Source organism: Salvelinus namaycush, chromosome 19, assembly GCF_016432855.1.
Source record: "Salvelinus namaycush isolate Seneca chromosome 19, SaNama_1.0, whole genome shotgun sequence".
NCBI lineage: Eukaryota > Metazoa > Chordata > Actinopteri > Salmoniformes > Salmonidae > Salvelinus > Salvelinus namaycush.
Genome location: NC_052325.1, coordinates 45,028,996 through 45,101,084, shown reverse-complemented (window position 1 = coordinate 45,101,084; position 72,089 = coordinate 45,028,996). Strand labels below are relative to the sequence as shown.

Genomic DNA, 72,089 nt, shown 5'->3' with positions numbered 1-72,089 from the left:
GGAATAATGGAGAAGGTAAAGGAGACAAAGGGGGAAAGACCTTTTTCAACATCGTGATGGATATGGCGGTGGCGGCCTTTTGGGGTTGCTACTGCGATGTAACATTGGGAGCCAGGTACGTAAAGGACTCGCTGGGCTTCTGGAATGGCCGCCGCCAGTTCCAGGTGCTCCAAAGGGAAGATCCGGGTGTGTTTGAGGGCTTTTTGCATCCCCCTGCGGTGTTTTCATTAGGGTCGGATAGAGGCATGCTTTTCTATGCACGTCAGCCACCTTTCTGCAGGAAATGCAGGGAGTATGTGCATGGAACTGCCTCATGTGGGCTGGTAAAATGCAGGTTTTGCATGTCAGAGGAACATGAGGTCAAAAATTGTACGGCACCAAAATAATGTCATGGGTGTGGCAGTAAACAGCACCTATTTTGCGAGTGCCCGGTGAGGCAACAAACGTACGCAGCAGCGGCTGCTGGGGGAAGGATGGCCGGAGGAAATGACGTGGAGGAGAAGGGGAGGCCAGGAGAATGGGACCTAGGTCACAGGCCGGGAGAGGCAGCAAGGAGGATGGTGAGTGGGGAACCGGAGAAGCAAGCCCGGTCCATGCCAGCTCCAAACATCGGGGGTAAGGTCGTTTTGGAGGAGAGGGCTTCGGTGAAGTTGGAGGTGGTCCTGCAGACCCAGATGTCAACGGGTACTCAATCCATCAGTAGGCCGCCGGGAAAGGTTGGTGGAGCAACGGGAGAGTTGGGCTCATCCATTGACGAAGTCTACATCGATGAAGAGGTATTCGGGGCCCTCGTGGGGGAGATGAGGGAGATGGTGGGGGAGATGAGGGAGATGGTAGAGGAGCTCCAGGTCTCACAAACGAGGACGGCGGAATGGGGGTCCATCTCGCCCTTGCATGCCACTCCAAGAACGACGAGGGATGCCTCCACAGCCCAGCAGGCCCTGCAGGAGTCAGGGCTGTTTTTGGACTCGGGTGAGGCTCGGAGGAAGAAAAAGAAGAAGAGGCTTACCCTTGAGATGGGAGAAGGCCAGAGTGGGCTGGGGGCATGAGAGCGATTGGGAACAGTGAGAGCCCTTGTCCGTGGATGTACGAGGAGTTGGGGAGATGGTCAGTACTGCTGAGTTGTCTTCCCTGTTCTCGCAGGGTCCATCTCTCTCGCTCTTACAGATGGACAAGAACCTGTCGTCCCCAGGGCTGTTTTTGCCAGATGGGGATGGGTTGTCTCAGGCTAGTTCTGGGACGCCGGGACCCCCCATCCCCTTCCCCGTGTCTTGGGGTTCTCAGGAGGGCGGTGTGGGGGGTGGGAAGGTTGGGGGGGCCTCGGAGGCTGCTGGTCCAGCATCGCAGTTCGATGAGGACCTTTACCCACCGGACGGAGTGAGTACTTGAACCCTGCACCTGCCGGATTTTTCTTGTGAAGTGTGCAAACATTCAAATAATGACTATGAATGTTCGGGGTCTAAGGGACACTGTAAAGAGAACTGCTGTCTTTAGTTGTTTATCAAACATATGTTTTACCTTTTGTTTCTTGCAGGAGGTACATTTAAGGGATGGGGGGGATGTAGAGCAGTTTAAAAAAGAGTGGGTAAAAGGGAAGTCTGTGTGTAGTGTGGGGGTTTATATAAAATAAATATATATTTTTTAACTAAATCATAATTTAAAATAATATAGGCCCTCTGACCAACCGTGACCCTTCTCTGTCATGGAACCTGTAACCCTCAGGTTCCCTCTGACCTTACTCCCTTATATTCCTGTGGCTAAGAACCTGCCGCTTTCAGGCATAGGAACCTGCTCACTCAGGATTCCTTTAACTTCTCCCTTATAACATAACCAATGAGCAACAGCTCTTGACTTTTCGCCCTCCGGCTAATTTTGACCCTTTACCGGCCTATCCACTCTTCGACCGGGGCCCCACAGCAATTCTTAGGGTAAGATGACACTGAGCCCAGTAATCACCTTCTGCAATACCCTCTCACATGTGGGATTAGTTGTACAAGACAACCTAGCCCCTTTCTTGGCCCTTTTCTCCCAACCGAAGTTAGGGGTTCGTTCAATATACCATGACTCGACATTGCTGCCACCTCCCCAGCAAGCTACGGAAGTACTTCAACCGTCATGATGCTCCATAGACCAATGGCCCACTGGATCTCCTAGCCAAAGCCAGGGCAGCGTTTGAACGTGAGGATCTGGGAATCTCCTGATCGGAATCAGGGCAGCGTTTAGGGATACTGAAGGTGCCCCCACTGGCGGTAGGCACCCCTCGCCGATCTTCGCTCTCACCATCCGAGTCCACCACCTCCCCATCTGTTCTGAAGAAGTCCCTGAGGACATCCAAGGAGTACAGAAGAGCCCTTCTGCTGAACAGTTTGGCCAGTTGATTCCTCCTACCACAACTCACCCCCAAAGCATGCAGCAACCGGCTATTGCCGGTTGGCCACTTGGCCACTTGCCTCGAGCTCCCAGTGGAAAGCCAAACATCTTTACTTTCCTCATTTCCAGGGCAGTCATAACGTACGAAGTAATCGGGGTGTACCGAGTGACTTTCTCAGCAGCGGCGACCATGAGTGTATCAAAGGCCATCTTGTACTGCACAGTAACATCCACCACCAAAGTGTTACCATTTTTCACGAACACCAGGTTTGGGCGCCGCAATTTCCCGGCACGGGTCTTGCAGCACATTTCTCTGACGTTCCATCCGGCGCTTTCGGCTTCACTTGCCAACAGGTCACACAGTTTGTGATTTCGCTTGATGCGACTATCCTTTACTGCAGGACACTGTCCGAGAATGTGCGTGCAAGATTCAGTTTCTGATAGACAGTGGCGGCAGACTTTAGGTAAGTCTTTCCTGCCCCTAGACAACGCCTCGCAAGTTGGATATACATTTGCCCTTAGATGGAGACCTGCAATACAGTGGGTTTGTTTGAATCGCACCGCTGCTGAATTTGCCAACCAGTGATTGCTGTTTCTGTCTCTACCAAAGGCCTGTACTCCAATTCCTTGCGATGTCAGGTTCTGCCATCTTAGGAACTACTTGCCTCCAGTCCGGTGTGACTGGGCATTTTGGCCTCACCGGGTTCGCAGGGTCTGTACTCCCGACAGCTCCCTCTACCAGCAGCTCAAGGTGAGGCAAACTTTCCTCATCCCCACCGGCTCTTAGCCACATCCCGAGGTACTCCTTCGTTTCCACTGTCCTGCGGGTTACTAACCGCGTAATGGCATCCTCAGAATGCCACAAACGGTAGACCCTTCTGGCTTGGATAGATTTTCACCGCTTTCCTGATCATCCCATCGAGTATATTCAGGACTTTTGGCCCCAGCCCGCCATGATCCGCCTGATATACCATCCTTGGAATTGCATAGACATTCAACATCCTCACCTTCTGTGAAGGCTTCAGTGGTGACCACCCGATCAATCTAATCCAGTTACGGAGTCGTTCGACAAGTTCTGGCTCCATAATGCCATACCACGGACTCACCCTCAAGCCCAGGTATGCAACCGACTCCTCTGGCCCGACCATGTGTAATTCTTCGTCACCCATTGTCCAGGGCTTACAGAGGTTGATCGAACACGCTCCCCAAACTTGAATGAGAAAACCGTGGCACTTTCTGGTCTGAAATCTCAGCCCAATCAGTTGGCAAAATTCTTCCCGAATCAGGATATTGTGCGCCATGCCCTCCCAAGAACCGCTCACCAAGACTAGATCATCAGCAAAGGCCAAGGTTGCGATCTGACAATAGTCCAGTTTGTACCCCAAGCCGTACCGTTCGAGGGTGTCAATCATTGGGTTCAGGGCCAGATTAAAAACACAGGGACATTGGATCTCCCTGTTTAACGCCTACCCTCATGTCAACAGGAGGGGACAGCTCCCCGTTGATTTATCACGGTCGTTACATCGGTGTACGAGTCACCTACGATTCCAACGATATGTTCATTAAGTCCTCTCTGCCTGAGTACCTCCAAGATGTGCAAATGACTAACCGAGTCAAATGCACACGCAAAATCAAAACACCACGGCCAACATCTTGCCCCTCGTCCTACTCGGCTTGATTAATCCTCCCAAGATCATCCAATTTTCTAAACAGCCAGGTGAGGAAACAAATCCTCTCTGATGTGGGTTGATGGGACACGCCCTCGCCAGCCTGTGTTTCAGAATGCGAGAGTATAGCCTCAACACTACCGACCCGATAGTAAGAGGCTTCCACCCAGACACCTGGGTGAGTAAAATCGCGTCATCTGTCTTGGGTATCAAAGACCTCTTAAAGGGACCAGGCAAGTTACCCGAAGTCAGCCATATGGAAAAGGTATCGGCCAGTTTCGCACCAGAGGGATCCCATTCAAGCAGTGCCATTTTTGTTATCCCATCTGGCCCAGCTGCTGTACCGTTTTTTATTGCCCTAAGGTTCTCACATACTTCGGCCGCTGAGATAAGCGATCGGAACGCACCGCTATCCGCATCCCTTCTTGAGTCGAACTGACCAAGTCCATAATATTTTTCTGTCACCTCCCACCAACTCTTGAATTCCAACGCAACCTCAGGTGGTGGAGAGACTGATGCCATGCTTTTATTGCCATCCAGAATAGATTTCCCAAGCCTGGATTGATGGTTGTGAAACAGCTCCTGTACTCCCGTATTGTTAGCTTTCCAACCTTTTTTCCTTCACTTGGCAATTTGGTCTTGCGTTCCCCCAATCGGTTCTCCGGATCCTTCAATCTCCTTCCCAACAACCGCTGCAGGTCAAGGGCGGACGGAATGAGCAAGGCTGAATCTTGCTCCGCCCCCCTTAGGGACAAGGTGACTTCTCCAATCTGAACACCCCCTTTGGTAGCATCCCCATTTAGTTTTCCGCAGAGAATTCCACGGAGACCAGTTTGGGGTGGTGGTGGTGTTCCCGGCTTGGACAGCACCCTGACAAAATTCTTTCCATCAGTTGCTTCCTTGAATATGTCACTCTATCCTTCCATGTCTGTTTGTCTTATTTGCCTCACCCGTTCTGAAGTTTTACCAGTGTCCAGGTTGTCTGTGACATACCTGTTTTATATGCTTGTCCCCAGCCCGCTTATTTCTCAGGCGAGCCAACTCTCTTTTCTCCACTCCTCTCATCCTCAGACCTTTTCCCCTTTACAGTTGCTGTCCCCTCCCCCTCCTTCTCTTGGCAATAAAGAGCAAAGTGTTTGTCTTTTGTGCTGCATACGTCCCCCAGCCGTTGTAAACCTTTTCAGACAGTGTCCACAAACAATCACTGTCCAATTCCATTTGGGTCTCTACCATTACCTTGCATTTAGGGATATGGCAGGAGATGGAGTGGCTATTTTCGCTTGACTTCCCGCACACTCGACACACAAATACCACTGAGACCGCCGGGTGCACCACCGCATAGTGCTTCACCGCTTCCCCAATGGCCCCAAGTGATATGCCACATCGCCCACAGCTCAAATCACGGACGGGGAGTGATACCAGCAGGGTACTTTGTGAAGCCGTTCCCTTCGAGCAGCTGGCTGGGGTACGCATATTCCTCTCTTCTCTCGCAGCATAAACTGGCTGTGGTGGCAACACAACATCACTACCCCCATCCTGCAATGCTAGGGTAGGTGTCTTTAATTCGCCGACACAATGAGGCGCCATCGAGCCCGCGTCCTCCCTCGCTTCCAGGGCATCGGGAGGATCTGGGTCCGAGGCCTGAGACATATCCTGGAAGGATATATTTTCGCAAGTTACTTTCTTGTGAGGAGAAGAGCCTTTCAGGCATTTCTCCCCCCATGGTCTGGAACTGAGACCTTCTTCTCTTTAAGCAAAGCTTATTTTTCCACAGAAATGTTGCTTTTCGCAACGCGATTCTCTCACTTCGCATATCCAGGCTTTGCTGATCGCACTCATGCCCCTGGCGTAGTATGTGTGGGTCCACGGTTGGTAATCCAGTCTGGACACTCTGGGTGCAGAAACGCATCAAAGACATTTCCCTGGCTAGGATTTGGCAAAGTAGTCACTTGTACCCCGTAAATTCCTTTAATTCTCTCATACCCTTCCCATGGTCACTCATCCGGGTTCCTTAACTTCTTATGGCTGCAGGGGCAGTATTGAGTAGCTTGGATGAAAGGTGCCCAGAGGTACCCAGAGTAAACTGCCTGCTCCTCAGTCCCAGTTGCTAAAATATGCATATTATTATTATTATTGGATAGAAAACACTCTGAAGGTTCTAAAACGGTTTGAATGATGTCTGTGAGTATAACAGAACTCATATGGCAGGCAAAAACCTGAGAAGAAATCCAACCAGGAAGTGGGAAATCTGAGGTTTGTAGGTTTTCAACTCACCACCTATCGAATACACAGTGGGATATGGATCAGTTTGCACTTCCTACGGCTTCCACTGGATGTCAACAGTCTGTAGAACCTTGTCTGATGCTGCTACTGTGAAGTGGGGCCGAAAGAGAGAGGAATGAGTCAGGTCTACCATGACCTGACAATGCGCGTTCACATGAGCGGGAGCTCTGTTCCATCGCACATCTGAAGTCAATGGAATTCTCCGTTTGGAACGTTATTGAAGATTTATGTTAACATCCTAAAGATTGATTCAATACATCGTTTGACATGTTTCTACGGACTAATACGGAACTTGTTGACATTGTCTGCTTTTAGTGAACACGCTCCCTGACTTTGGATTTGTTTACCAAACACGCTAACAAAAACAGCTATTTGGACATAAATGATGGACATTACCGAACAAAACGAACATTTCTTGTGGGAGTCCTGGGAGTGCATTCTGACAAAGATCAGCGAAGGTAAGTGAAGATTTATAATGCTATTTATGAGTTTTGTTGACTGCACAATTTGGCGGGTAACTGTATGGCTTCCTTTTGTGGCTGAACGCTGTTCTCAGATTATTGAATATGGTGCTTTTGCCATAAAGCTTTTTAAAATCTGACACAGCGGTTGCATTAAGAACAAGTGTATCTTTAATTCTATGTAAAACATATCGATCCCGTTGACGGGATTGCAGCCATAAGAAGTTTTAAGCCGTATGTACTTAGACTTGCATGGCTTAATCTTTGAGACAAGCATATGCTACTGGCAGGATCAACCAGGTAGACCCTCACAACATAGAGGTTGTACCTGAGCTCACTAAGCAGAAAACAGAAAGGGCACGGTCCTACCCCGTGAGGGCAGGAGGCCCGGGTGCAATCCACCGTGCGCCCAGCCCTGAACTGCCCGTGACTGAAGCCACAGGAGCCAGGGCGCCGCTCATGAGGTCTTTGTCTAGTTGGAGGGTTTAGTAGGAACCGCACAACTAGGCCAACGCCAGGGTTTGAGAAACACACGTGTCTCTAGCGCCGGTGCGTAGCGGGGTGGCCCCCACCACAGGCATCGCTGCCTGGGTGTGCCACGCCCCGCACCGGAACACCAATGTAGGGCCACTGGGACGGCTGGAGCGTATCTTAAACGGTGTAAAACGTCTCCGAAAGGGGTTCCCTCGACAGAGGCGAATCCACATGGGGCGGGAGGAACCGTCCGTCCAAACACCGGCAAATGGCCGGCCGACAGGGGCCCTCCCAGGTGGATAACAAATGCCTGCCTGCCTACCTGAGGGAGGTATGGAAGGAGATGGGTCTGCCCAAAAGTCCTACCTTCAAAGACCTGCAGACCTACATTGTCACTCATGTAAGTCAGATTAGATAGGAATCAAATTATTGTAAGATCCTATTGCACTGTTGTGCAGTAATATCATATCTTGTGTGTGTGGGTGTCTTAGTCTTACAGGTAAAAAACATGCTCCCGAAGATTGACAGGGAAATGCCGACCAACTTCATGTGCCACGACTTCCAGATGCAAGATACATTTTATGCTATCAATTTAAATCCATCTCAAGCCAGTGAAACCAGGGCACTCTTCGAGGCTGCACTGAAGGGAGAAGATACCACAGTCATTGCAGAGAACCAGCCCTCCACCTCAAAGAGAAAGCGGAAGGTGAGATAGGACGCCTCTCCCTCCCTCCCTCCCTGAGGGGAGCACCACCCCTGAAGAGACCAAGGTGGTGTACCAGGAGGCTGGCATGTCTGCCGGGGACTCAGAGGAGGAAAAGACGGCCAGAAACCCTCCAGTAAGATTAGCTATTCCGACAGGACACATTCGATTAGCAAAATGTTCTTGTCCACTATAACAGTCAAGTGTGCATTTTGAGATATATCTAATGTCTTGTGTTTGCTCTGTCAGAAGACACCCTCCAAGGTGACCAAGCCTCAGGTGGAGCAGGAACTTACCCCAAAGAGGAAGCAGACGATCCTCAGGTGCCACATGGTGGTGGCCGTCAGCCCCATGCTAATCTCACCCCTCAAAGTGAAGAACAAGTCGCCCCACCACTCCCCCATTGTCACAGTGCAAGGTATGCACCAACTGAATGCAAATAAAGTCAGACTCAAAAAAGCTATTGCCTCAAGAAGGATGAAGCTGCACAAGGAAGCCCTGATGCAGCTAGAAGGAAGGGGAGCCGACCAAGACTCCCTCTTCCGAAGACTCTTAAAGACTGTCTCACATTTACCCTGTTCTGATTTTGTTTTCTATTTGTGTGCTTGTTCAGATTTTAGAAGTGTAACATGTCTGTAATTTAGTCACTGTCTGTTCTATTTGGTGTGATTATAATGTCAAGGTTTGTGCTGTTTTATTTAATTAGGAGTAATTCTTTGTTGTGCTTTTTTAAAGGTCGGGTTTTAGTCTGTCACTTACAAATTAAGTGTTGAACCTTCACTGTCTTGTGTTTATTGTCTGAAGGCTGGAAAAAATATTTTGGCTTTATTGGCATGGGAATCATATGTTAACTTCTCTGCGCTACGGATCCCTTTAGCGGGATCATTTTCCTAAACAACCGCTGAATTGCAGGGCGCAAAATATTACTAAAAATATTTATTATCATGCAATCACAAGTGAAATATACCAAAACACAGCTTAGCTTGTTGTTAATCCACCTATCGTGTCAGATTTTGAAAATATGCTTTACAGAGAAAGAAATCCAAGCTTTTGTGAGTGTATCAATCAATGCTAGAACAGTTAGCCTTATATTAGCTTGGTCATGAAAGTCAGAAAAGCAATAAAATGAATCGCTTACCTTTGATAATCTTCGGATGTTTGCACTCACGAGACTCCCAGTTACACAAGAAATTTTATTTTTGTTCGATAAATATTACTTTTATAACAAAAAAACGCCATTTGGGTTGCACGTTACGTTCAGAAAACCAAATCCTCATTCCGTTCAACGGAAATTCCAAAAAGTGTTCGTAGAAACATGTAAAATGTTTTTTATAATCAATCCTCAGGTTGTTTTTAACAAACATAATCGATAATATTTCAACCGGACCGTAACCTATTCAATAAAAGAGAGAAAGAAAATGGAGAGCTACCCCTCTCGCGCAGGAACTAATCAGGTGCATATTTGACAAAGTTAGTCAATCAAGTGAAGACCGCCCGCGTCATCGGCGCGCCATGAAGGCGTCGCTCTCTGACCGAATTTGGTGTCCTATAGGATATACTACACTCATAATGATCCAGTGAAGTCTGGTTACATTCTGGGATCTCTGAAAAATAAATACAAACATGATTTGACTGGTTGAAACAATGTTTAGGGTTAGATTTTCAGAATCCTTTCTTTGCATATTGAACAAGTAGAAATACAAAATCGATCGAGGATTGTTATCTCTGGGACCCTTTGGATGATAAATCAGTAAGATTTCAGAATGTAAGTACACATTTCCCCTTCAGAGGTGAATTCATCAAAACTATTGTGGTGAAAAAAGTGTTTTGTTGTTAGGAACTCTCAAACAATAGCATGGCATTTTCTTCCGCAGTAATAGCTACTGTAAATTGGACAGTGCAGTTATATTAACAAGAATTTAAGCTTTCAGCCGATATAAGACGCTTCTATATACTGTCACGGCCCCTCTGCATTGCAGGGGCGGTTCCTCCTGCAGGCAGAGGAGGGTTGTTAGTGATTGGAGCCACCTGGGCTCAGGGTATTTAAACTTGCTTCACTAATGTAACCACTTCCGGTTGCTCCAGGAAGCTTAGAATCAACACAGGTAATCCTCTTAGTGGCCTGATGGATTGTCATCGAAGACAGTTTGATATGGCATTCATAACCCACATAGGCTTCAGGTTGAAGTTAGGGCAGCAGTTAATGTATTCCTATGGGGAGAGATGTCATTGTAAACTGTTAGAAGAGAACACCCTGTTAAGGGTTAATTCCACACGGTCAAGGTTAGGCTTGCACAGATCGGGAGGGACTATGGAAAGTTCCTGTGCTTGAATTAAGCCTTAACGGTTCTGCCGCTGTCACCCAAAAGCACCTCAAATTTAGGTCACACTTCATTTTGGGTCTACTTTTTTTGCACAGTCGCTGTGGTCAGACCTAGCAAGCATCTTCTTGAATTCGGCACGGCCTAGAGACTATTGTTAAGGCTGCGAAGGTTCAACTGAGATAGGAACAATAGCACACCTGAACTTGGTTAACATAATTGTTTAATTCAAAAGTTAATAAATGGCAAATACATTTTTCGTATATACGGGTTCAATGTTTCATCACGCAGGATAAGACAGAGAACTGATTTGTTCCTGTCAAAGATAGTATATTATACTCATGACAGAGATAGTTCCCACTTCCGAGCCGGCCTGTCAGAGTAGAGACTGGGCGTGGTTTAGACTCACCCAGCCTATCGTTGGTGTTGGTGATTAAGCTGGTCCCAGCCCCTTTGCGCTCTCTGGTGTCCTGTCGCTGTTGCTGTGTAGATTACGCTCCCTCACCCCAGAGACTGAGGTCAGACAGCTCTGCAACATTGTCTAAGCTATTTGCACCTGTATACAATGCCTACTGTTCTCGCTCAAGGCTAACTACAGCTTCCCAGCACACTTATCTGGGGCTAACTGTTACTTCCAGCACACACACACAGACACCCAGGCGCCCAGGCCAACAGTTTGCTAATATTCAATCACGTTGAGTATTCAATCACATATACAGTTGCTAATATTCAATCACGTGTGTTATAGTATTGGGTTATAGTGCATAACTCAGAACCTCACAGATGTTCTTTGTGTGTATAGTTTATCTGTTATTGTCTATTGTACACCACAGTCAGCAGTCTCCTGATTCACCCCCCTCCTGTACCTCTCTAAGATTAGCACAGTTTCGGTCACACAGTACAGTGCCCTTCTTACCACACACACACACATTATTTCACACTTCTGCTCATCCCTTACGTCCTGATACATTTGTTGCATACACACACATATTTCAGGCTGTGGCCCCATGGTTAGGCCCTGAGCACTGGTAAGCCTGAGAACAATGGAAAATGCAGGTTCACATGAGTCAGCAATTCAAACTTCAATGCATAAGAAGCCCTACTAGCTTATAGTTAGTTAAGCATGTCAAAAACCTTACAAAACCCCACACTATGGTGATGCCATTTGTTTGCCTTTCAGTGTTGAAATTGTGCTTCCTGAACAGCAGGACTTTGTTAATTATCTAATACGCTTTGGCAATGTTAAAAATGTCATTTTTTTTGTGCACTGTTTTTACTCACCCCTTTTATGGCTTTTAAAATCACCATTAGAAATGTTAGGAGTGTAAAAACGGAAATAAGAGCACAATCGGTTTTATCCTTTTTACAAATGTTTAACTCAGATGTGTTTTTATTACTGGAGGGGGTCTACTTTTTGTCCTCTTACAGCATATGGGAGGATAAGTGGCAGCACTTAGGACCACTCCATTAGGAGTGGTTCCAAATTTAGTAAGAATGACGCCATTGCCATTTCAATCAAGACCCCACAGGTAGTGGTGAGGGGGAGCACGGTGGTGGTTAGTGGGCATGCTCTCTGAGCCAATTGCACTTTTATGGGGAGGGATTTTAATGTGCTAAATGTGTATGGTTTTAATGATAAACACGACCGGTGCGCACTTTTATAAGACCTGCAGTCCCACATGCTAGAGAGGAATCCTCTAGTGGTGGGTGGGGATTTCAACTGTGTTTTAAGTGGAGCAGACCGGAGAGGAACGGGAGAGAATTTTAAGGTAGATAGGTCAAGTGTTTTATTGCAAGGGTTGTGCAGGGATTTTAAACTGACTGACTTTTTAAAAACCCTGCATCCAAGAGAGGAGGGCTTCACCTGGACCAGTGGTGACGGCACCAGAGCCTCTCGCATTGACTGTTTACCCGTGACTGTCCCCCAACTGATGCTAGAATAACCCCTGCTTTCTTCTCAGATCACGTAATGCTGACGTGCACCCTTTCACTACCTTCGGGAGGGACTGTGGGAAGAGGGTCCTGGAAATTGAACTGCTCCCTTTTAGAAGATGATAGAGTAGTTAGTCAGTACAAGGAGCAGTTCAGCCAGTGGCAGACGCTACAGGACTTCTTTGACACACGAGCACAGTGGTGGGAAATGGTGAAGGGTAGGACGAGGACCAAAAAGAAGAAAAACAAAGAAAAAGATAGACGCATGGTGGGACTGCAGAGGTATTTTAATCTAGGTCAACAGGGCTTTCATTTTAACCATGAAATTAAAGTAGTAAAAAGGGAAATGGCATTTTTATCAGAACAGAAAAGTAAGGAGGCTATTTTAATAAGTAAGGAGGGGGAGAAGTGTACAAGGTACTTAAAGGTAGGATAATGACAGGGTTAAAAAACAATGATGGTGTATTAAAAACATAAACGGAAGGAATAAAATAAGTAGTCAAGGATTTTTATGGGGAACACCTGCTTAAATCCCAAAAAGTCTGAAGGATCGTGAGGCTCCGCTTACACGGTCTGTATTCATACTGAAAATCAGGGTCAAGCGAGCTTTTGCCCTTCTGCTCCACGAGAGGTTTCTGTCCTCCATGAGCTCGCCTTAGGACACCTGCGATACCGTTTGACAGATGTACCGCCCTAGTCAAACTCCACACCTGCCACTGTCCCCGGAGCGCGTCGCAACCGGCGCGAGCTGAGGCCTCCCACTTATTCTACACCTCTCATGTCTCTTCACAGTGCCAGACTAGAGTCAAGCTCAACAGGGTCTTCTTTCCCCGCTGATTCCGCCAAGCCCGTTCCCTTGACTGTGATTTCGCTAGATAGTAGGTAGGGACAGTGGGAATCTTGTTCATCAATTCATGCGTGTCACTAATTAGATGACGAGGCATTTGGCTACACTAAGAGACTTGTAATTATGTCCGCCAATAACCCCCCCGCTTCATCGATTTTCCTCACTTTGACATGAGGAATCACAGGCATTATACAGGGATTTTGGTCTCCCCGAAGATGGTTTGAGTGCGATGGCGAAGATGTATGCATGCTAAGGTCAGATATCCTCAAATGGAAACCCAGTCGAGTCACGCCCGGCGGTATCATCAAGTAACTTTCTGCGTTACATACTGCGCGTCAGTAGCCGCTAACTAAGCTCTATTGTGAATTTTTCAGTGCATATGTGTATTTATTTCAGAAGGAGCCAGAAAAACTAGTGCACTCCATGTGCTCTAGGTCATTGGACACCATTAGACACGCACGTGGTTATTCTTGTAACTGTTATGGCCAACTATGGTTACACCTCTTGGGTCTTTTCCAGAACAGGGGTTCCCCTTTCAGAGGAGTCAGCAGGATGTCATGTATTGGTTAATCCTGTAGACTGCCACGGTCTGTTGCTATGGTCCTACATGCATGAAACTATTTTTGTGACTCTATATGTTGCATGTCCTAATATGAAGGCAATATGATAACAGTGGCTAAATGCCAGAGGTGATGAGCCATTAAGAGGAGTTACTATGAGTATAAAGTTAGGAGGACAAATGTATAAAACATGTGTACCAAGTGTGAGGTTCTGAGTTATGCACTACAACCCAATACTATATGTGATTGTGATTGAATACTCAATGTGATTGAATATTAGCAACTGTTGGCCTGGGCGTCTGTGTGTGTGTGCTGGAAGTATCAGGTAGCCCCAGATATGTGTGCTGGGAAGCTGTGGTTAGCCTTGAGCGAGAACAGTGTGCTTTTGCATACAGGTGCAAATAGCCCAGACAATGTTGCAGAGCTGTCTGACCTCAGTCTCTGGGGTGAGGGAGCGTAATCTACACAGCAACAGCGCCGGGACACCAAAGAGCGCAAAGAGGCTAGGACTAGCCTGAGCGCCGGCGATAGGCTGGGTGAGTCTAAACCACGCCCAGTCTCTACTCTGACAGGCCGGCTCGGAAGCGGGAACTATCTCTGTCAGAGTATATTATAATATCTTTGTCAGGAACAAGTCAGTTCTCTGTTCTACCCTGCGGGGTGGTGCAGTGAACCCGTATATACGAAAATTGCATTTGCCATTTATTACTTAGTTAATAAAAAGTACATAGCATACAATTAGTGACTCATTGTCATACTTGTCCTTATACCAGATTGAATTGACGCAACCCTAACAATTGGTGACCCCGACGATCTGGGACAGGACTTCGCTGGACATTGACGCGCCAGCCAATTGGCCATTGCTGTCGTCGGACGGGGGTTTTCTCACAAAAAGACCGGTCTACTAAAAAAAAAGGTAAGCAGATACCTATTGTAATAACTGAAATTCTGCACATTGGCGTTATCCAAATTCATTTTGTGAGATCACCTGTCTGATGTAAGTTACCAAATTTTAATAGAATAGTGTGAATATAATTGATGGGAAATGCAATTTCAAGTTGATCAACGTGATTTGAAAAAATCAATGTAAGGATGAATGATATTGGATGATAGTTGTGAATTAAAAGCCTGCATGAATGAATGAGGATAAATGTCCGTGTAGAGCCGACTGAAATGTACTAAAGTAGACTACTAAATCTACGGGTGTGTATGTGGGTAGACGGCAGTATAACCACCGTGGGCGGCAGAATATTGGAAATAAGACAAGTTCAGAATTAAACTGAACGGCAATATTCTGGATATAAGACAAGTTCACAGATTTTTATTTTGGTATATTGGATATAAGACAAGTTTACCGTGTGAGTGAAAAGTGAACGGCAATATAACCGCCAGGAACGGCAGGATATTGGATATAAGACAAGTTCAGCCCTTAAAACCTGTTATGGCTGCAGGGGGCGTATTGAGTAGCCAGATAAAATGTGCCCATTTCAAACGGCGTCGTACTCAATTCTTGCTCGTACAATATGCATATTATTATTACAATTGGATAGAAAACACTCTCTAGTTTCTAAAACCGTTTGAATTATTTCTCTGAGTGAAACAGAACTCCTTCTGCAGCACTTTTCCTGACCAGGAAGTGAAATGTCAGAAATCGATGCTCTGTTCAACTGCATGCCTATACATGGGCGTGATACGTAAGAGTCTACAAACACTTCCTACGCATTCCCCTGGTTGTCAAGATGCGGTGAGAGAAGAAATTTCGTGTCTATCTTGGTCTGAGGTGGAATAAAAGGTCTTTGTTTGACGTGACCGTCCATATCCTGTTTCTGGAGCGCGCGAAAGAGGACATGGATATGGCTTCTGTTTAGCTGTCGTTATGAACGACGAACATCTCCGTCTTAGATTTTATTTGATACATGTCACCATATCATCGTAACGTATGTTTTTTCAATATAGTTTAATCAGATTATTGAAATTTTTTCGGGAGTTTTGCCGTGTTCCGTTCTCTAACTTTGTTGACTTTGGAGTGATCCGTGCCACTTGGCAAGTGCCCATGCTAAATGAAGAGGGATATTTGCCGTTCCAGATCAAAACAACGACTATTCTGGACAAAGGACACCTTATCCAACATTCTGACGGAAGATCACCAAAAGTAAGAAACATTTTATGATGCTATTTCTAATATCTGTCGTGCATGTTGACTGGTCGTGGGCGCCCAAGTGTTTCTGGCTATTGTGGCTATGCTAATATCACGCTACATTTTGTTTGCGCTGTAAAACATTTAATAAATCGGAAATATTGTCTAGAATCACAAGATGCCTGTCTTTCAATTGCTGTACACTATGTATTTTTCAGAAATGTTTTATGATGAGTAATTAGGTATTTGACGTTGGTGTCTGTAAATATTATGGCTGCTTTCGGTGCAATTTCTGATTGTAGCTGAAATGTAAACTATGATTTATACCTGAAATATGCACATTTTTCGAAAAAAACATATGCTATACAATAAATATGTTATCAGACTGTCATCTGATGAGGTTGTTTCTTGGTTAGTGGCTATTTTTATCTTTATTTGGCCGAATTTGTGATAGCTACTGATGGAGTCATAAACTGATGGAGTAAGAATATTGGTGTCTTTTGCTAACGTGGTTAGCTAATAGATTTACATATTGTGTCTTCCCTGTAAAACATTTTAAAAATCGGACATGTTGGCTTGATTCACAAGATGTGCACCTTTCATCTGGTGTCTTGGACTTGTTAATGTGTGAAAGTTAAATATTTAAAAAAATATATATTTTGAATTTCGCGCCCTGCACTTTGAGCTGGCTGTTGTCATAAGTGTACCGGTGTCGGGCTTGCAGCCCAAACAGGTTTTAAACTGAACGGCAATATACTGGAAATAAGACAAGTTCCTGGTACAAGTAAACGGCAAAGTATTGGATATAAGACAAGTTGGGTGGTTAGCGCAAATCATCTAACGGCAGTATTTTGGAAATAAGACAAGTTTACTGATTGAAACATGGGATATTGGATATAAGACAAGTTCACTGTATGAGTGTGGTACATTATTGCTATTTGTGTTAAGGGACACACAGTCTACACGGAGATACATTTGTTTAACATAAGCTTTGTAAGAGCACATTGGGCGTTGGCTGGGGTGAACATATTTTTGGGGAAGTTGATTGGTGCATCTATAAAACGTAGGGACAGAATAGGGCCAGGTTTTCATATGAACTAGCGATTGTATTAACATACCATATCTTTAAAATAAAACTAGGGAGTACATTCTATTTTTATTCTTAATTTTATTTTTATTTTTGTTTAACATTTTCCGAATAAAATGGGAATGGAGTCGTATTTTTTAAATGCTGTATCATAGAAGAGAAAGTTACCTAAACCTGATGAATTCTAAGGAATAACGGAGAGATACGATAAAGTTTTGTGCCATCAGGATGTTATATTTTTTATGAATCGATTGACATACGATATAAATTTAGCAAAGAACATGGTACGTTTAAATTTTGGGGTATAGAAAGTTGGGAAGTTCGGTTGGTTTTACTTTTTCGATAGAATTTAAAGCAGAACTCAATCTGAATAGGGGATATGTCTTTGACAAGAGGCAGGTTGACTTGCTGCGTCAATATGTTGAATACACAAAAACGTTCCTCAAATTATGACAGAGAAAATTGGTTGTGTCATTTAGAGGGAAAAGGCGTGCATTATAGCTTTGAGTCACTTTTCAAAAGTGGCTAAAAGTTATTGGTTTTTGGTTAGGTAACACCAGGGAATTCGAACAAGAAGTAAACGTATTCTAAACATGATCTGTTTAGGGAGCTGTATTCATGATGCAGCTTGGCTTTTATTATAAAGTAATAAAAAGTCTATTTGAACTCACATGCTCTGGTATTTGTGAAATATGATTGACCAAACACGTCCACGACATAAATGGCGAGCTTGCCAGGAGTTGTGAAAGGGGACCAGAGACAGTGAAAATCTGTTGCTGTGAATGGGCTTGCACAAAACACAAGCGGCCGCTTGTTATGAGGGTAAACTGAGTTTTTGCCTGTAATAATGGAGTTCTTGTGTGGTCTGCTCTAGGAACCTGTTTTCAGAGGTAGGTCACCATAGGTTTCTCCAAATTTGATGAACCAAAGCAATATTGAGAGCTTATGAGTTCAATGAAATACATGCACAATATTGGGGGGTATAATAAGAAGCTTGGTGTGTGGCCATTGGAGAGGTAGAGTTGTGTGCACCGTCTATTTTGACTGGCTCAGTTGGGTGGGGTTTTTCATCTGATTTGTTCAGACGGTTCATCTGACCAGTTGTTCAGTCTGTTTAAGTTGTGACTATGTTGTATGATTTCGTATAGCCGGGATATGTTTGATTAGACCTGTGTGAGTTGTGCGCAAACGCAGCCCATTTGTCTGATTCAGTTGGTCCTTGTCAGCGGGTCATTCAAATTGTCTGGCTCACGCAGTCGCTCAGCTGGAGTGGAGGATCAGTCTCGGTCAGGTTCTGTCTGCCCTGTTCTGTTCAATCTAGTTTGAGGTGACAATTGTCTATCTGAATGGTCGAATAAAAATTAAATAGAAATCCTGTAATACCGCTTATCGTGTAAATCGCGTGTCAATCGATAAGGTCTGCCTGGATGGGTAAACATCCTGTGTAATATTGCATTTTCTGTGTGAAAGAGGTGAATCAGGAAAGTGTTGTATAATCAGGTGTTTGATAAGGAACGATATGGGACTGGATAGACATTTATTTGATAATGGGACTGCATAGACGGTTATTTACTAGTCATATACATTAAATGCGGCCCTGAAATAAATGTCAAACCTGTCAATACCACCAATGAAAAACAACTTAGGAAAGTGTGAAGATAGGGATCAGCTCAGACAGTTAGATAAATTGTGGTTACCGCCCTGTGATAAATCGCTAAGGACAGCGTTACTTAGAAAAGTGTAAGAGTAGAAGACTCGGGTCGCTTAGGAAAGCGTGAAAGAAATCCTGTTGAGGAAGTGTATCGATAATTAATAGGTCACTTAGGAAAGTGTAAGAGAAATCCTGTTGAGGAAATGTATCGATAATTAAAAGGTCGCTGTGGGATAAAAAGGTTGCGCCTCTCTTGGTCTGACGGAGGGGACGCAACCAGTCCTGGACTAGGGGAGGTGAATGACTTTGTTGTACATAAATACCTATTGAATATAATACTAAACGTTTGAATAGTTAGGATAAATTGTAAAATACATGAACATTATAGTCAGGATAAATTGTAAAATACATGAACATTATAGTAACTTAGTAATAAATGCCAAGACAACATCAGCGATTGCCTGGTAAGGCCATTGAAAATTGCGTACTGCAAAGTGGATGAACATACAGTCTATAGAAATGGGAACATTTGTAGTAAGAATATACTCAAAAAGAGAGAACAATTATAAAAACCTAGAAACGGGCAATAACTAATAGTCTGAGTACAATAATCCGAGAGAATAAGGTGTGGTGAAAGTCTTTAGGGCTTGAACAGATCGTTAAAGTTTTTAGTCCTGGATCTGTAGGGAGTAATATAAGAATAAATCAAAGTGGTTTTAATACAGGGAATAGCACAATAAAACAAAACTAAGGAGCAGAGAATAAATATGACTATCACAGGAAAATAGTCATTTTAAAACCATGGAGTCCCTGAAAGAAGCGCATAGAAATTCTACCAATTCGACTCGAATATGAAAGAGCAAACTAGATCATGTAGGGCAACATTACTCTGTTAACAGGAGAATTCAAATCAAATAAAGAATTCAGGGAGGCAATTATGAATTGGAACAATCACATAAGTCTAGAATAAGAAGCTCAATATACAAGCATATTGAAATTAGCGTTCTATCAGCGCCATTGCGCTAACAGGACTATTTTGAGAAGGGATAGTGTAAAATGGGGTGCTTGGCAATATCGTTCAGGCTATTTTGGTTGGTTTTCAAAGCACTAGATTAGATGTACCAGAGTGCAGAATAACTGATGAGTTTACAAATGCTCGTCGGATTGAATATTGTCGGTGTCAGTAAACGCCAGGGAAATAACATAATTTGAATTATTGCAAGGAGCACAGTTGTCACGCCCTGGCCTTAGTATTCTTTGTTTTCTTAATTAGTTTAGTTAGGTCAGGGTGTGACATGGGGAATGTATGTGTTTTTGTAGTGTCTAGGGTGGTTGTAAGGTTTAGGGGGTTTATTAGAGTAGTTGGGTTTGTGTTTAGTATAGTAGTCTAGCTGTGTCTATGTTTGAGTGTAGGGATCTAGGAAAGTCTATGGTTGCCTGAATTGGTTCTCAATTAGAGACAGCTGGTTATTGTTGTCTCTGATTGGGAGCCATATTTAAGGCAACCATAGGCTTTAGCTGTTTGTGGGGAATTGTCTATGTCGAAGTGTTTTGTGTCAGCACTTATGTTTGTATAGCTTCACGGTCGTCTGTTTGTTGTTTTTGTTTCGGTTTTTTCCTTCTTCTAATAAAAAGAAGATGTACTTTCCACGCGCTGCGCCTTGGTCCTCTCTCAGTCCCTTTGACGATCGTGACAACAGTTAGTCACCAACGTTTAACAAACAAGTAAAGAGCCTAATCAGCTTTGCTAGGTGAGTAGAATGGAGAGTGAGGATGTATTTTCTTGTTTATATCTGGAAGTAGCGTTAGCTAAATTAGCCAACTTTGGCCAGGTAACTTCTCTGGGATATGTGGGATGGTAGCGTCCCACTTGGCCAAAAGCCAGAAAATGTAGCGCGCCAAATTCAAATATATTACAATAAAAATCAATCTTTCATGACATCACACATGAAAGACACCAAATTAAAGCTACACATGTTGTGAATCCAGCCAACATGTCTGATTTCAAAAAGGATTTACGGGGAAAGCACACCAAACAATTATGTTAGCTCAGTACATAGCCACAGAAAAACAGCCATTTTCCCAGCAAAAGATAGTAGTCACAAAAAGTAGAAATAGAGATAAAATGAATCACTAACCTTTGATGATCTTCATCAGATGAAACTCATAGGACATGTTACACAATACATTTATGTTTTGTTCGATAATGTGCATATTTATATCCACAAATCTCGGTTTACATTGGCGCCATGTTCAGAAATGCCTCCAAAATATCCGGAGAATTTGCAGAGAGCCACATCAAATAACAGAAATACTCATCATAAACTTTGATGAAAGATACATGTTTTACACAGAATTAAAGATACACTTGTTCTTAATGCAACCGCAGTGTCAGATTTAAAAAAGACTTTACGTAAAAAGCACACCATGCAATAATCTGAGACGGCGCTCAGATTTAACATAATTTCTCCGCCATGTTGGAAATATTCCCTTACCTTTGATGATCTTCATCAGAATGCACTGCCAGGAGTCCTAGTTCCACAATAAATCATTGTTTTGTTCGATAATGTCCATTACTTATGTCCAAGTAGCTACTTTTGCTAGCATGTGTAGTACACGTGTCAAAACGCTCGCGCAGATGCAGGCAAACGTCGGACGAAAGTTTTATTCCAAGTCGAATAAACTGGTCAAACTAAGTAGAGAATCAATCTTCAGGCTGTTATCATATACTGTATATCATATATATCCAATATCGTTCCAACCGGAGAATTCCTTTCAGTCTCTAGAAGTAATGGAACGCATGGCGATATCATGAGGAATGCGCGTGACCAAGAACAGGCAATCTGCCAGACCACTGACTCAAACACCTCCCATCCGGTCCCACATCACAGTATAGGCTTCATTCAGCATTCTACAGACTGTTGACATCTAGTGGAAGGCGTAGGAAGTGCAAATAGATCCATATATTACAGGGAATTGAATAGGCGATGAGTTTAACATCGACCAGCCTCAGAATTCTCACTTCCTGTTTGGACTTTTTCTCAGGTTTTTACCTGCCATATGAGTTCTGTTATACTCACAGACATCATTCAAACAGTTTTAGAAACTTCAGAGTGTTTTCTATCCAATAGTAATAATAATATGCATATATTATAATCTGGGACAGAGTAGGAGGCTGTTCATTATGGGCACGCAATTCATCCAAAAGTGAAAATGCTGCCCCCTATCATAAAGAAGTTAACATTACCTTGAGTGCTTGACTGCCTTGTGGGGAAAAAATTACAGGAATTATGATTCAGAAAGTTTGGATCAACCCTGTTCATTAGCGGATTTTGGGGTTGAATAATCCTTGTAAGAAACAAGGACAGTGGATATTAGGTCATATTAAAATGGACAGTATGGGCGAGAGCACGATTAAGTAATGTTCACAAACAGTCTAACTTTGTATCACGCCGCATTCAAACTATCGCTAAAAGGCTTAGATTTGGGGATTCTGTGTTGATAACATATGTATGCTATGTGGTAGAGCAGGAACACAAGGAATGATAGCTATGGTAAAGTACTACTGGCGAAAAGACAACATATTTAGGGGTTTCGAGAACCATGCGACTCAAGAAAAACTTAGTCCTTGTTACGTTATTCAAATTATATTTATTGAATTGACGTAAGGGAGGAGAAGATAATAGTAATTAAAGTGGCCTCCCTGTAAAAAGTAGAAATAGGTTTGTTTTGACTAATTGAAATAAAAATTCGCCTGGTAACAAACAATAGCGACAAGAAAGGTGGGGGTTAGTTGGGATTGAAGAGAGTTTTCTGAATTTCAGGGATGAGATGAATACTAGGGGAGGTAACAAATAATAATTAACGTTAGTCAATTGGAAAGTAAGAATTTGGACTTTTATTGTTTGGATTGATTAAGAATTGGCTGATGTATTTTCTACATTTGGCGCATTACAGGTTAGTCTTAAACTAATGAATGTTTAATGAGTGTGAAGCAGTGGTTAGTGATAAAAAATGTAGTCATATTGATAAAGAGGCTTGATGTAAACAGAATGAGTGTTGACAGCATGTGAATGATAATATATTTATTAGTGTCTTTACAACACTCTAATGATGCAATAATTTAGTCATTTGAAAAACTGAGGTTTTAATAGGAGGTTATACGATGAGTAGAGATTGTAAAAAAAATATTAGCTGTGTGTCACGTTCGCTGGAATAATGATCGGATCACGGCGCAGCGGATGTTGAGTTCCATGTAATTTATTAGAAAGTGAAACTTAGCAAAACAATAAACATACAACGAACCGTGACTACAGAGGTGCTACGTGCACTAACTCAAAACAATATCCCATAAAACACAGGTGGAAAAAGGCTACCTAAATATGATCCCCAATTAGAGACAACGATTACCAGCTGCCTCTAATTGGGAATCATACCAATCACCAAAATAGAAATAATAACCTAGAACCCCACATAGAAATAACTAACTAGAACAACCCCCCAGTCACACCCTGACCTACTATACCATAGAAAAACAAAGGCTCTCTATGGTCAGGGTGTGACACTGTTGTTGGAAGCAAGCAACTAGTGGGATGTTTAAAGTAAATGTAGTGGTCTGGGTGTAGCTGGTGTAGAGGAGTCAGGCGCAGGACAGCAGAGATGAGTAACACAAGAAACTTTACTCAAATATTCCAATAACATGTCGTAATACCAAGCCCACAATAACGGACCGAACATACAATAAATAATCACGCACAAAAACCATGGGGAAAACAGAGGGTTAAATAATGAACATGTAATTGGGGAATTGAAACCAGGTGTGTAAAAACAAAGACAAAACAAATGAAAAATTAAAAGTGGATCGGCGATGGCTAGAAGGCCGGTGACGTCGACCGCCGCCCGAACAAGGAGATGGACCGACTTCGGCGGAAGTCGTGACAGTAAAGGTATGAAGAGACATTACTATTGCTTGGTTTTATAGTAAGGTAACACCAGTAAATTTGAGCAGGAAAGTTATGTATTCTAGAAATTATAATCTATTTCCATTACTTGGTACAGTGTCCAGTAATACAAGTAGTATTAATTAAGTATTGACTATCAAGATGATAAGACAGCACCAACTTTTTGAAGCTTCTACATTTGTTAAACAACAGTTTTGTATTTTACTAAACTAATGCATGTAACGGTGCTCTAATTCTTCCTCCTCCTCGGACGAGGAGAGGAGAGAGGGATCGGAAGACCAATGTGCAGCGAGGTATGATGACATAATAGATTTATTTAAAGACGAAGACGAACACGAAAAACACTTGGAAAATACAAAACAACAAAACGACGTAGACTGACCTAAAACATGAGAACTACAAATACACGAAGAACGCACGAAACAGGTACAGACTACAAACCAACGCTACAGTCCCGTGTGGTACGAACATACATACAGACACGGAAGACAATCACCCACAATCAAACAGTGAGAACAACCTACCTTAATATGACTCTCAATCAGAGGAAACGTCAAACACCTGCCTCTAATTGAGAGCCATACCAGGCAACCCAAAACCAACATAGAAACAGAAAACATAGACTGCCCACCCAAAACTCACGCCCTGACCAATAAACACATACAAAACAAGAGAAAACAGGTCAGGAACGTGACAATGCAACAGGATAAACTGATAGGATTACTGGAAAGGGGCTCCTGGATTGTTTATTTTAAAATGGGGTCAATTCCACTTAATGGAACACTATATTATCTGATGGATCTTGAATAGAATTCTTGCTTCCAGGAAAAATTAAGGGAGACATAGGTGACCATGTCTAAAACAACTTTTTATTAGATGCCTGGGATCAAATATCACTGATTTCTTCAGCTGAGAAATTGACTACATTTGCGACAGGAAAAGTATTACATTTAGAATGGTTATTAACAGGAACAATCTAAGGTGAAACAGCTATTAAATGTGTTGATTGGACATGGGTCTATTAACGATACCAGGGTAATTGTACACGATTGTGACAGTGAGAGACCAATCATTTAATACCATATGGGTGTGCATTGTGACTAAAGGTAGTGCATGCTAAATAAATCATGGGAAGGCCTGGCCATTTCTATTTATTTTTGACATATGGTTTACCACACACAAACCAGCACACACACACAAATTATGCGATAGCGGTGGTGACACTGAGTGTGGGATTTATTTTGGATGGACTTTTTTCAATTCAGTTTTAGACTGGGTATACAGAAGGATGGAAATGTTTTGAAAGGTATTTAGGTGGTTTCTGAAGGACAGGGAAAGAAAAGGGAGGACACATTTTAATGGTGTCAAAATGCCCTGAATCCTAAAATTTCCCGTGAAGACTGATCAACTTCACTAGAAATTATCGGAACAGGTGGGATTTAATTATAAAATGACTAAGAAACAGCAGTCTCTAAGTGTACAATTACTTTGAAATTCAATTATTTCCTTAGGAAATTATTAAGAGTTGTAATTCTAAGTTGATTAGTTGTTTGAATTGTTTATTTTGATTTAACACGCCATTTTTGAATCACATATTCTAAGGGAAAAGTACAAGTTCCCTGGGGGTTATGGTCTTTGGGTAAACATACAGAGGTTCTTTGTTCAATCTGAATATTGAAAGAGATTTGCGTCAGTTCAAATCTGGTATCAGGACAAAATGTGATTCAGAGTCACCGAATATATTTTAAGTATTTTAATTAAACCCACGCCATAAATGGTAAATGCAATTTTCGTATATACGGGTTCACTGTATCACCACGCAGGGTAAAGCAGAGAACTGACTGAAATAGTACAGACATCTTCTTTTATACTGTGTCAGTGGTAGTTCCAACTTCAGAGTTGGCCTGTCACAGTAGAGGCTTAGCGTGGTTTAAACTTGCTAGCCTATCGGTGGTGCCCAGACACAGCACTCAGGATTCAAATGTCCGGAATGTTGTTTGTGAAGATTGAACTGATTTGTTGGTTTCTACACATTCCTCAGTTCCTGTTTTCTTGTTATTCAGCATTTTCCCTACACATTCCTCAATTCCTGTTTTCTTGTTATTCAGCATTTTTCCATCTTGTCTCAACCTTGTGGTTTGCACAGTCGACACCCTAGATTAACAACAGCTTTTCTGCAGTCACACTATGTTTTGTGATTAACATGTCCTACTTCTATAAGGCATATATTTATGTTAAAAGAGAACAAAACCATCCTTCACAATATAGAAGGGAAAATATATGAAATTAAGGGATGACAGTTACTTGGAATGGATTGTGGTATGTGTATTGAGGATTTCATTTTGTGTTTTTGTTTTAATACAAAATTCGCACAATTGGGATACTGGCGTGTGAGTTTCTGCGAGGGTTTATGTTGATAACTTCATGATCTGTAACTCGTCCGAGAGGTCGCCAGTAGAATAAGGGAGTTATCATGAAAGGCGACGTCAGATCGTGTCTTAATGCATGGTAGGGATCATTTCACCACAACCAGTGTGTGTGAACCTCAAACCCTCCCTAACCAGCTGAAGAGTGAGGGACAAATGTGTGTTATGTGAGAGTGACTTCTAACACTTCTCTGTCCATTGGGAACATGACCTGTGAACTATATCTGAAATAGACACGTGAAACCAACTTCACATAGCCACCAAGAAGAAAGGCACAACGACACCCACACTTCAGGTTGACTCGGTTTTTATCTGCAGTAAAAGATATCAAACAGTGATGACAGGCATTGACACGACGGTCACAGCCACACGTTCACTGGTTAGGTAGGACACATATCTTTTAGATAGGAGCAACAGTATTGATACATGCCCTCAATGTTAAGTGATATTAATCCATAAATACAGAGCACAAGTACAACCCTTTCATATAAACCTTTTAAGGTAGTGAGAAAATAAACATTCACTTAATATTTCAATAAGTCACCTGCTGGCAATAGCTAGCGTGACATTGTAGTGCAGTGACCAATGGTGCTAGTTATCTCTCATCATTAACATGGCTAACTAAGCCAGCAAAACCTTGGTTAACTTGCTGAAATAGGTCTTCAATACATTAAACGGCAAAATAAATATATACATGGCCACATTCGCTATTGACTATAGGATATATGAACCAGTTTTCCAAAAACACTATTATGTTATACAGTTTTAAACTGTTTTTATATACAGAGGAAGGAGACACGAACCTGCTCTCAGAATATCTCTCAGACTGAGGAGCAGGCAGACCAACTTCCCAAATAGGGGAGAAACGCTCAAAACCCACTAGTTGTTCTTTCAAAGAAAATAATACAAAAATGGTAAGTCCGAAGACCTCTCGTATTACCAACCTTACTACAATGGCAGCAAATATTTTTATGAATTCAGTACCACAAAATTAAAAGAAACTTTATTTATATCACCCCTTTTCCTGAAGTGAATGGTTTCACCCAATACTCTACCGCAAACTGCGGCATTCTTTTGATATCTACATTGCGAGCGAGGTTGATGGAAACTCTACATTCTAACTTTGTTACACATGCTGGAATGATATGTGCCGGGAGAAGGAAGACTTAAGGTGAACGGGAGTCTATTCACTATGAATAAGTAGACTAAGGATGCATAGTGATAACTGGTCTTTTATTTCTAGGCTACTTGCGAAAGGAAACCAGGAACGAAGGGAGGTTGTAATGTGAAGAGTTATGAACGACCAGGGACGTCACTAGAGATTCATGGATAGGGGGGCTAAGCCTCTTTTAGGGGCTTCTGGGCATTCTCCCCCAGGATTTGTTTTAAAGCCCCTAAAACGTATTTTCATTGGGTATTTTTAGAGTAACAACGGGTGTAAAATCGATCAAAATAAGGTGTTTTAAAGCCCCTAAAACGTATTTTCATAGGGTATTTTTAGAGAACAAACGGGTGTAAAATTGATCAAAATAAGGTTATTTTTGGTCAAGGTTGACTTACTTAAATTCTATCCAAATAAAGTTCACTCTGTCCCCATCCATCCAACACCAACAAAAGGCACAGAAATGGCTGTACTATCTAGCCAAAAGTATTTTTGGATGCTATTTTGAGAGAGAGAGAGAGAGAAATGTGAAGACATGCAGGTCATATTATACCATCAGACCAAAATATTTATTTAAATTTGTTGCTCAAAATTAACCAAATAATTCAGACACATTTAACATCTTAAACAGTATCATCCACAATGGGGCAAAACTAAATTCAACTAATGAGCAAAATACGATTTTAAAAACTGAAAAATTATTTGTTAATAAAATCTGATAAAAAAAGTAAGATCCCAAACAAATATTACAGAACTTCTCTTCCTGCTTGTCTCTTTTGATGCTTATTTTGTGGGTGGATGCAAAGTGTACCTCCTATTTTTAAAGGTGGCAAAACGGTCAATAACACTATTGTGGCTTAGTGGCCCAAGCACTTCACCCTCAATGGACATGGCTGCAAGACTTGCAAGCCTTTTCTAATCCATTGTCTTACGCAACCAGGAGTGCAGCCGGCGCAGTACACTAAAGGACCTTTCACAGGAGCAGCTGCTCACAGGAATTGTGAGGGAACCTGAATGATTTCCTTCAAAGAAGGAAACGTATCATCATCCAGGAGGTTATGCACAGCAAGCATATCTTTGGGAGGACATCCAGCCTCTCTTTTCTGGGCAAGAAAGTTTCTGGCCACCAACATCTCTTCTGTTTTAACATCAATACCGTAGTGCTTGGCAAACTCAGTTCAGCATGATGTATATAGGAAATTTTTTGAGTTGGGGCTGCATGCCTTTGAGCAGACCTGCATCTACAGTCGAGAATCGCTGGTCAAGCTCACAAACCATCCTGTCCAAGCAGGGGAGCAACAACTCTGTTTTCATTGTTTGGGAACATGACAATTCTGTGCCTAAACCCAAAAAGGTCTCCACCACAAAATCTCCCATTTTCGTTTTGCGCTTTCTTGTCGCATCTGCCTCTGCAATATTGTGAATTTCACAGAGTGCTTTGGTTCTGTCATAAAGTTCTGTGGCAAATGCATCTGTGCGTTTTCCTATCAGTGTGTCACATACAGCTTGTTTGCCAAAACAAGCTTCTGCCAGGTCTACAGTCTCTTTCTGGAGGAACTTATGTAGTCCTTCAGTTATAGAAAGAAGGGACTGAAACATCAGTAGTAAATACACGGTGGAGAACTTATGAAGTCCCTCAGTTACAGAAAGAAGGGACTGAAACATCAGTAGCAAATACACGGTGGAGAACTTATGAAGCTTTGCTCTCAGACCAACAGCCATGGGGGATCCAATGGCAGATAGACAATCAAAAATAGCAGTTAAAGTATCCAGGACTACATTTATGGAGCGCAGCTGGCATGCCCAGCGAGTGTTTGAGAGCTGTACAAGTTCAGCTGATGCTTTTCCAAGTTTGGACTGAGCTTGAACTTGTGGTGGTTAACTAGGGATGTACTGATAAACGGATACACATTCTCCAAGGAACTGAAAAACTCAGCAGCCTCCGGAATAGCCCTGCAAGTATGCACAACACCAAATTAAGCTCATGAGCATAGCAATGTACATAAATTGCCTCCGGATGCAGCACTCTGAAATATGCTTGTACACCTACTTTGGGCCCACTCATGACAGCAGCACCATCATAGGTCTGTGCAACGCACTTTAGGCCTGATATCCCTCTCATTTGGAGCTGCTGTTGCAACTAATTTGCTATTGATTGGGCATCAAATTATTTGATTTCTCCTAGTGCTAGTAAACGCTCCTTAACTGTCCCCTCTGTCACATACCTAACACACAGAGCCAACTGTTCAGACTGCCCATCCCTGGCCTCATCCGCCATAATGGCATACATTCCAGACGTTGACATCTCAGAGACCATGGTGTCCATAATCTCTTGAGCACTCCATTCGATCATGTCATTCTGAGATTCTGGAGAGACATACGTCGCATTTGATGGAGTATTGTTCTTTTTCAGGAAAGGGTCAAAATCTTTCAAAAGCTCCATACATTCAAGAAAGTTCCCTCTATTTGTGCTTTCACTAGATTCATCATTGGCACGGAAAGAGAGTCCCTGTCTTCTGTTAGGGTTGCGTCAATTCAATCTGGTATCAGGATAAATATGACAATGAGTCACCGATTGTATGCTATGTATTTTTTATTAGCTAAGCAATAAGTGGTAAATGCAATTTTCGTATATACGGGTTCACTGTAACACCACGCAGGGTAGAACAGAGAACTGACTTGTTCCTGACAAAGTTATTATAATATACTCTGACAGAGGTAGTTCCTGCTTCCGAGCCGGCCTGTCACAGAGTAGAGATTGGGCGTAGTTTAGACTCACCCAGCCTATCGTTGATTGTTGGCGCAGAGCTGGTCCCGGCCCCCGGCGCTCCAGTTGATAGATGTAACTTGCTGTGTAGAATATCTATGCGCTCATGCTCAATACCGTTATCTCGCACCTGGCTCCTGTTATCTAACAAAAGACCGTTTGTTCTCGCAACACTAAGTTCTGAATGTGCCCCCCCAACTCATTGCACAGTTCCTGTCTTCATGTTATTCTGTATTTTTCCATCATGAGAAAGGCCCATGGCCCTGAAACTGTTAACAATGTTTCAAGTCAGCTATGTTGCATAACACATACATCCACACAAGCCAACAGCAGATAATATTCAATCACATATATGGTAACGGGCTATAGTGCATAACACAGAATCCTCATACTTCCTAACATTGAGGCGACCGCAACAATTCTCCTCAGATACTCCCTTCTCTCTGCAATATCACTAGCATGGGCAGATGTTAAAATTTGTGCAATGTTCCCATGACTGGTAGCTTTGCCATGACACAACACTGTCTCTGTGTGTTTGTGCCATTTCATGTTTACCCGAAGTTAAACAAAGCTTTTTTCCAATTTTTGCAGCCATTACTGACAAAATAATCCAATTTAATGTTTTTGCCAAAAACTCTACATGGAAAGCAGAAAGCGGCATTTTTGTGGACAGAGTACTCTACCCAATTGTATTTCTCAAACCAGCAGTGCTGAAATGCCCTTTTCTGTGTACCAAAACTTTGGTGTGGGTGGCAATTCAGCTTCACTTGTCTGGGCCCAGTGTCTTTGTCACCTAAATCGCTCTCTTTTCTGGAAGGAGTTGCTGCAGCGGCTTGATTACTTTCTCTCTGGATCTGTTTGTTCTCCCTCCCTGTCTGGATCTGTTTTGTTGTCCCTTCCTCTGTTTCTTGTCCCTCTTTCTCTGGGCATGCTTGCTCTCTCTTCTCTCACTTATACAGCTCACATGTTGATCTCTGCCTTGCATAGAAGCCTCTCTTTCTGCATGACACTTTAAGATATCATGAACATAATTGATTTATGCCTAACAAAAGTAAGACATATGCTGTACAAATTCATGTCTGTTGTGTTTTGACATGTATTGTTATTAAACTCATATTTACAATAACTCAAGGCTTAATAGGTGATTAATCAGTTTACGCTTTAATTTGTTTGTTTGAACTGGTAAAATCTTCATTTCTCACCGGATTGGCCTTCGGCAGAGCTGCTGGCACTGCCTCTGAAGAATTTACATATATCCATCTAACGTTAGTCGTTAGCTAGTGTTAAGGGTTGCGTCAATCAAATCTGGTTTTAGGATAAATGTGATGCAGAGTCACTGAATATACTATAAGTACTTTTATTAAACTCAACCGATAAATGGTAAATGCAATTTTCGTATATACGGGTTCACTGTAACACCTCGCAGGGCAGAACAGAGAACTGACTTGTTTCCTGACAAAGTTCATCTAATATACTTCTGACAGAGTTAGTTCCCGCTTCTGAGCTGGCCTGTCAGAGTAGAGGCCGAGCGTGGTTTAGACTCACTCAGCCTATCGTTGGTGCACAGGCTGGTCCCAGCCCCCAGGCGCTCCAACTGTCCGGCGTTGTTGCTGTGTAGATTACGCACCCACACCCTAGAAACTGAGGTCACAAGCTTGGTTCCTGTTTTTCGTGTCCTCACTTAACACAGACAGTTCTGCAACATTGTTGAGCTATTTTCACCTGCATAGAAAACATACTGTTCCCGCTCAAGGTTAACCACAGCCTCTCAGCACACTATCTGGGGCAAAATGTTACTTCCAGCACACACACAGACACCCCCATGATAGGCCAAGCATATGTTCAATCCTCACACTAGCCTACAGTTGAGAAATTGAGGATAATACAATGACATTGTGATCAACACTATGTCACCTTTTCTACACATGACCTACTGATAATTGTTTTGCAATGGCCTACTGAATGAAAGCAATTGAGTATGAAAAGATATGTGCATGATGTTACGTCATCTGTCTCATTTATAGCCTGGCATGGATAGCAAGACTACATTAAATATAATGTTAATTAGATATCATCCGTCTCATTTATAACCTGGCACAGATAGCAAAACTGCATTAAATACAACGTTAACTAGATATCATCGCCACATAACTTATGTCAAATTTACCGTTAGCTAGCTCGCAACGTCTGTTACACTGTAACGTACAGGAAGCCTCACATAAAAACGTATTGGTTAGCAAAGCTTTGATTATGACCAAAGTCTATAGTAGTGAATACTCTCTCTCTGTGTGTGTTCTAACTTACCACCAATTCACATCGTAGCCTATCTGCATGAATCCGTCCTGTCAGAGCCTTTTCCTGTCAGTTTACTGTTAAATAAAAGTTAAATCAAATGTTAAAAAAACATCAACACAAACACAGGATATGGGGTACACATGGTATCACATCATTACATACCAGGCCCTACTGCACCTGCATTCCAGCATCTGGAATTGACTCAACATGTTTGAGGTGGGGGATCAATACATGTAGGGGAAGAGGTGGCTGTCGAATGTATGATTCTGATAGGTAAGTTCATTGTGTGTGTGTGTGTGGGGGGGGGGGGGGGTCCATGTTTGTGTCCGTACTCCGGGGTGTGTTTGAATATGAATGAGCAGCAGTGTTGTGATGTGTCCTATCCCGTCCTTGCAGAGTGATCTTCCTTGGCCCCATCACATGTCTCAGTGGCTCCTCCTTAGGAGGGAGGGGGACACCACCACAGGACATGCATTCACCCCCCTTTTTTACACTGCAAGCATATGAGTGAGTTTCAACAATGCCTCTTTTCTCCTTGGAAGTTTCAACATCCATCATCTCTGCAACAGTTTGGTCATGTCCTGATTACATGCTACTAGCTATGAAGACGTTAGCAGGCTAACTTAACTACACACGCTGAAACTTTTCGATAGCTAGTTTGTTCGTTGAAAATCGTAAAAAATATATGTCAATGGTTTGATTAATTACAAAATTACTCATTGTATGGTTAGATATCATTTTTTGGTGAAAAAACAAACAAATTGCAACTGCAGTCTAAAACTATCAACTTTGTGAGAAACCCCTAAAATTGTTCCTCAGCTAGAAATGTTACACCCTCTCATGTCGCCATCTTGAGCGCAACCGGGCACTCTTGTAAAATAGATGTTTAATGTCAATGTGGCTCCCTGTTTAAATAAAAGTTAAATACAATTTAAAAAACATTAACACAAACACAGGATATGGGGTACACATGGTATCACATCATTACATACTAGGCCCTACTTCACCTGCATTCCAGCACCATTCCAGCATCTGGAATTGACTCAACATGTTTGAGGTGGGGGATCAATACATGTGGGGGAAGAGGTGGCTGTCGAATGTATGATTCCGATATGTACAGGTAAGTTCATTGTGTGTGTGTGTGTGTGTGTGGTGGGGGGGGGGGGGGCGTCCATGTTTGTGTCCGTACTCCGAGGTGTGTTTGAATATGAATGAGCAGCAGTGTTGTGATGTGTCCTATCCCGTCCTTACAGAGTGATCTTCCTTGGCCTCATCACAGGTCTCAGTGGCTCCTCCTTAGGAGGGAGGGGGACACCACCACGGGACAGACCCCACACTCATCCTAGAGATCGAACTTCAGACTCCCTCCAAAACCACTGAACCCCTCAACACCGAAAGAGATTAAGGTGCACACCCTTAGAGGGAGCCGGAACAGGATAACTCCCTCCAAACTCACAAAGACACAGAGGAGGAGGAACTATCCAACACCCAGGGAGAGAGAACGAGTGACGTCAGTCGAACACAGTCAGAAAGAGGAGGTGGAAGAGGCGCTAGATAGAGGAGGAGGTAACCCCAGAGGCCATTCCTCCTGTTCATGTGAGCAAGAAAGAGCAGAAGGCTTCTGATCAGCCAAATGGCAGGCAGAGGGAGAGGTCATAGTGATTCACACCCACAGAGAGAAAAACTACCCACACAACCTCTTGGTTGAGATGAACCACACAGAGGTAGAGGCAGAGGGCCTTCAGGGCTAGCCAGTCAGCCTGCCTGCTCTGATCTTCAAGTCAATTGTATTTAAATTCATGTTCATTAAAGATTTTTATTCAAGAATTGAAAAGTCCCATTTACTTAATGATCATTTTTTTCACCCTCAAGAACCAGGGTGAGTCTGGGTCACCCTTTTACTGGGCAAACAACTTGCATATCGTCATAGACTAGGCCGAAACGTTAATCTTTTAACCTTGCCTGAATAAAACAATGCATTTTTTTTATAGTGAGCAAGAGTAGCGCTTTTTCCTTTTCTATGATGATTCAAATTTTGGGTTGCACCTCAACTCAACGTTGGTTGAGCGCCCTCCGTTTTTGTTGTTGTCAAATAATACATTTTCTTTTTAAATGTACAAAGTAAATTATGAAAAGCATTAAAATTGGGATGTTTCCCACTTATTTACACAACCTACTCTACACTTGCAAAGTGAAAGTTGATAGAAAAGTTCTGAAATTTAGTAGTAAACAAGAAAAGCAGAATTGAGTTCAATTATAATGCGAATAATTTAATGGTCTATGGTTCAATCCCATTTCTGAAGGTCTGATGAATAATTAATATTGTTCCTCCTCTTCCTTGTGGCAGTCGCAGCAGCACACTGCCCTCCAAAGCCTGCAAAATAATCGCCGGACTGCCCCTTTCCTAGCTCTGCATGGAACATCCAGTGTCACGTCCTTGGTGACGTGTGGGGTGACATCGGGGATGACCACAGCAACATCCTCTGGAAAGGGAAAAAAAGAGAAACAGAATATAAACAAATGCAAACCGTAGGTTCTAAACACTGGCCCGTTGAAAGGTTCTACTAAGATGTCATGACAAACGGCACCTGTCAGAGTGCTCTCTAAGTGTTACCTGCTTGGATTTCAGCTGGCAGAGTGGCGAAGATGGCCATCGTGAGAGTCCTTTCTTCAGGTGTGATGTCCACAACCTCCAAGAGGGAAGAGATGGGCTTTGCCTCTGTATTAGGGGTGATGTCCACAACATTCAGGTGGGAAGAAGCCAGATCTGCCTCTGTGTTAGTGGTGATGTCCTCAACCTCCAGGTGGGAAGAAGCCGGGTCTGCCTCTGTGTTAGGGATGATGTCCTCAACCTCCAGGTGGGAAGAAGCCGGATCTGCCTCTGTATTAAGGGTGATGTCCACAACCTCCAGGTCGGAGGAAGCCGAGTCTGCCTCTGTGTTAGTGGTGATGTTTTGAACCTCCAGGTGGGAAGATGCCGGGTCTGCCTCTGTATTAAGGGTGATGTCCACAACCTCCAGGTCGGAGGAAGCCGAGTCTGCCTCTGTGTTAGGGGTGATGTCTACAACCTCTAGGTGGGAAGAAGCCGGGTCTGTGTTATGGGTGACAACAACAATTCTGATGAGCTCTACTACTACAAGGCACCAAGATGTCATCAGAACAGGCATCTGTCAGAGTGCTCTCATCATTGCTACTCACCTGCTTGGATGTCAGCTGGTAGTGTGGTGGAAACGGCCACCGTGAGGACAGGGGGGACTGGTAGGGTGGCTGCAGGGGGCTGGAAGCAGCTCTGCACCGCGTCCGCCACAAAGGCACAGACCGAGCTCATATAAAAAGGGCTCTGGAGGTCATCCGTGGAGAAGGACTGACTGATTCTCCCGAGGATCGACCGCACAGAGTCAAAAGCAGCAGCCCGGGAGAATGGGATGTGAGGGGAAGGGTCCTTTAACATGCAGGAGAGCTTCTCCACTACGGCCGCCACCATGCCCACGGCCATCCCGCTAATTAGGATTGGGTGCTCTGAATGGCCTTCCTCTGGCTGAAGCCACAGGGCCAGGAGGAGCCTGGGCACCACCTCCACCACCACCTGAGATGGGCTGAGTAGGTTGCTACGGGGCTCATTGGACTGCTCGCCCAGAATGCTCCTCACAGCTCTCTCCACGATGCTGTGGACTTTAGGATCGCTGAAATCAAAAAAAAAGGAGAAGACAAAGCTAAACAATGTGCAATGTGCTCACAGAGAACACTGTCTTAGTCTGTTTCTGCGTAGTTCCAGATGTGTAGATAAATGGATCAAGTCATATGCAGGGCAGTACATGGAACTCACATGTCAGCTGGCGGGGTGGAGTGCATGGAGCGGCGGAGCTTGCAAGAAGCCTCGTGCTCTATGTCCATCATTTTTAGGCAGGTGTTTACTTCCCAGGCCTGCAGTATGAAACAGGAAGTCCCATTAGTGTAATTTCACAACAGATCTATTATTTTGTGCTAACTCGATGTTGAAAGGCTAGTAAAGAGCTCCCTAACTTGTAGTATGTCTCTAACTCTCATTCTCTTACCAGCCGAGCGAGGTCGTTTCCCTCCTCCAAGGTTTCCTTCCACACCCTTCAAATAAAACACAGAGCAATTCAACTTTCCTGGCTTCTTATTTTTCTGTTGTTTATTTTACCCACACCTGGAGTGCTGCTGGTGGCAGGGAATGGCAGTGAAGGTGAGTGCTGACGTGGTACTCACCTCTCCCTAAGGGATTTTTTGCCCTGAGACACCAGCCAGTTGCTCATGTGCTCTGTGGTGACATGGGGCGGGACCTGGCCTTGACTCTGGAGTAGCAGATAGTGGACCATGAGCTTCTTCTGCAAGATGAGGTAAGGTGTGAGACCGTGCCACGAAATACCATATCATGTGCTTGTAGAAGGGCCTCTCGCAACATTTCACAACTGCTCATGCCTCACAATTTGCAAGTGATATTAAGAACTCTTATGACCAACTTCTCTAAACTGTCTTGAAATACAACTCTCTTTCTGTTGTTTATGTTTTTGTGGGATGAATCTTACCTGTTTATTGTAATATGTTTCCTCCCAGCAGGCCTGCAGAGTCTGAAAATAAAGGCTGCTTCTACAGAATTCCTTTGAAGATAATGAAAATAATTATGCTTTGTTATGCACATTATGCACAGGCATTTACAGTATGCTAAAATTAATTTCTCCTAAGATTACCTTTGTGGGACCATAAGTGAACTCCGGAATGCACAAAACCCTATCCATGGTAAGATGGGAAAGAAATGCAGCGCTATAGATATACGGGATGCTCTAGAGATAACAGGAATGACTTAAAGTCGCGAATGATCAATGACTGTGGAGTCGTCCAGTATGCTGCACTTAGAATTGAGTTGTAGGCGATGTTTGGTGCGAAATAGAATGTTTACATTCTATTGCCATGGAGAAATGGAATGTGTAGAACCTGTATAAATGGGTATGCTTCTATGTCTTTATTTCGTGAAAGATTAAGCTCTTTATTACGTCATAATGTGTATATGAGGAAGTAGGAGCCCGTCCCGATTCATGACGCGATTATCCAGATGCATGTTGCTTAGACCTACTAATCCAACCTTGGTTTACAAGTTAAATAAACAGATTTGTATTGGCATATATAAACAATCAACCACATCCATTTAAAGCAATGATTGTCAATTGAAAATGTGGTTGTTGTGTTATCCTGTTGTGCGCCTTGAGTGTCAGTCCCCTAAAGCACATTATTCCAATATTTCCGAGCTCTGAATTGACACAATGAACACTTTTGCAAAGATATTCGGTTAAAAATAAGAGTATGAATGACAATAAACGTATGACTTGGATTGTATGCATAATAGTGTAGTAAACAATATCGCTCAGCGTGGGATCTTTTGGTGTTTGGAAAGTATCCGTTATAAGTCTCCATGGCACGTATCACTTCGTTGTCTTGTTGGTAATAGTAAAAATGCATGACAGTCTGCATTGTAAATGTCTAACAGGTGCTTTTAATTTTGTTTCTCACATTAAACACATTTGAGAACGGAATTGCTTACAGTTGTACCTATGATGCACAGACACACTAAAGCTGTACAGTGTAGTTTGAATAGTCAGTTTCAATTATTTGCAGATGTATTCCCTATTATTTACAAATCGAAAGATGTAACATTTGAAATGGATGTGGCAGAACAGTTTAGCATAGAGTTCCTGTGGGAGTCTTCTCCTTCAGTCTTTTTGCCTCCTAGGCCTCGTTTCTCACTACATGGGATTTCCCCAGTGCCAACTTCACATGAGATGGCCGCTGTCTACTGTCATGTGGTGCTGAATGACAGATATCGCTATGCCGATATTGCTGCTGTCCATGGTCCTGAAATATACAATCTTGGCTATTTGCATATGTACGACCGTCCAAACTTGACCCCCCACACATACACACACATTAATACTAATCTCTCACACACTTTTGAACATTGCACAACCTGCAACAAGACACTGAAAGAGCATTTTATTCCAAGTGTGTTTGTGTTTGAATAAAGACCCGAAGAATGAAATCAAAGCTGCTTTCAATTCATGGTGGCTCTGAATAAGTCTTGACGGAGACAGAGCTTGTTTTGCCAATGAAAGTGAAAAGGACTGAGGGAAAGTAAAATGGAAAATACATGGAAAGGAACAAGGAAGAACCTCAAAGAACATTGCATTTTCAAGATCATGTAACATCAAACATAACATAAAAATGCATCTTATATTCCTGCCCTTACAGAAAAACCACATGATTTCAACTTACATTTTATGTGAAATCATGTGAAAACATGTTTTGGAACACAACGTGATCACATTTTCACATGTGTAGTTTAATGTAATCACATGTTGCTTTACATGTTATCACATTATCTTCACATAAGATTACATGAAAACATGTTTTTGGAACACTTCCCGTGTTCACATGTGAAATTCATGTGGTTTTTGCGTAAACGCCCTGCAGTTCCACACTCAAGGTTCTTAATAATGCTTTAAAATGCACGTGTACGATTGTACATGTGTAATGGGCTGAAAACAAAGTCACTAAAACAGACAGCCATTTATTATACCCCCCCCCCCCCCCACAATTTGTTAATGTATTTGTCTTAATTAATCTAAATTGTATTTTCTACACACTTTAGCAGTCCATCAGGCCAATAGATGGCGCTGTTGCACTGTTGTAGCAGGAGAAACAGCAGGTTCTGGCCAAGCTCTCACCATTCTGCAGAATAAGGATCAGAACTTTACAGAGGTAAACTGTGTCTGTTCTTTTTACTATTACAGGTTTGTAACAAAACTTCCAAACGTTCAAATATATACACAATGTGTAATAACATGCTATTTAACAACTTTGTCAAGATATTATCACGTTAGGAAAGGTTTTGTTTTGGCTTTGTGTCGAACTGAGTGAGAGTATAACGTTATGTTAGCTGAGGTAAAAAACGATTTACGAGTCACAGAGACTATGTTTACTGAGCAGCTTACTTGTACTGGATTTTGTCTAGGATATTTTTTTATAAAGAATCCATTTGTTAGGGATTTCTGAGTTGGTTTTACATATTATTGGTTTTGTGTAAAATTGTGCTTACTAGCTGGTAAACTGGCCGAGCACGCTCAGTCTGGTAGACTTTTAGTGCATACAGTGAGAGAGAGACGAATTTCTGGAGGTGCCACTATCTTAAAGCTGAATGTATTGTCAGTTTTCTATAGAGGTAGCGGTATATAGAAAAACATTCAGTTATTTATGGTTTCATATATAGGTGTTTCTATTGTATGAATGTGAAATACATTGTGGTTTTCATGTGAAACCATACACTAAGACAGGGTTATTTGTGGAACATTTTTGAATTCTGCTTTAGCTAAAGTGCATTTATGTTGTGTAGTTTAATGTGTGCACTTGTTTGATGTGAATATTTTCAACGTACTAACAAGAAAATAGACAATTGAACAAGAGAAAAAAAACATTCTTCAGAATAAAGAAAGCGCTATTACTTTGCAGACGTAAACTTGTGTCCGTTCTTTTTACTATTGCAGGCCACCTCAGCTACACATGCACTCTGTCTGCACACGCATCCACGCATGCACATACACACGGACAAACACACACTAATGTTCTCTCTCTTGTGTTTGTCAGCAGTTCATCGTGGCCCTGTCATTCGCCTCCTTCACCAAAGCTCTGTCAGCGACCTACATGAAGAGTGCCATCACTCAGAGAGACACTTTGACCTGTCCAGCTCTCTCATCGGACTCATAGACGGCAGCTTTGAGATGGGTATCAACAATAACATTGAGTTGCTTGAGAATTCATGTAGTAAAAACCAGATTATACTGATTACAGTATAATCAAAAAAAAATTGTGGTTCAATCAGTCTGCTCTCAATACTGTCCAGTTTTATAGTTGTTCCTATTAATTGATTGGCATTTGTCCATGACTCTACTGTCAAACCCCTAACATTGTTTTATGTGATGCTATGTTGTTGCAGCCTAGTATCCAAACTGATATGCCATTTTTTGTTTTTTAAAAAACAGCGTTTATAATTTCCGATTCCTGGCTACTGTAGTATTGTGATTTCTTGCAGGTAACCTGCTGTTCCTGGCTGTGGTCAGCCATTTTGGGGCGAAGCTGCACCGGCTCAGGCTCCCCGTGTCCTTGTTCAGATAATCACCCCAGTTGGCCTTTTTCTCTTCATCTAGTATGCCCAACATTGACAACGGTGTACAGTTAAATCTCGGATTCCCCTGTGGATGATATGGAGAGGTTCTGGAATTGGCTATTCCCGTACAGTTCTGCAAGGCTCTGAATAACTGATTTTCAAACTCTCTTCACTGATCATGATGGATTTTTGACACAAAGCCAAACTTTGGGAAAAAATCATCGAAAAGCTTTTTTGCTGCAGTTTTCCCTGACTTATTTCTAGTGGGGTAGGCTTGTGCAAATTTTGTAAAGTTATCTAAAATAACTCAAATGTACTCATAGCCCCCTCTGCTTTTCTCCAAATGCACATAGTCAATTGAAATCATCTGGAAAGGAGCTGTAGCTCGTACATGTTGCATTGGGGCCCTAGTTATTACACTGGGTTTCTTTTGTTTGATATACTTACACACTTTGGTGATAAAGTGTTCAATGTCGTGTTGCATGCGCGGCCAATAAAAACGTTCTCGTGCTAAGTTCAACACTCTTTCTGTTCCTAGATGGGCCATTTCAGTGTGTAAGTACTTGTAAATCAGTGTTCTATACTGACTTGGTACCACAACTTGTTTCCTTTCTGCTGTTTTCCTTTGTAATAATCCATCTGGTGAGACATGGAGCCTGTTTCACTCTCGCAGTAACTGTTTGACTTTGTATGACTCTTGTTGACATTCTGTTGGTTTAGGCTTAGTCCCGCTTAGTCCTTTGACTTTTCAGTTCCAAGATTCTCGATACAGCCGCATCCTTTAATTGAGCCTGCATGATATCGTGTGGAGACAGTCGGTCTGTAACTGTTCCACCCCACCATGACAGCTCATCTTGCACTGATGGCCTTAGTGTGACCGTGGATATCCACGTTACACAGTCATTCTGTTGTGTCTGAACATTATTGAGTGTTGCTTTTACCATTTCAAGTGAGTGTTTCTCAGTGCATTCTTCCATGTAATGTTCAGCATGCAAAGGAGAGCGTGACAGAAAGTCTGTGTCATTGTTTACCTTTCCAGGACGATACTTCAGTGTGAGATTAAAGTCAGACAGCTCTGCCACCCAGCGATGACCGGTGGCATTCAGTCTTGCTGTAGTTAGTACATATGTCAAGGGGTTATTATCACTGTACACTGTCACAGAGGGAGCATAAAATAGGTAATCTCGGAACCGCTCAGTCACTGCCCATTCGAGGGCCAAGAATTTCAGTTTCCCTGAGTGAAGGTGATAGTTTCTCTCTGCTTGAGTCAGGATGCGGGAGCCATATCCAATGACTCTCAGTTTGCCACTTTGTCGTTGGTATAACACACCTCCCAATCCTTCTTCAGAGGCATCAACATGCAGGATAAAAGGCTCCTTGAAATCTGGGTAAGCAAGCACAGGTGGATTAGTCAACACACTCACCAAGTGTTCTAATGCTCTCTGGTGAGCATCCTCCCATATAACTTTCTGGTGGGGCAGAGCCTGTCCCGACTGCACAGCTACCTTGGTCCTTCGCTTCCCGGATGCTGGGGTCTTCGTCTTTACTGCTAGTAAGTCATAGAGACATTTAGCATGTTGTGAAAAGTTCTGTACATAACCCCTATAGTACCCTAGAAACCCCAGTAGTTTCCTCAGCCTGCTCACGTTTGTTGGTGGCCTGTTTACCAGTTCTTGCACTGCTACAATTTCTTTAACATCCATTCTGTAACCCTCAGCAGAAATCATTTTTCCTAAATAACAGACCTCATTCTTGATTAGGTCACACTTATCAGCCCTGAGTTTAATACCCCATTTATTTTGCTGCCTAAGTACCTGACGGACATCTTCCACATGTTGTTCAAATGACTGACTAAAAATAAGAATGTCAGAATCTGTATACCATATTTGGATATCTCTTATCCCCTCTAAACTTTCCTCCATGCTTCTTTGGAAGGCACTATATGAAAAACTTCTCGTTCATCATCACCAACAAACGACTAAGTCATGTGAACCTTGAAAACATGAGAGACCGCTTTTTAAGTTTTGCCAGCCAAGTGCAACCACCCAAGGAGGATCGGGTGGTTCAAAGGTAGGATTCATTCTGGTAGGTTAGGTAATAACTGGCAAAAGTCAACATTAACCGGCACAACTACCTAGTAATGTTAGCTTGCTAATGATTGCAACAGCTACCGTAGGGTGCTGTATGAGTATGGGCGGCGTCGATTATGCTGAGTGTCATTATTGTAACTTTTACAACGTTTGCACATGTCAGATTTCAATCGTTCAGGAGACGGAATAATGCTGGAGTCCAAAGGCGGCAAACCGGGAGAAGCAGGTTGATAACTATGAGAGTTTGCCTGATCGCTGACCCTACCATCCGGCAGCTGAACAGGATAGGTACATTTTCCCCTATATCCATGTAGTACATGAGGACACAGTGCTTGCTTTGTAGGTTATTTTACTGATTTAAAGATCATGGACTATTTCCCTGTTTTATATTAGGATACATTTTATTACACTTATTTTAAATATACATACTTTCTTTAAACCATAACAGGTTCAAATATCGTCTCAACTCTCTTGGGCTGCTTGAAGCATTGGGGAACCACCCGGACAGCTTCCGAGCACTTTTTGTGGACTCCATAAAGCCTCCCACTGCCAGGGACCTGTTCAAAGTAACCTATTCAAACCTGGCAGCAACCGGCGGTGTTTGGAGAACGACACCATCTGCCACTGGTTCAACTGGCTGGCTGAGGTGCAAGGTAAAATAGTCAATTGTTCAAGTTTATCGGTAACTGCATTTTATTCCATTTTGTGATTTAAATATGTATTTTAAATGTTTTACTGTATACTCCTCAGATGGAGAATGTCCTCCTCTAACAGTGGCGATGGTGTTGGAGTTTGTTACTGGGGCAACGGTGGTGCCACCCCTTGGGTTTGAGGACACCCCGACCATCGAATTCCTCCACACAGCGCGAGGGCGTCTCGCTGGGCAGCAGAAGAAAAAGTACCCAGAGGCAAACACGTGTGCTGTGACACTAAGGCTCCCTCTTCATAGCACCTACAATGCCTTTAGGGAATTCATGACCTCCGGTATTGTGAATTCCCCACATTTCGGTGTTGCATTAAAACGTTTTTATGATACATAATTGTATCTAGTAGCACTAAACTACAGTAGCAATTGAGTGTTTGAAAATGTAACTGCACATCAACATTTAAGCATTTATCTACTTACATCTGTATTGTTTGTACAGTGCATTCGGAACGTATTCAGACCCCTTGACTTTTTCCACATTTTATTACGTTACAGCCTTCAAAAATGGATACAATAATTTTTTCCCCTCATCAATCTACACACAATACCCCATAATGACAAAGCAAAAACAAGTTGACATTTTTGCAAATGTATATAAAAAAAAAAAAGGAAACATTACATTTATGACCCTTTACTCAGTACTTTGCTGAAGCACCTTTGGCAGTGATTGCACCATCGAGTCTTCTTGGGTATGAAGCTACATTTTTATTTGTTTAATACATTTTAGAATAAGGCTCGAATGTAGCAAAATGTGGAAAAAGTCAAGGGGTCTGAATAGTTTCCAAATGCACTGTATTTCCATATTGGCTGTTATTGTTCACTTAATGATCATTAATATTAAATTATACAGTCCATATTGTTTGTCTTGGTGTTTAAGGTTTTGTTTTTTTAGAAACACTTTACTGACAATTCACTAATAACCACTATCCTTTACTGATATTGACTGAAGTACTGCTGCCATATTGCAGCCAACTCATCCAAATCTGATAATTTGATGTCCTACATTAAGAACAAGTTAAGTTCAACCATTATCATTTAATTAGAACTACATGAAATAAGGCTTCCCATCCACTGCATTAATTGACATCTCCACTTCTGGGAACTGCACCTTCGTAGTGACTTATCGAATTTCAAATGCATTGATCTAAGAACTAGATTCATTAGTCCAAGGCTCTCCAACCCTGTTCCTGGAGAGCTACCCTCCTGTAGGTTTTCAATCCAACCTCAGTTTTAACTAACCTCATTAACTTATTAAGCAGGTAATTATTCAAATCAGGTTGTCACGATCGTTATAATGAGTGGACCAAAGCGCAGCGTGATCTGGGTTCCACATCTTTTTACTTCTAGGTGAAACTCACAGCAAAACAAGAAATCTCAAAATGAACCGTGAAGCTAACAATAGGGCTAACAGGCAACAAACTATACAAAGTCAAGATCCCACAAAGCACAAAGGGAAATGGCTGCCTAAATATGATCCCCAATCAGAGACAACGATAAACAGCTGCCTCTGATTGGGAACCATACCAGGGAAACATAGACATATAATTACCTATGACCCACCCTAGTCACACCCCGACCTAACCAACATAGGGAATAAAAGGCTCTCTATGGTCAGGGCGTGACACAGGTGCACTAGATTAGGGTCGGAGTGAACCAAGAAGACAGTAGCTCTCCAAAAACAAGGTTAGGAGCCCTGCACTAGTCCATCTTCAACCACATAATTTGAGCTGTCACAATGTGTCAACAATGTTATGTTACTAACTGTAATAGGTTGCTGTTAATCACAATGATATAAAATGTAACGGGGGGGAACCACCATCTTCATAGTTTATATTTTTAACTATAGGGCGTTCGACACAATTATTTATTTTAACAAGTTATAAAAGTCCCGATTGGGCGTTACAAAAATGTAAGTTCTGTTTTAGTAATGTCCATTCAGAATGTTCTGTTGTCCTCCCACAGCAGACACGCTCTGAAGGCTCCAATCCAGTGCTTGCAGTAGGCCTCTCCTGGGTCGTGTTGTACTGAATGGAAGACAAATATTGTGTCAGCAGATGGAATGCTGAGCTAAAGCTCCATAGAGCAAAATACAATAACCATCGGCCGTATATCTTAACAGTACCTGACTCTCTCCAAATATAACCAAACAGAATCGTACTGGAATGGGGAAGTACTTATTAACAAAAGTTAAGGCCACCTGTGTTTAAACTCTGGTCCCTATCCGTTTAGAGTTGAAGATGTCTATCGTACCTTTCTAGAGACCAAATCATACAGTGTGTGAAAGAGGGGGAATGTTAGTATTATAAAATGTATAATAGTATTGTAAAAATGAACTGATTCAAAGGAATGAGTGGCGCTGAAGATATAGTGTCCAATCCCTCATCCCAGTAGGGGAGTATCAGGGGTGTATGTAGTAAGTCAGGTTGGAGTAGGAACGAGTGGCGCTGAAGATATAACTGCCATAACCCTCTGTAGATTGTCAACTCCCAGGCTGCCTCTGGGGCCTTCCAATGGAATTAACAGTTCCATCTGTGTGTTGCTGATGGTGAACTGGATTTGTGGCACAATCACCCATTCCGACCAATAAAGAGCTGCGGCGCCAGTGGTTGGGGGAGCTGAGGTGGTGGTTGGAGGAGCTGAGGTGGTGGCTTGAGAGCTGATGGTGGTTGAATTTGGGGCGAACAAATTCCTTACTGCTGTCAGATTGGCCCTCTGCATTGCCAGGGAACCCGAGACAAACAACTCCAGAGGTGACTGCCGTTGTTCAGTCCTCAGCCCATGGTGGTTCCACTGACTGGCAAACACAGCAAGACCTCTGTTCACCCGTGGCAGGACCACAAAGTGCAGTGCCCACAGGTGCACCTCATTGTTGATGTCGATGATCTGCTCCGTCTCCAAGAAGGTGAACAGGTCATGATAAACGTTGGAGACTCCATGCCAGACGTCCCCCCCACAGCCGCTCTATCCTCTGGTTGTGGGTGCTCCTTCCTCTGAGGGCACTTCCCCTCTCACCACCCCTGAACTGCTCCATGAAGGCACAGATGTGGTTGTTTTCACCACCCGGTCACATCTCACCCGGGATGGTGCTCTGTAGCTGGTGATGGCGGCTTCGAATGACTGTGGCAGTCCTGTTGTTGTCAGAGGCCTTCAGAAACGCAACAAGTCTGCTGTAACCATCCACAGCACCATGGATAACAATCATTCACCTAAAAAACAAGATGCATTTTTTTCTCTTATATAGTGACGCCATTCTGTTTTTATTGATATCAGGTCTTTGATCCTCTCATCCAGCTAAGCATCTGGCAACAGTGAGTAGGACCTGAAAAGCTGAAAATGACTAAGTACAAAAATAACACAAAAAGATACATCAATCAGGAATGTGATCAAATCTAGAGGGGATGTAGAAATCTCCCTCTTGTGTTACAATTGCTTTATTCAATTACGATAACTTACCTCATGCGCCACTTGACCACAGAGTGCGACACATTGAGAACATCTGCCATTTGTCTGATGGTCATATGACAATCTATGAGGAACTCAAGCTGCTCCTTGGTGATGTGATACCGCCTTCCCTCCAAAGGCGCTTGATAGGATACTGAAATAAAAAATACAATAGATAATTACAAAACACACTCCTAAAAACTTTAGGTTAAAAGACTATAAGATCACCATATAGAATATAGGAACAACATTATAGGCCAACCAAATGTTTTTTTCATTGATTGACTTGACACAGGAGACTTAACACAGGACAAGTAAAATGATACAATCTCAGCCTTTGCCACACATGCCGTACAAAAAAAAGATTCAAATATAACAACTTGCCATTTTCGTAAGGTTCCCGTTGTTGGATGTCATTTGCCTCTTGTAGGAACTCCTCTGCAACAGCAATTAGATTGCTGGCCATCTCTTCATCAATCAAATGACCGCTTGCCCACCGAAGGCTCCGCAACATGGTCTCTAGCCTGAACAATAGACCGCAGACCCGACGGGTCCCGTGACATTTTATCTCTATGTAGTTAACAACCCCTAAAGTGTTCTCTTGTCTAAACTGTGCCAACTCTGAGCCTCCGACCTATGAAGACAACCGTGCATTGACAGGCGATGCAGTTTTAACTGATGTACTTTAGCTACAAACTAGCTATAAAAAAAATTTAAAAGTATTTTCACGTCCGGATGAAAAGCGTGTCCAAAGTAAACTGCTTGCTACTCAGGCCCAGAACCTAAAATATGCATATTATTAGTATATTTGGATAGAAAACACTCTGAAGTTTCTCAAACTGTTTGAATCATGTCTGTGAGTATAACAGAACTTATTTGGCAGGCGAAACCCCAAGGACAAACCATTCAGATTTTTTTTTTTTTGAGGTCACTCTCTTTTCAATGGGTTTTCATTGGGAATCTAGATTTCTAAGGGACCTTCTTGCAGTTCTTTCACTTGATGACAACAGTCTTTAGAAATTGGCTGAGGTTTTTCCTTTGAGAAATGAAGAAGTAACACTGTTCAGAATGAGGCTCGAGGGAAGTGTACTCTTTGTTAGAGGCGCGTTACACAGAGGCTCGCTACACTTTGTTTTCCTCCGGTATTGAACACAGATCATCCCGTCTTCAATTTTATCGATTTATTATGTTAAAAAATACCTAAAGTTGTATTACAAAAGTAGTTTGAAATGTTTGGACAAAGCTTACAGGTAACTTTTGAGATATTTTGTAGTCATGTTGCGCAAGTTAGAACTGGTGTTTTTCTGGATCAAATGCGCCAAATAAATGGACATTTTGGATATATATTGACGGAATTAATTGAACAAAAGGACCATTTGTGATGTTTATTGGACATATTGGAGTGCCAACAGAAGAAGCTCGTCAAAGGTAAGGCATGAATTATATCTTTATTTCTGCGTTTTGTGTCGCGCCGGGAGGGTTGAAATATGATGGTCTGTGATTGTTAGCTGGGGTGCTATCCTCAGATAATAGCATTGTTTGCTTTCGCCGTAAAGCATTTTTGAAATCTGACACGTTGGCTGGATTCACAACAAGTGTAGCTTTCATTTGGTATACAGGATAAATGATATGTAACATTTTAAATGAAACTTCCTTTACTTTGTTACTGATACAATATTTGTTAGCAATTTTCCATGCTTTCCCCCATTGTATATCACCATGGATATCTGAGCAAAAGAATCTTGCTTAGGGAATTGTAGTATCTCAAACAATATTCCTAATCTGTTTATTACTACATTTATCTTTGATGTTAATATTGCCAATGAATATATTTTCATGTAAATCTATGTTACTTACATCAACCACAGAGGAATTTAAAAGAGATTCCCCCTTGGAATCGTATCAAAAACAATTGCATATTCTTTCGGGGTTATTGGAATTATAAATGTATCAAGATATTCCCCATATGAGAGTAGATATCCATCCTTATTCAGTAATTGACCAACCAAAATAATTTTATTTTCAAACCAGTTACGAAAATGAAGAGACTTCTTTTTAAATCGTATATCTTTGTTGTTCCATAAAAAGTATCTGTGAGGGGAAAAATTGTGTTTATACGCTAACATCCAAGCTAAAATTGCCTGCTTATGGAATTTGGCCAACTTTACTGGGATTTTATCAATATCAAAATTACATCGAAGCAAAAATTCTAAACCACCAACAGAGTCAAATAAATACTTAGGGAAGACATTCCAAATACTGTTTTGGTTCTTAACATACTTCAGAATCCAATTTATTTTAAGAGTATTATTTAGAGTATTGAAATTGTAATGGGTACATGTTGGTGGCAGGGAAGTCAGGCGCAGGAGAACGAACTTGGTATAAACGGAGTCGTTTAATAAGTGCTCACAAAAAACTCCAAAACCAAAATATACAAAAAATAATAAAAATGGGTACAAACCCGTAGCGCACCAACACATAACTAGCACAAACATACAATCAAACAATCTCTGGCAAGGACATGAGGGGAAACAGAGGGTTAAATACACAACATGTAATTGATGGGATTGGAACCAGGTGTGAAGGTAGACAAAACCAATGGAAAATGAAAAATGGATCAGTGATGGCTAGAAGGTCGGTGACGTCGACCGCCGAACACCGCCCGAACAAGGAGAGGGACCGACTTCAGCGGAAGTCGTGACAGAATTCTAAAACCTCAAGACCTCCATGTTCTTGGGTATTAGTGAGAATATATTTTCGTAGATAGTGAGGCTTGTTCCTCCAAATAAAATTGTAAAGAATCTTATCTAAGTCCTTTACAATTTTAGGGGGTAAGTCAAGTGATAATGAGACATAGACCGATCTGGATAACCCTTCAGCTTTGGATAATAAAACCCGACCGTATAACGAAATATATCTCATCAACCAGAGGTTCAATTTCTTCTTTGTTTTCTCAATGATGGGGTTAAAGTTCAATTCACTCCTTTGTTTTTCATCCTTGCATATAACAATTCCAAGATTAGTAACCTTATCTTTAACTGGGATACCATATACTTCCTGTAAAACACAATCCTTGAGTGGAAATAAGACTGACTTATTGATATACATTTTCAAACCCGAAACTAAGGAAAAGTCTTCAATACAGGAAACTGCTTTAGAAACCTCATTCCTGTCTCTTAAAAATATGGTGGTATCATCAGCCAGTTGACATAGTTTAAATTCCTTGCCAAGTGCTGAAACACCTTGAAAATTCCCTTTCTTGATATGAAGAGCCATAATTTGAGAAACCAATAAAAATACAAATGAACTAATTGGGCAGCCCTGCCTAATGCCACGGCCAATATCAAATTTTTGGGATGTCCCGTGAGCTAATTTTACAAAGCTAGTACAACCACTATATAAAGTTTGGACTGTTTTCAAAAAAAGTCACCAAACCCCCCAAAACGTATTGCTTTAAACATAAACGCATGTTCTACAGTGTCAAAAGCGTTGTAAAAATCAACAAACATAAGAAAACTATCATCAAGGATGAGGTCATTATAGTCAATCATATCTATGATCAACCGGATGTTATTACTAATGTCTCAACCATGCATAAAACCAGATTGTTCTTCATCAAGTATATGATGCAAGACTTGTTTCAACCTCTTAGCAAATACAAGGGCAAATCATTTCCCATCATTATTCAACAGGCTAATGGGTCTCCAGTTGTCTATATAAAGAGTATCCTTATTAGGTTTGGGAAACAAAGTAATTACACCTTACTTTAAGGAAGCCGGTAACTCCCCATTTTCTATTGATTCGTGAAACATAGAAAGAATGAAAGGAATCAATTTATCATTGAATGCTTTATAAAACTCGCTTATTAAACCATCATTTCCAGGGGACATATTGTCCTTAAGGCTTTTAATACAGTCTTTTATCTCAATTTCAGATAACTCATCATCACAAAAATCCCTGAAACCATTATCTATCTACGTCACTAGAATGATGACTAGCAATTTTAAGGGATTCTAAAGGGAATCATAGAATTCCAAACTCATTTCTATGGCAACACAGTAAACAATCATTTTCGAACGTGTGTTGCCAAGAGACATCTAACCGACGTTCTATGGAACGTTTTCTGTGCGAAAACAACAACTTCAGTTTGCTGCTGACAACAAACTTGTTTGATTTTTGAGACCTGAGATAGAACAATCGACTGGAAAATGCCTGGGTGCTTTTCAAGACTGGCGGAGAGAGGGCGTGGACGTCGGCGGCCTACTGCGTCGACAGGTTGTTCAAATTCATTTGTGGCTTGTTTTTCTTGTCTTTTTCTGTTTTGCAGGGTTCGTGATCGTCGACAGGTGGACAGCAACAGCGACTTCGAAGAGGGTATGTGGAGTTTAAAACTCTTATTTTACTACATTTAACAATGTCATTATAATTTGCGAAATGTTGTGTATTTCTATAATCCAGACTTGGGAAAAATGCTTGTGCTAGAGATGTTGTAGCTAGCTAGCTTGCTAGCTAACATTAACTTTAGTAACTGTTGCTAAGCGATCGCCTTTTGCTACCTAGCTAGCTAGTATTAGCAATCTTGCTACGTTTATGTCCTAACAATTGTATATTTGATATTCCAATGTTCCTCATTTTAGAAACAACTGTCCTGGATGAGGTCCAGTTGGATGTGCCATTGGATGATGTGCCAGATGTTCCACAGCTGCCATTCCTCCCTGATGTCCAGAATGCTGCTATCATCCATGAGGATGTGCCAGATGTGCAGACTATCCTTGAGGTACAATTTTCTGAAAGTTTGAGGTTTTATGTTTGAAAAATATCCCAGATATTCAAGTTGTGTCTCTTTGACATGAAACAAATCTCTTGTCTGCTTTCTGCTTTAGGAGGCCACTGGCAATTGGCAGTTGATTCCGATTAGGTTCAGCCCCTGTACTGTGGGCCTGTTGTGATCAGGGTAAGAGACACCCCAACACACACAGACACAGTCACATCACGGTTACAATGATTACTGTTTCCAACATGAATGTATTGTAATGTGCAGAACAATGCCGATCCGGTGGTTAAAGCTTGGAGAACTTTCCAGTTCATCAGCCCCATCATCACGTACATGCGTGGGGGATCCCAGGTATGTGTCTTTGTAACTACCTAATCCTAATCTACATTGTCAGTCATTTGATCTTGATGGAAATGTGTCACAGCAATTGCTGAAGTGGTTTTGTTGATGTTGTCTTGTTGTTTATCTCAACAGCAGGTGGTGGTGAGGATGCACCACGTGAGTAGGGTGAGAGGCCTGGAGACTCAACTGGTGTGGGCCATCTCCAAGGAGACAGCCAGGCTTAGTCCAGAGGGCATCCCCTACTGTGCCACCAAAGTGCAGTCCATCACTTGGATCCAGGTAAGACGTAAATACTACTGAAATAGTATTAGATTAGGCTTTTCTTCACTTATTCCATTTGGCCTTAACATGTATTCTCTCTCTGTCAGCGTGTGGCTGGCAGGGTGACCCACTATGCGTCTCACCTCCGCCACGAGACGTCTGTGGACGTGACGCTTGGCTGCTACCAGGTAAATAAACGATTTCCTATGTATATAGACTAGACATTACTGGGCATTTTTGCATTAGATTTGGTGTGTTTTCTAATAACGTGTGTGTGGTAAACAGGTGTGTTGTGTGTGTTTTGAGCAGCAGACTGATGTCTCAGTGGTGTACGCCACTCTCCACATGGGGCTGGACGGGCTTCTCTCCTCTTCAGCGTGGTCGGAGGCTGCCTCCTTCTCTACGCCCACCACTCAGCAGTTCACTGACCCAGAGCCTGAGGGCCACAACTGCTATGAGGTCAGACGTTACACACACATACTATTGACTAGGAGCATTAAGATCCTTCCATTGACCGATTGTTTGTTATGTCATTGCATTGGTCACTGATTTTGAATGCTTGTTTTGTTGTCGTAGGGCTGGGAGGAGGACCTGCTGCCTGAGGAGAGGGAGGTTCCTCTGCTAAAGTGAGTTCCTCTAAATGTCTGTGTAGTCTGGGCTTGTCAGATGCTGAAGGATAGTGGTCATAATGCTGTTATCCCCCATTGACTCTAATGGTTGACATGCTCCATACCCTCCCTTTCACAGCCTCTACCTTACCACCAAGAGAGTGGAGGACATCGCCCTGAGGCTCGTCTCCCTGCGCCAGGCCTTCACTGTGAGTGGACCCACTTTTCTTTTTCTCTCTGTGACTTCTTGTTCTGTCTCCTAGAGGAAGATGTCTCACCCTAACTCTTCCCTCTTCCCTAGACCCTGCTTGGTTCCACCCTGAGCAGGAACCATCTGTTTGTGGCGGGAAAGGTCCTCCTGGGCGCACTGGTTCAGGCCAACCACATGGTAACTCACTAACTCATTCTCTTTCAAGGGAAAGAGAGCGTCCCTGAGGGGAAATGTGTTCTGTTCACTAAGATGCTCTTTTCTTTGTCATAGGACGAGGCCAAGTTCATCCTTACCTATAACGACTTTGTGGACTACCTGAGTGACCCCTCCAAGCGGAATGACATTGCGAGGGAGCTGGCTGAGGCAAAGGTGAGTTCATTAACTCTTTCAAGTATCACAGAGTTCTTCCACATGTCTTTTATACATCACAGTAGCTGATCTATATGAAATCATTCCTATTTTCTCCAAACGTGTTTTCTTGTCCTAGATCCATCATGTGAACATGATAGATGTCCTCTTTGAGCTGGTGCTGTTTTGTTGATGACAGCTCAGAAGTCCCTGATGGTGGTATGTAGCATCTCACTGGTACATGTTTTGATATCTCTCTATTAGCAGTTTCACTTAAATTCCTCTTCTCTTCTATTCTCTCCTCTTTTCTCCTCCTTTGTTTCCTTTAGCACCCTGGTGGGTTCGTGGAGCATCTGTACGCTCTCCTGTACTCCTTCCTGCCCACTGCTGCCAACATGGAGCCAGAGGCTGACAGATACCTGCTGCTGCTCAATGTAAGAGTCAAGAGGTTACTTCCTTTTTACTTCCGTATTCATGGTTAACCAGGTTCCAATGCCATTTTAGGGGGAGTATTTCTAATTGTCTCTCTCCTCTTGATAAGCTAGTAACTCAGAGCCATTTTCTATGTGTTGTGTGGTGTTCTCTTCAGGGTGGGCTGATGGCTCTGCTAGATGACATGTTTGGCCAGCAGCTGGCCTGGTACTTTAACCCAGAGTCTCTGGTCACTGAGCTCTCCAGCCTCCTGGAGTACCACTTGGAGAACCTCATGGCCAGCATGTAGTCCTACTGCAGGGACCATAGTCCTTTCTCCTTCTCTCTCTCTTTTGAAGGAATTGAGGACTTGAAGTGCTTTGTTGAACCCTGATTAGTTAACACCCATTAATTTAATGTTTTCTCTTGTTTTCTCTCCCCACAGGATTCTTGTGACACTTTGCCACCCAACAGGGATCTAGACACCAACGCACTACATTACTTTGCACTGAATTTGACATGTTTAAATAAAATAAGTTGTAGTTCAAAAACATTTTTGTTTCCGTCTTTTCATCTATTTGATTTTATGACCATTTCCTCTTCCTAGAGGTATAATGCTAATATTAGATTATTACATGAACAATGATGCTTTATTATCTGCATATGGAAATAAAAAACAACGTTTAGTTGATTTACAGATACTACAGGCCCACACTTTATATGGTTTTGTACTGTGGTTTGTGATACTGTACTATTTAAAAACATGTAGGACTACATACACTGAGTGCACAAAACATTAGGAACGTCTTCCTGATATTGAGTTGCACACCCTTTTTCCCTCAGAACAGCCTCAATTTGTCTGGGCATGGACTCTACAAGCTGCCCTAAGCGTTCCACAAGGATGCTGGCCCATGTTGTGTCAAGTTGGCTGGACGTCCTTTGGGTGGTGGACCATTCTTGATACACATGGGAAACTGTTGAGCATGAAAAAACCAGCAGTGTTGCAGTTCATGACACACTTAACCCGGTGCGCCTGGCACCTACTACCATACCCCGTTCAAAGGCAGTTAAATCTTTTGTCTTGCCGAATCACCCTCTAAATGACACACACAATCCATGTCTCAATTCTCTCAAGGTTTTAAAATCTTTCTTTAACTCCCCTTCATCTACACTGATTGAAGTGGATTCAACAAGTGACATCAATAAGGGATCATAGCTTTCACTTGGTCAGTCTATGTCATGGAAAGAGCAGGTGTCCTCAATGTTTTGTATTATCAGTGTGTAGTAACCTGGTACAGTATAAAGTATACCACTAGAGGGGGTAATTGCTTCAGTCTTGAATGTTTCTTCTCACTATCCCTACTCTACATTAACAGTCTGCCTCCGGTAACTTGGGTATCTTAGTTTTTTATATTTGCCATTAATGTCTGAACCATTTACCACCTTTCCCACTGAAACCAGTAATGTTAGGGTTCATGTGAGAAAGGGTGTAGTAGTGCATACTGACCACTAGTTGGATCATAGTGTGGGTGGTGGAGTTCATGCATGAACACAGAGGGTAGAGGCATTCTCCATCACAGTAGAAGGCAGAGTAACCCGTAGGAGCCAATACCCAGTCCTAATGGAGAGAAATACCATGGAAATCGAATGACAAGATTAGATGAATGACTAGAATAGACTTTCAATGAGAAATACATGATAAAGAATGTAAAGAACATACTCTACAATGCACATCCTACACAAATGCCTTGCTTCCCTAAAAATACTAACTGTGTGTTACAGCAAAGAAGGTGGTATAATGTTAGCTCATGATTATCTATTCAGTACAATGAGTAGTTAAGAGAGCTAGAATCTCACCTTCCAGCCTTGTTCACTGAATCTCACATATAATTCATGTCTCTTACAAGCCTGACGCCCACTGTTGACATGGCTGTGATCTGAAAGGGACCAAAAAATATGTTATGAACCAGGAAAGACTAATGTACACTTTGGATGCATTGGATTTCAAATTAAATGTAAACACAACTTAAGTAATTTTGTAATTGGGATGAACTATCTCTTTAAACTGTGTATAAAACAAGTTTAACTACAAGACGAAAAACCAGTGTTGTCCCCTGACCTTGTATGTATACTGGGCAAGGGCAGATCGTATTTGGGCTTCTTCTTATGGGGGTTGGGTTTCAGGGCGCCTGGGGGGTGACAGGGGGCCTGGCTGGCCTTGAAGAAGTCGATTAGATGAGTACTTGAAGGCTTATATCTATATTTTGGAATGTTGGATGTTGATTTCGGGAGGCTTCCATCATGGAAAAGGGACCAGACCACTTTTTTTGTTAGTTAACCTAAACGAATCACGACCCTCTATAGAATAACAACAGTGACAACAGTGACTGCTATTTAAGTAATAGTTTGACTGTCAAATCCATGTATTGGTGTGTGGCCATTGACTTTTATGGAGAGACTGCCCCAAACTTTCTGTGCCATTTCCTGGGCATTTCATTAACTCCGCGCTGTAAGTTCTGCGCATCCCAGCTCTTGGAAAGATCAATGAAACAAAACCTAAGATATTGATCTTGTAAGAGGTGCGTAACGGGCTGCAGGGAAGTCAGGCACAGGAGAGCAGAACTGGGTAATAACCGGAGCAGTTTAATGAGGAAAAAACCAACGGCACCCAGAACAACAAAATATGGGTTGAAATAACCCGTCGCAAACCAGTCTGAGGTGCACATACACTTTACAACAAACAATTCCATACACAGACATGGGGGGAACAAAGGGTTATATACACGTCAAGTAATGAGGGAATGTAAACCAGGTGTGTGGGAAAACAAGACAAAACAAATGGAAAATGCAAGGGGGATCGGCAATGGCTAGAAGACCGGTGACGTCGACCGCCGAACGCAGTCCGAACAAGGAGAGGAACCGACTTCGACGGAGGTCGTGACAGATCTGTTTAAAACAATCAATCTTGTCATCGTGATGTCTCTAAACTTTTAGACTAACATCACCAATCTGAGGTTAACACTTTATGTAAGTTTTATAGGGTGAAAATGCAAGCTTGTGTAAGGTAGTAACACTAACTGTCCACATTAGGGAAATTTGCGCAATATACAATTTACTATGGCAAAAAATGTAAACATGTCAATTTAAGATGATTGTATTTGTTGCCTACTCACAAAGTATTACCAAAAGTACATATATTTCAAGGGACATAACACTGAGACCCCTGGACATGGGTGGGGGATTATTTGTGTGACGACCTAAAATAGGGGCAGAAGCTCACCAGCACCAGCAGTCTCTCCAACCACCCCTGAACGTCAGTCATTTAACCATTTTGAGAGTTGAACAAATGCCTGGCACTCTAGACTAGAGCCTCCGTAGTCTGTGAAGCAACCTGAACGTTTCACGTGCCTACCTTTAGGTTTCTCTCAGTGCAGTCCATTGTACTGGCCTGTGTGATGTGTAGTAGTTTGATGCATCTTATTACTTTGTTTGTTTGTCACCCGAAAATTCAGTCTTATCCAACGATTGTTAATATCCTCCATTCCTTACCTGACCCTTACAGACGCAGATGCCTGACCTGAAGACATTCAAACAGTACTTTGAGAGCAAACATCCCAAGTCCCCAATGCCACCAGAGCTGGTTGATGTTGAGGCTCAAAACGATCACACACACAATGGACCTACAGCTGGGGTAAGATGCAGTATACAGTGGCAAGAAAAAGTTTGTGAACCCTTTGGAAATACCTGGATTTCTGCATAAATTGGTCATAAAATGTGATCTAACCTTCATCTAGGTCAAAACAATAGACAAACAAAGTCTGCTTAAACTAATAAACAATTATACGTTTTCATATCTTTATTGAAAACACTGTGTAAACATTCACAGTGCAGGGTGGGAAAAGTATGTGAACCCTTGGATTTAATAACTGGTTGACCCTCCTTTGGCAGCAATAACCTCAACCAAACATTTTCTGTAGTTGTGGATCAGATAGATCGGCACAACTGTCAGGAGGAATTTTGGATCGTTCCTCTTTACAAAACTGTTCCAGTTCAGCAATATTCTTGGGATGTCTGCTGTGAACTGCTCTCTTGAGGTCATGCCACAGCATCTCAATCGGGTTGAGGTCAGGACTCAGGTGTTTTTTCTTCTGTTGAAGCCATTCTGTTGTTGATTTACTATTGTGTTTTGGGTCGCTGTCCTGTAGCATCACCCAACTTCTGTTGAGCTTCAATTGGCGGACAGATAGCCTAACATTCTCCTGAAAAATGTCTTGATAAACTTGTGAATTTATTTTTTCCTCGATGATAGCAAGCTGTCCAGGCCCTGAAGCAGCAAAACAGCCCCAAACCACGATGCTCCCTCCACCATACTTTACAGTTAGGATGAAGTTTTGATGTTGGTGTGCTGTGCCTTTTTTTCTCCACACATGGTGTTGTGTGTTCCTTCCAAACAACCCAACTGTAGTTTCATCTGTCTACAGAATATTTTGCCAGTAGCGCTGCGGAACATCCAGGTGCACTTTTGCAAACTTCAGAAAGGCAGCAAAGTTTTTTTTGGACAGCAGTGGCTTCTTCCGTGGTGTCCTCCCATGAACACCATTGTTGTTTAGTGTTTTACATATCGTAGACTCGTCAACAGAGATGTCAGCAGCAAACTCTTGCACTACTGTATGCTTCAGTTATATGTTGTATGGCTTAACATGTGGAAATGTTGTCACTCATTGTCTTTCAAGTTGTGATTCACAGGTACACGATTTGAACACTGCGACTGGTATAATGGCGTCAAGGGACATAACACTGAGGCCCCTTGGACACGGGTGGGGGAATATTTGTGTGACGACCTAGAATGGGGGCAGAAGCTCACCAGCACCCCATCTTATATGTCCAACCACCCCTGAACTTCAGACTCTATTGAAGCAGATTAAGTGGTGTAAAGTATTTAAGTAAAAATACTTTAAAGTACTACTTAAGGAGTTTTTGGGGGTATCTGTACTTTACTATTTATAGTTTTGACAACTTTTACTTTTACTTTACTACACTTCTAAGGAAGATAATGTACTTTTTACTCCATACATTTTCCCTGACACCCAAAAGTAATCGTTACATTTTGAATGGCTAGCAGGACAGGAAAATTGTCGGTTGGATGTACTGCCAAATTCTCTAAAATGACGTTGGAGGCGACTTACGGTAGAGAAATGAACATTCAATTCTCTGGCAGCAGCTCTGGTGGACATTCCTGCAGTCCGCATACCAATTGCACAATCCCTCAGAACTTCAGACATCTGTGGCATTGTGTTGTGACAAATATGCACATTTTAGTGGCCTTTTGTCCCCAGCAAAAGGTGCACCTGTGTAATGATCATGCTGTTTAAATTGACATGTTTAATTTTTTTTTGCCATAGTACATTGTATATTGTGCAAATTTCCCTAATGCAGACAGTTTGTGTTACTACCTTACACAAGCTTGCATTTTCACCCTATAAAACTTAGTGGAATTACACGAAATGTTAACCTCAGATTGGTGATGTTAGTCTAAAAGTATATAGACATCACGATGACAACATTGATTGTTTTAAACAGATCTGTCACGACTTCCGCCGAAGTTTGTTCCTCTCCTTCTCCGGGCTGCGTTCGGCGGTCGACATCACCGGTCTTCTAGCCATCGCCGATCCACCTTTCATTTTCCATTTGTTTTGTCTTGTTTCCCCACACACCTGGTTTAGGGTTTCCTGTTGCAGCTGGATCTATACCTGGCAACCGTCCACCCGGCTCCTTCGGGCCGTGAGAGGGTGTCCGCCCTCGTCTCGTGCCTCTCGGGGAAAGCCCTGGAGTGGGCCAACGCCATGTGGGGAGAAGGAGATGCGGCGCTGGACCATTTCGGGGATTTCACCCGCCGCTTCCGGGCAGTCTTCGACCACCCGCCCGAGGGTAGAGCGGTGGGTGAATGTCTCTTCCATCTGAGGCAGGGGACGAGGAGCACCCAGGAGTTCGCGATGGACTTTCGGACCCTGGCCGCCGGCGCGGAATTGAACGACAGGGCCCTGATTGACCACTATCGCTGCAGTTTGCGCGAGGAAGTACTGGTGGCCCATCTTGGCTAAGGACGTGAGGGTTTATGTTTCCTCCTGCTCGGTGTGCGCCCAGTGTAAGGCTCCTAGGCACCTGCCCAGAGGTAAGTTACACCCCTTACCCGTTCCACAACGGCCATGGTCTCACCTGTCGATAGATTTTCTCACAGATCTCCCCCGTCCCAGGGTAACACCACGATCCTGGTCGTTGTGGACCGTTTTTCCAAGTCCTGCCGTCTCCTTCATCTGCCCGGTCTCCCTACGGCCCTACAGACTGCGGAGGCCTTGTTCACTCACGTCTTCCGGCACTACGGGGTGCCTGAGGATATAGTGCCTGACCGAGGGTCTGGAGAGCGTTCATTGAGCGTCTGGGGGTCTCGATCAGCCTTACCTCAGGTTTTCACCCCGAGAGTAACGGGCAGGTGGAGAGAGTTAACAAGGATGTGGGTAGGTTTCTGCGGTCTTGTTGCCAGGACCGGCCGGGGGAGTGGGCGGCGTTCGTGCCCTGGGCAGAGATGGCCCAGAACTTGCTTCGCCACTCCTCCACTAACCTCTCCCCCTTCCAGTGCGTACTGGGGTATCAGCCGGTTCTGGCTCCTTGGCATCAGAGTCAGACCGAGGCTCCTGCGGTGGACGACTGGTTCCGGCGCGCGGAGGAAACATGGGAACGCCGCCCATGTTCACCTTCAGCGCGCCGTGCTGCGCCAGAAAGCCACCGCAGACCGTCACCGCAGTGAGGCCCCGGTGTTCGCACAGGGAGACCGGGTCTGGCTCTCGACCCGAAACCTGTCCCTCTGCCTGCCCTGCTGGAAGCTGAGCCGCGGTTTGTGGGGCTGTAGACTGAACGAGGTGTGTTACAGGTTACAGCTCCCACCCGATTACCGTTTTAACCCCTCATTCCATGTGTGTCTTCTCAGGCCGGTGGTGGCTGGTCCGCTCCAGGTGTCTGAGGTGCGGGAGGTTCCTCTGCCCTCTCTGGACATCGAGGGGGTCCCGGCGTACGCCGTTCGCTCCATACTGGATTCGAGGCATCGGGCGAGGGACCTTCAGTAACTCGTGGAGTGGGAGGGGTACAGTCCGGAGGAGAGATGCTGGGTTCCGGTGGAGGACGTGTTAGGACAATTCAACCCTGCGGGAGTTCCACCGTCTCCGTCCACGAGGCCGGAGTCGGCGCGCTGCTGGAGCCCCGCGTCAAGGTCGGTTCCTCTCCTTGTCGGGCGGCGTTCCACATCACCGGTCTTCTAGCAATCGCCGATCCACCTTTCATTTTCCATTTGTTTTGTCTTGTTTTCCCACACACCTGGTTTACATTCCCTCATTTATTGACGTGTATATAACTCTCTGTTCCCCCCATGTCTGTGTGTGTAATTGTTTGTTGTAAAGTGTATGTGCACTTTAGACTGGTTTGCGACGGGTTATTTCAACCCATATTTTGTTGTTCTGGGTGCCGTTGGTTTTTTCCTCATTAAGCTGCTCCAGTTATTACCCAGTTCTGCTCTCCTGCGCCTGACGTGCGTAACGGGCTGCAGGGACCTCTTACAAGATCAATATCTTAGGTTTTGTACCATTGATTTTTCAAAGCGCTGGGATGTGCAGAACTTAGAACGCAGAGTTAATGAAATGCCCAGGAAATGAAATGCCCAGAAAATTTGGAGCGGTCTCTCCATAAAAGTCAATGGCCACACACCAATACATGGATTTGACAGTCAAACTATTACTTAAATAGCAGTCAACTGTTGTCACTGTTGTTATTCTATAGAGGGTCGTGATTCGTTTAGGTTAAATAACAAAAAAAGTGGTCTGGTCCCTTTTCCATGATGGAAGCCTCCCGAAATCAACATCCAACATTCCAAAATATAGATATAAGCCTTCAAGTACTCATCTAACCAACTTCTTCAGGGCCAGCCAGGCCCTGTCGCCCCCCAGGCGCCCTGAAACCCAACCCCCATAAGAAGAAGGCCAAATACGACCTGCCCTTGCCCAGTATACATACAAGGTCAGGGGACAACACTGTTTTTTTGTCTTGTAGTTGAACTTGTTTTATACACAGTTTAAAGGGATATTTCATCCCAATTACAAAATTACTTAAAAGTTGCGTTTACATTTCATTTGAAATCCAATGCATCCAAAGTGTACATCAGTCTTTCCTGGTTCATAACATATTTTTTGGTACTTTCAGATCACAGCCATGTCAACAGTGGGCGTCAGGCTTGTAAGAGACATGAATTATAGGTGAGATTCTATCTCTCTTAAGTGTGTCAAGAACTGCAACACTGCTGTTTTTTCATGCTCAACAGTTTCCCATGTGTATCAAGAATGGTCCACCACCCAAAGGACGTCCAGCCAACTTGACACAACATGGGCCAGCATCCTTGTGGAACGCTTAGGGCAGCTTGTAGAGTCCATGCCCAGACAAATTGAGGCTGTTCTGAGGGAAAAAGGGTGTGCAACTCAATATTAGGAAGACGTTCCTAATGTTTTGTGCACTCAGTGTATGTAGTCCTACATGTGTTTAAATAGTACAGTATCACAAACCACAGTACAACTAATCGTTGTTTTTATTTCCATATGCAGATAATAAAGCATCATTGTTCATGTAATAATCTAATATTAGCATTCTACCTCTAGGAAGAGGAAATGGTCATAAAATCAAATAGATGAAAAGACGGAAACAAAAATGTTTTTGAACTACAACTTATTTTATTTAAACATTTCAAATTCAGTGCAAAGTAATGTAGTGCATTGGTGTCTAGATCCCTGTTGGGTGGCAAAGTGTCACAAGAATCCTGTGGGGAGAGAAAACAAGAGAATACATACAATTAATGGGTGTTAACTAATCAGGGTTCAACAAAGCACTTCAAGTCCTCAATTCCTTCAAAAGAGAGAGAGAAGGAGAAAGTAGTATGGTCCCTGCAGTATGACTACATGCTGGCCATGAGGTTCTCCAAGTGGTACTCCAGGAGGCTGGAGAGCTCAGTGACCAGAGACTCTGGGTTAAAGTACCAGGCCAGCTGCTGGCCAAACATGTCATCTAGCAGAGCCATCAGCCCGCCCTGAAGAGAACACCACACAACACATAGAAAATGGCTCTGAGTTACTAGCTTATCAAGAGGAGAGAGACAATTAGAAATACTCCCCCTAAAATGGCATTGGAACCTGGTTAACCATGAATACAGAAGTAAAAAGGAAGTACACTAAGAATATGGAAGTAAACAGGAATTAACCTCTTGACTCTTACATTGAGCAGCAGCAGGTATCTGTCAGCCTCTGGCTCCATGTTGGCAGCAGTGGGCAGAAAGGAGTACAGGAGAGCGTACAGACGCTCCACGAACCCACCAGGGTGCTAAAGGAAACAAAGGAGGAGAAAAGAGGAGAGAATAGAAGAGAAGAGGAATTTAAGTGAAACTGCTGATAGAGAGATATCAAAACATGTACCAGTGAGATGCTACTTACCACCATCAGGGACTTCTGAGCTGTCATCATCCCAAACAGCACCAGCTCAAAAACAACATCTATCATGTTCACATGATGGATCTAGGACAAGAAAACACGTTTGGAGAAAATAGGAATGATTTCATATAGATCAGCTACTGTGATGTATAAAAGACATGCATGTGGAAGAACTCTGTGAGACTTGAAAGAGTTAATGAACTCACCTTTGCCTCAGCCAGCTCCCTCGCAATGTCATTTCGCTTGGAGGGGTCACTCAGGTAGTCCACAAAGTCGTTATAGGTAAGGATGAACTTGGCCTCGTCCTATGACAAAGAAAAGAGGATCTAAGTGAACAGAACACATTTCCCCTCAGGGACGCTCTCTTTCCCTTGAAAGAGAATGAGTTAGTGAGTTACCATGTGGTTGGCCTGAACCAGTGCGCCCAGGAGGACCTTTCCCGCCACAAACAGATGGTTCCTGCTCAGGGTGGAACCAAGCAGGGTCTAGGGAAGAGGGAAGAGTTAGGGTGAGACATCTTCCTCTAGGAGACAGAACAAGAAGTCACAGAGAGAAAAAGAAAAGTGGGTCCACTCACAGTGAAGGCCTGGCGCAGGGAGACGAGCCTCAGGGCGATGTCCTCCACTCTCTTGGTGGTAAGGTAGAGGCTGTGAAAGGGAGGGTATGGAGCATGTCAACCATTAGAGTCAATGGGGGATAACAGCATTATGACCACTATCCTTCAGCATCTGACAAGCCCAGACTACACAGACATTTAGAGGAACTCACTTTAGCAGAGGAACCTCCCTCTCCTCAGGCAGCAGGTCCTCCTCCCAGCCCTACAACGACAAAACAAGCATTCAAAATCAGTGACCAATGCAATGACATAACAAACAATCGGTCAATGGAAGGATCTTAATGCTCCTAGTCAATAGTATGTGTGTGTAACGTCTGACCTCATAGCAGTTGTGGCCCTCAGGCTCTGGGTCAGTGAACTGCTGAGTGGTGGGCGTAGAGAAGGAGGCAGCCTCCGACCACGCTGAAGAGGAGAGAAGCCCGTCCAGCCCCATGTGGAGAGTGGCGTACACCACTGAGACATCAGTCTGCTGCTCAAAACACACACAACACACCTGTTTACCACACACACGTTATTAGAAAACACACCAAATCTAATGCAAAAATGCCCAGTAATGTCTAGTCTATATACATAGGAAATCGTTTATTTACCTGGTAGCAGCCAAGCGTCACGTCCACAGACGTCTCGTGGCGGAGGTGAGACGCATAGTGGGTCACCCTGCCAGCCACACGCTGACAGAGAGAGAATACATGTTAAGGCCAAATGGAATAAGTGAAGAAAAGCCTAATCTAATACTATTTCAGTAGTATTTACGTCTTACCTGGATCCAAGTGATGGACTGCACTTTGGTGGCACAGTAGGGGATGCCCTCTGGACTAAGCCTGGCTGTCTCCTTGGAGATGGCCCACACCAGTTGAGTCTCCAGGCCTCTCACCCTACTCACGTGGTGCATCCTCACCACCACCTGCTGTTGAGATAAACAACAAGACAACATCAACAAAACCACTTCAGCAATTGCTGTGACACATTTCCATCAAGATCAAATGACTGACAATGTAGATTAGGATTAGGTAGTTACAAAGACATACCTGGGATCCCCACGCATGTACGTGATGATGGGGCTGATGAACTGGAAAGTTCTCCAAGCTTTAACCACCGGACCGGCATTGTTCTGCACATTACAATACATTCATGTTGGAAACAGTAAACATTGTAACCGTGATGTGACTGTGTCTGTGTGTGTTGGGGTGTCTCTTACCCTGATCACAACAGGCCCACAGTACAGGGGGCTGAACCTAATCGGAATCAACTGCCAATTGCCAGTGGCCTCCTAAAGCAGAAAGCAGACAAGAGATTTGTTTCATGTCAAAGAGACACAACTTGAATATCTGGGATATTTTTCAAACATAAAACCTCAAACTTTCAGAAAATTGTACCTCAAGGATAGTCTGCACATCTGGCACATCCTCATGGATGATAGCAGCATTCTGGACATCAAGGAGGAATGGCAGCTGTGGAACATCTGGCACATCATCCAATGGCACATCCAACTGGACCTCATCCAGGACAGTTGTTTCTAAAATGAGGAACATTGGAATATAAAATAAACAATTGTTAGGACATAAAACGTAGCAAGATTGATAATACTAGCTAGCTAGGTAGCAAAAGTCGATCGCTTAGCAACAGTTACTAAAGTTAATGTTAGCTAGCAAGCTAGCTAGCTACACCATCTTTAGCACAAGCATTTTTGCCAAGTCTGAATTATAGAAATACACAACATTTCGCAAATTATAATGACATTGTTAAATGTAGTAAAATAAGAGTTTTAAACTCCACATACCCTCTTCGAAGTTGCTGTCGCTGTCCACCTGTCGACGATCACGAGCCCTGCAAAACAGAAAAAGACAAGAAAAACAAGCCACAAATGAATTTGAACAACCTGATGACGCAGTAGGCCGCCGACGTCCACGCACTCTCTCCGCCAGTCTTGAAAAGCACCCAGGCATTTTCCAGTCGATTGTTCTATCTCAGGTCTCAGAAATCAAACAAGTTTGTTGTCAGCAGCAAACTGAAGTTGTTGTTTTCGCACAGAAAACGTTCCATAGAACGTCGGTTAGATGTCTCTTGGCAACACATGTTCGAAAATGACATCTTTTCGAACGTGTGTTGCCAAGAGACATCTAACCGACGTTCTAAGGAACGTGTTGCCATAGAAATGAGTTTGGAATTCTATGATTCCCTTTAGAATCCGTTAAAATTGCTTGTCATCATTCTAGTGCGTCGACGTGCTCCTTCGTAGCTCAGTTGAATTGTTTATTTTTTAATTTCACCTTTATTTAACCAGGTAGGCAAGTTGAGAACAAATTCTCTTTTACAACTGCGACCTGGCCAAGATAAAGCAAAGCAGTTCGACACATACAACAACACAGAGTTACACATGAAGTAAACAAACATACAGTCAATAATACAGTAGAAAAACAAGTCTATATACAATGTGAGCAAATTAGGTGAGATAAGGGAGGTAGGGCAATAAATAGGCCATGGTGGCGAAGTAAATACAATATAGCAATTTAAAACACTGGAATGGTAGATTTGCAGTAGATGAATGTGCAGTAGATGAATGTGCAAAGTAGAAATACTGGGGTGCAAAGGAGCAAGATAAATAAATAAATAAAATAAATACAGTAGGGGATGAGTAGTTGTTTGGGCTATTTATAGATGGGCTATGTACAGGTGCAATGATCTGTGAGCTGCTCTGACAGCTGGTGCTTAAAGCTAGTGAGGGAGATAAGTGTCTCCAGTTTCAGAGATTTTTGTAGTTCGTTCCAGTCATTGGCAGCAGAGAACTGGAAGGAGGCAGCCAAAGGAGGAATTGGCTTTGGGGGTGACCAATGACATATACCTGCTGGAGTGCGCGCTACGGGTGAGTGCTGCTATGGTGACCAGCGAGCTGAGATAAGGCGGGACTTTACCTAGCAGGGTCTTGTAGATGACCTGGAGCCAGTGGGTTTGTCGACGAGTATGAAGCGAGGGCCAGCCAACGAGAGCGTACAGGTCACAGTGGTGGGTAGTATATGGGGCTTTGGTGACAAAACGGATGGCACTGTGATAGACTGCATCCAATTTGTTGAGTAGGGTGTTGGAGGCTATTTTGTAAATGACATCTCCGAAGTCGAGGATCGGTAGTTTTACGAGGGTATGTTTGGCAGCATGAGTGAAGGATGCTTTGTTGCGAAATAGGAAGCCAATTCTAGATTTAACTTTGGATTGGAGATGTTTGATGTGAGTCTGGAAAGAGAGTTTACAGTCTAACCAGACACCTAGGTATTTGTAGTTGTCCACATATTCTAAGTCAGAGGCCACGGGAGGAGAGTTGTATGGCATTGAAGCTCGTCTGGAGGGTAGTTAACACAGTGTCCAAAGAAGGGCCAGAAGTATACAGAATGGTGTCATCTGCGTAGAGGTGGATCAGAGACCCACCAGCAGCAAGAGCGACATCATTGATGTATATAGAGAGAGAGAGTCGGCCCAAGAATTGAACCCTGTGGCACCCACATAGAGACTGCCAGAGGCTCGGACTACAGGAAGCCGATTTTACACACTGAACTCTATCGGAGAAGTAGTTGGTGAACCAGGCGAGGCAATCATTTGAGAAACCAAGGCTGTTGAGTCTGTCGATAAGGATGTGGTGATTGACAGAGTCGAAAGCCTTGGCCAGGTCAATGAATACGGCTGCACAGTATTGTTTCTTATCGATGGCGGTTAAGATATCGTTTAGGACCTTGAGCGTTGCTGAGGTGCACCCATGACCATGAAAGAGCATGACGCTTGCAATGCCAGGGTAGTGGGTTCGATTCCCGTCACCACCCATACATAAACAGCAGGTTTTATTTGTAAGTCGCTTTGGATAAAAGCATCTGATGAATGACATATATTCACTTACTTGCTATACAATGTAGAGAGAAAAAGGGTCAATTCAAGAGGGAGCTACGAAATGCATGTCCAAACATCGTTTCTTTTGCCTGATGTCATTAGAAATGACATAGAATTAATCATTAGCTTGTTCTCTACAATATTATAACATTCATATACTTGTACTTGACAGTGTTGATGAAATAATAACAATCATTTGCTGTGACCATTACTAGATTAGACTGCACTGCACTTGGTTGTATGTGTTCCATATTTGGTGTCGTGAGGTTAAATTCTCAGAGTAAATCGTCTGTAACCTTTTCAACCATATATGGTAGAGATATTGGGTTTAGACTATTGTTTTCTGACAATGTTCTATTGATTGGGCATATTTGTAAACCTTGAATGTGTAACGGCAGTCTAGCTCTTCCTCCTCCTCGGACGAGGAGAGGAGAGAAGGATCGGAGGACCAATGTGCAGCGTGGTAATTTTCCATGAATTTAATTAACACAAAGATAAGATCCTGACAAACTAATACAAAACAACAAACGACCGTGAAGCTACAAACAAAAGTGCAATACACAAGCTACTAACGTTAGACATAGACACTATACAAAATAACAAACGAACTAACCGTCACAGTCCTAGCTGGTGCAGACAAAACACAAAGACAGGAAACAACCACCCACAATCCCCATCACAAAACAAGCCACCTATATATGATTCTCAATCAGGGACAACGATTGACAGCTGTCTCTGATTGAGAACCATATTAGGCTGAACACAGAAACAGACGAACTAGACACACAACATAGAATTCCCACCCAGCTCACGTCCTGACCAACACTAAACAAGCAAAACACATAAGAACTCTGGTCAGGACGTTACAGAATTAATTAATAATTTGCCACCAGCTGCTTTCATATATCGTTGGTATAATATAAAATACAAATACCAAATATTGTGTTTTATAAAGTCACTAGCTAGGTTGGAAGAATGAGACAAACAAGGTGATTTTTTTATTGTGTTGTTTAACTCCTGAAAGTATAGTTGTAACGGCTGTCGTAGTCGTTCTCCTCCTCAGACGAGGAGGAGCATGGATCGGACCAAGATGCGGATTGGTAAGTATTCATGTTTTAATGGGAAAACAACAAACACTACAAAATACAACAACCAACAAACGTGACTAACCTGAAACAGTCCTGTGTGGCCCAAACACTGACACAGGAACAAACACCCACAAAACACAAGTGAAACCCTGGCTGCCTTAGTATGACTCTCAATCAGGGACAACGATTCACAGCTGTCTCTGATTGAGAATCATACCAGGCCGAACACAAAATCCCAACATAGAAAATCAACCATAGACAACCCACCCAACTCACGCCCTGACCAACTAAAATAAATACAAAACAAAGGAAAACAGGTCAGGAACGTGACAGATCCCCCCACTTAAGGTGCGAACTCCGGGCGCACCAGCCCAAAGTCTAGGGGAGGGTCTGGGTGGGCGTCTGTCCACGGTGGTGGCTCTGGCGCTGGTCGTGGTCCCCACCCCACCATAGTCAACCCCCGTTTCCGTGGCCTCCTCCCAATATTCACCCTCCATGTCAATCCCACTATTCCAAAGGGCAGTAACAGACTGAGGGGTAGCACCTGACCGAGGGGTAGCACCTGACCGAGGGGTAGCACCTGACCGAGGGGTAGCACCTGACCGAGGGGCAGCACCTGACCGAGGGGCAGCACCAGACTAAGGGGCAGCACCAGACTAAGGGGCAGCACCAGGATAAGGGGCAGCACCAGGATAAGGGGCAGCACCAGGATAAGGGGCAGCACCAGGATAAGGGGCAGCTCATGACTGTAGGGCAGCTCATGACTGGAGGGCAGCTCATGACTGAAGGGCAGCTCATGACTGAAGGGCAGCTCTAGACTGTAGGGCAGCTCTAGACTGTAGGGCAGCTCTAGACTGTAGGGCAGCTCTAGACTGTAGGGCAGCTCTAGACTGTAGGGCAGCTCTAGACTGTAGGGCAGCTCTAGACTGTCTGGCGTCTCTGGCAGCTCCTGACTGGCTGGCGTCTCTGGCAGCTCCTGACTGGCTGGCGTCTCTGGCAGCTCCTGACTGGCTGGCGTCTCTGGCAGCTCCTGACTGGCTGGCGTCTCTGGCAGCTCCTGACTGGCTGGCGTCTCTGGCAGCTCCTGACTGGCTGGCGTCTCTGGCAGCTCCTGACTGGCTGGCGTCTCTGGCAGCTCCTGACTGGCTGGCGTCTCTGGCAGCTCCTGACTGGCTGGCGTCTCTGGCAGCTCCTGACTGGCTGGCGTCTCTGGCAGCTCCTGACTGGCTCAGATGGCGCTGGGCAGACGGATGGCTCAGACGGCGCTGGGCAGACGGATGGCTCAGATGGCGCTGGGCAGACGGATGGCTCAGATGGCGCTGGGCAGACGGATGGCTCAGACGGCGCTGGGCAGGCAGGCAGTACAGGCAGCTCAGACGGCGCTGGGCAGACGAGCAGTGCAGGCAGTTCAGACGGCGCTGGGCAGGCAGGCAGCTCAGACGGCGCTGGACAGACGAGCAGTGCAGGCGGCGTTGGGCAGACGGCCGACTCTGACCTGCTGAGGCGCACAGTAGGCCTGGTGCGTGGTGCCGGAACTGGTGGTACCGGACTGGAGACACGCACCTCAAAGCTAGTGCGGGGAGCAGGAACAGGGCACACGGGACTCTCGATGCGCACTAAAGGCCTGGTGCGTGGTACCGGCACTGGTGGCACCGGGCTGAGGGCACGCACATCAGGACGAGTACGGGGAGAAGGAACAGTGTGTACAGGGCTCTGGAGACGCACAGGTGGCTTAGTGCGTGGTGCCGGAACTGGAGGCACTGAGCTGGAGACACGCACCATAGGGAGAGTGCGTGGAGGAGGAACAGGGCTCTGGAAACGCACTGGAAGCCTGGTGCGTGGAGTAGGCACTGGTGGTACTGGGCTGGGGTGGGAAGGTGGCGCCGGATATACCGGACCGTGAAGGAGGACACGCGCTCTTGAGCACCGAGCCTCCCCAACCTTACCAGGTTGAATGGTCCCCGTAGCCCTGCCAGTGCGGCGAGGTGGAATAACCCGCACTGGGCTATGCAGGCGAACCGGGGACACCACCTGTAAGGCTGGTGCCATGTACGCCGGCCCGAGGAGACGTACTGGAGGCCAGATACTTTGGGCCGGCTTCATGACATCCGGCTCGATGCCCAACCTAGCCCTCCCAGTGCGGCAAGGTGGAATAGCCCGCACTGGGCTAAGCACGCGTACTGGGGACACCGTGCGCTCCACCGCATAACACGGTGTCTGACGAGTACGACGCCCTCTCACTCCACGGTAAGCCCGGGGAGTTGGCTCAGGTATCCAACCCGGCTTCGCCACACTCCCCTTTAGCCCCCCCCCCCCCCCAAGAAATTTTTGGGTGAGCCTCTCGGGCTTCCAGCCTCTCTTACGTGCTGCCTCCTCAATCCACCGCTCCTGGGCTGTGGCTGCCTCCTTCACCTCCCGAGAGCGGCGATTCTCTCCAACCTTTGCCCAGGGTCCTTTTCCGTTCATGATTTCCTCCCATGTCCATTCCTCTTCTTTCCATTGCTGTTGTTCTTGCCTTCCTTCTCCAATCCGCTTGGTCCTGTTTTGGTGGGTGTTTCTGTAACGGCTGTCGTAGTCGTTCTCCTCCTCAGACGAGGAGGAGCATGGATCGGACCAAGATGCGGATTGGTAAGTATTCATGTTTTAATGGGAAAACAACAAACACTACAAAATACAACAACCAACAAACGTGACTAACCTGAAACAGTCCTGTGTGGCCCAAACACTGACACAGGAACAAACACCCACAAAACACAAGTGAAACCCTGGCTGCCTTAGTATGACTCTCAATCAGGGACAACGATTCACAGCTGTCTCTGATTGAGAATCATACCAGGCCGAACACAAAATCCAAACATAGAAAATCAACCATAGACAACCCACCCAACTCACGCCCTGACCAACTAAAATAAATACAAAACAAAGGAAAACAGGTCAGGAACGTGACAATAGTCTTTGCCACAGTGGGCTATAAAGTATTTTGGAGGACATATTGACCAAATTCAGACAAGGGGGGCCACAGCCCACGGGAAAAAAACACTGAAGGCTCTACACTACCGGTCAAAAGTTTTAGAACACCTACTCATTCAAGGGTTTTTCTTTATTTTTACTATTTTCTACCTTGAAGAAAAATTGTGAAGACATCAAAACGATGAAATAACACATATGGAATCATGTAGTAACCAAAAAAGTGTTAAACAAATCCAAATATATTTTAGATTCTTCAAAGTAGCCATCCTTTGCCTTGATGACAGCTTTGCACACTCTTGGCATTCTCTCAACCAGCTTCATGAGAAAGTCACCTGGAATGCATTTCAATTAACAGGTGTGCCTTCTTAAAAGTGGAATTTCTTTCCTTTTTAATGTGTTTGACACAATCAATTGTGTTGTGACAAGGTGGGGGGGTATACAGAAGATAGCCCTATTTGGTAAAATACCAAGTCCATATTATGGCAAGAACAGCTCAAATAAGCAAAGAGAAACAACAGTCCATCATTACTTTATGACATGATGGTCAGTCAA

At 43.5% G+C, this 72,089-nt stretch overlaps 2 protein-coding genes and 2 long non-coding RNA genes across 4 annotated transcripts; 2 read left to right on the top strand and 2 right to left on the bottom strand.

Moving 5' to 3' along the window:
* The first annotated feature begins 38,843 nt into the window (after positions 1-38,843).
* Positions 38,844-43,576, top strand: LOC120064470. The gene is made up of 5 exons (XR_005478603.1): positions 38,844-38,910; positions 39,761-39,898; positions 40,206-42,658; positions 42,819-43,023; positions 43,121-43,576. It is a non-coding gene; the product is annotated as an uncharacterized LOC120064470 (long non-coding RNA).
* A 7,149-nt stretch (positions 43,577-50,725) lies between these two features.
* LOC120064036 lies at positions 50,726-53,254 on the top strand. The gene is made up of 12 exons (XM_039014345.1): positions 50,726-50,733; positions 50,845-50,891; positions 51,155-51,294; positions 51,559-51,642; positions 51,766-51,912; positions 52,002-52,082; positions 52,204-52,353; positions 52,471-52,520; positions 52,642-52,711; positions 52,804-52,890; positions 52,984-53,082; positions 53,201-53,254. Exons 1-12 carry the CDS (start codon positions 50,726-50,728, stop codon positions 53,252-53,254), a joined length of 1,017 nt encoding a protein of 338 aa, XP_038870273.1.
* Positions 53,255-62,998: 9,744 nt separating this feature from the next.
* LOC120064035 lies at positions 62,999-64,651 on the bottom strand. Its single transcript, XM_039014344.1, has 9 exons — positions 64,625-64,651; positions 64,367-64,513; positions 64,197-64,277; positions 63,926-64,075; positions 63,759-63,808; positions 63,568-63,637; positions 63,389-63,475; positions 63,197-63,295; positions 62,999-63,013 (listed from the first exon to the last, which is right to left on the bottom strand). The coding sequence occupies exons 1-9, from the start codon at positions 64,649-64,651 to the stop codon at positions 62,999-63,001; spliced, it is 726 nt and encodes a 241-aa protein (XP_038870272.1).
* A 4-nt stretch (positions 64,652-64,655) lies between these two features.
* LOC120064500 lies at positions 64,656-65,016 on the bottom strand. Its single transcript, XR_005478607.1, has 3 exons — positions 64,983-65,016; positions 64,805-64,876; positions 64,656-64,717 (listed from the first exon to the last, which is right to left on the bottom strand). It is a non-coding gene; the product is annotated as an uncharacterized LOC120064500 (long non-coding RNA).
* Positions 65,017-72,089: the final 7,073 nt, after the last annotated feature.

Excerpts from the sequence above, each read along its gene's own strand:
- LOC120064036 (XM_039014345.1), top strand. Across the intron at positions 50,892-51,154 it reads CAACAGCGACTTCGAAGAGG|AAACAACTGTCCTGGATGAG; the intron begins GTATGTGGAGTT and ends TCCTCATTTTAG. Across the intron at positions 51,643-51,765 it reads ACATGCGTGGGGGATCCCAG|CAGGTGGTGGTGAGGATGCA; the intron begins GTATGTGTCTTT and ends TTATCTCAACAG.
- LOC120064035 (XM_039014344.1), bottom strand. The coding sequence starts at position 64,651 with ATGCGTGGGGATCCCAGGTATGTCTTT. Across the intron at positions 64,076-64,196 it reads TGACGCTTGGCTGCTACCAG|CAGACTGATGTCTCAGTGGT; the intron begins GTAAATAAACGA and ends TGTTTTGAGCAG. Across the intron at positions 63,296-63,388 it reads TGGTTCAGGCCAACCACATG|GACGAGGCCAAGTTCATCCT; the intron begins GTAACTCACTAA and ends TCTTTGTCATAG.